Below are 72089 nucleotides of genomic sequence, written 5' to 3'. Positions count from 1 at the left end.
GAATAAATAAATAAATAGGTAGAAGAAAAGTTTAGAAGAACTCCCCGTGTAGTTACTATCGTTCGCGCATTATGGTAATAAGTTCTCCCTATTGTTGCTTTGGTTTACCTAGACAAAAGAAGAGAATTTTATTAATATCTGAAAATAATAAATAATAAGATAAAATAAATAAAATAAAAATAAAAAATTGGGTTGCCTCCCAACAAGCGCTTGTTTAACGTCGCTAGCTTGACGCCTCAACTAGTATTGGGGCTGTTCCAGCTGAATTCTTTCATTCTTATGAGCTTGGAAATTCTCATTTTTTAACACGTCCACCATATTTGGGTTTAATCGTCCTTGCGCCTCTTTCTTTGGTTTCGTATTTTCCACCAAGGGGTTGATCCCTTTTAAGTCAGCAATGGTCTCATCATTCTCCAAAAATGTGCATTTGAGATGCTCGGGAAGTGGTTTTAATTTTAGATCTGGTGACTGCACAACAGGAGGTAGAAGTTTAGTATTCATGGGAGCCAATAATTTATTAACAGATTCAAAATCATCAAACATCATTTTAGGTTTATCTCCATAAGATGACTCAAAAGTTTGTTCTACTGATGAGTCAATTATGTCGACACGGTTTACATCCAAGACTTCACTTGGGTGACTAATAATGCCATAAACATTAAACTTCACGATCTCTCCATCAAACTCTATTGTGAGGGTTCTGCTTCGTACATCAATCTTAGTATTCGCAGTATTAAGGAAAGGTCGTCCCAACAAGATGTCTAAAGACCCAGGAGTGTTATCCTCCTCCATTTTTATCACATAAAAATTTGCAGTTTGACTAATACGTCCTCGAGGACCCCTTCGGGATGCACAATGGACCTGTCTGCCAACTGAATGGTAACACCTGTCTTTGTTAAAAAACCCGCGTTAAGTGATTCATAAATAAAATAAGGCATTACATTTATGGACGCCCCTAAATCGCACATAGCCTTTTTAATTCCTAAATGACCAATTTTGCATGGAATAGTGAATATACCCCTATCTTTGCATTTAACCAGCATTTTTCGCTGTAGCACTGTGGAAACATTTTCATCAACACTTACCTTTTTATTGCTTGTTAACTTTCGTTTTTTGGTGCAGATCTCTTTAAGGAATTTGGCATACCTTGAAATTTGTCTGATGGCATCCAACAGTGGCATGTTGATCTCGACATTTCTGAATGTTTTGAGTATCTCCTTGTCTTCCTTATTTTTTCGACACTGATTTAATCATCCTGGGAATGGAGGTTGGATTTTCGGCAGTGGGAGTTTCGCTCAGATCTGTTCGTCATTTTCTGGAGTTTTCTAGGCGATTTCTTGACCAAGATTCTTGCTAGGAATTGGTTCCAGCACCTTTCCACTTCGCAACGTAATTGCATTTGTATTCTGTCTCGGGTTTAGTTCTGTTTGCGACGGCAGCTTCCCTTGAGAACTTAATTTCTCAATTAACGTGGTCAAATCTCTTATAGATGCCTTCGTTTTTTTTGGAAATTAAGAGTTTTCTATTGAAAATCAATGACATTAGCTGGTAATTTTTGACCAAAGTTTCCAGAGAATTACCTGAATCTTATGGCTATTGTGGGACCCCATTTTGGTATGGCTGGTTATATTGTGGATTAGCCCCATAACTAAAGTTAGGGTGGTCCCTCCATCCTGGGTTGTAGGTATTGGCGTAAGGGTCGTATCGCCTTTGTGGTGGCCTAGGAAAATATCCTATAGCATCTAAATGGGCCATAGTATCATCATTCAAACTGGGATATGCATCAGTTGTATGTTCAGGGGTAGCACATATTCCACATACTCGGGCTGTCTTTACTTTTTCTGCAACAAGAGAATTCAGAATATTAGTAATTCTATCAACCTTATCTTCTAAGGTCGAATTACTTAGCTGGTGAACCCTTCTAGGGGGTTCATGATTGGCTCGAAATTGCCGAGTATTTGCAGCCATTGTGGAGATCAAGTCTCTTGCTTGTTGTGGAGTCATGTTGACCAACAATCCTCTAGTAGCGGCATCTACCATATTCATCTTCATGGGTTTTAGGCCTTTATAAAAGTATTGGAGTAAAGACTGTTCCGTTACACTGTGTTGTGGGCAACTTGCACATAACTTTTTAAATCACTCCCAGTAGTCATACAGAGACTCCGTGTCTTTTTGCCTTATGCCTATGATTTCTCTTCTTAACTCGGCTGCATGCGACGCTAGAAAAAACTTGTTGAGAAATAAACGAGACAAATCAGCCCAAGTCATTACAGATCCAGGAGGTAAATAAAATAACCATTCCGTAGCAGAATTTGCTAAGGAAAAAGGGACAGCGTAGTTTAACTTGATCCTCAGTTACCCTCTGAGGTTTCATACGCAAACAAACCATATGGAATTCTTTTAAATGCTTGTGGGGATTTTCGTTCTATAACCCCGAAAGGTTGGCAGTAGCTGGATCAAGCCTGACTTTAATTCAAAATCAGTATCCATAATAGGATATGCGATGCATAGTGGCAATTGCTATCGACGCTTCGGCCAGTTGCCGAATTGTCTAAGCCATAGGTTGAGGTGCTAAATTAGGGTTTACGTCAACCCTAGCGTTAAGCACTTCTTCTGGGGAATCGACTTCTACTTTTTCACCTTCAAAAGTTTGAGTAGGGTTTTCGTTAACCCTAGACTCTCCTTCGTCGTCGATTATGATTTATGGCGGTGGATTGCTTTGAGTTCCAACCACCGCTGACTGCTTTTTCCTTAGCTTTGTTTCCTTGAAATTAGCTCTCGCAGTCTTTTCAATCTCTGAATCAAACGCAAGAGTTCCTGGAGCAGATCTGGTCATAAGAAACAAAAAAAAACAAGATTAGTACGTTACCGATCCCCGGCAACGGTGCCAAAATTTGATGCGTCGTTTAGAGCACCAAAAATATCCTATTTCCTATAAAATAGTAAAAATAACAGTAAATAGGAAGTAGGGTCGAATCCTCAGGGATCGGATTGTATGAATGCTCGTTTCTTGTAATCTTGGATAATTTCTTGGCCAAGAAAACCTGCGTTCCTGAAAAATAAAAAAATAAAATTAAGAATTTGGGAAAATAAAAACAGAATTTAAAGTGAATTGGATTTGAGAAAATAAATTGCAGAAATTGAAATGAGGAAAAATAAATAGAGTTGGGAAAAGCGAAAGTTTCTTATGTGGCGAGATTCCAGCCTCTGGTTGTCTCGTTCCGCCTTGGGTTCAATCCTTGGCTTTTAAGTAACCCTTCTCAACTCAAGTAAGCCGGTTATAGTGGAAAAGGACGCCTACGACCACCAGCTCCAAAGATTAGACTTACGATTTTTAGGGAACCTAACTTTAGCTAGTAATCTATGCTAGATCAATGCTTTTCAATGGCGAATCCCACGCCATTTTGACTCTTTGGCTCGCCAACCTCTGACGCAGTAAGTTAATGAACCGACTATGCAATCCTTCCAAAACATACAAAGCGGCCGCCTTTGCATATGCTGAAAAGCTTACTTCTTAAGGGGCATGGACGGAAGCGTCAGCCCATAGTGCAGAGAAACGATGAATACTTAGCGAGGAGGCTAAGTGCGGGTTCTAGGCCTCAAGAACCCTTTTTGGGGAATATTGACAACTTTCAGCTAGATAGGTTTTAGTGGCTCATGATAATGGTGGAAAAGAAAATAAATATAAAAATGGAAAAGGGAATTTTATTGAAAGAAAATATGAAGAAACAAAAACCTAGACTATCAGGGGGAGAGCGTTTACAGAAAAGATGAACACCCCAAATAGAGTCACTTCACCCCTTATTTATAGTGCTAAGGAGATAGTCTAATTGAACTTAAATTCTAAAAAGATAAATCCAATTAATTAAAGATAAATAAAGATAATTAAAATAAAATCCTAAAATTTAAATAATCCTAATAATTATCCTAATATTAATTATCCTAATATAAATAAAATAGAGTCTTATAAAATAAAATCTCTTCTTTTTGCGTTTTTAGTCCTTGTGTCTTCCATGCTCGCACTTTTGGCACAATCTTTTTCCTGTGTCGCATATCAGCCCATTGTGTCTCTAAATTCGTACTTTTGTCCCTTAATTTTGCTTTTGCCTCCAAATCAATCCCTAAAAGATAAAAGGACATAAATAGCTCAAATTAGTAGGATCAAGCTCAGAATAAACACATGATTAATACATAAAAATACGTTATTTTAGAGCATTATCAGATGTCTGAAGATCTGTTGGCACCCAATCTCTTGGTTTTGGTCTGTTTCCCCTTAATGCAATTGACACAAACATCAAAGTCTGTGAAGTTAAGGGACTTTAAAATACCATCAGTCATAAGACGTTCAACTCTAACTTTTGAAATATGACCTAAGCGCCTATGCCATAATGATGCTGAATTTTCTTTATTTAATTTGCATTTAATACCATGTGATTCCACATGCAAGGTTTCATTATAGGATGTAACTGCTTCTAGCAAATAAAGGTTGTCATAAGTATTTAAATAACCAGTTCCAATAACATTTGAATTTAAAGAAAAATTAAATTGATTGTTTCCGAATGAACAATAATATCCAAATTTGTCTAATGAAGAAACAGAAACTAAAGTCCATCTAAATGACGGTACAATAAAAGTTTTTTTTAAATCCAAATAAAAACCAGTTCCTAATAACAATCTAAAATGCCCAATCACTTCCACTTTTACCGATTTTCCATTGCCCACAAAGATGTGTCTTTCACCATCACTTAGCTTTCGGTAACTCAGGCAATCCTGCATAGAAACACTTATGGAGTAGTAGCACTAGAATCTATTCACTAAGTCTTTCTAGGTACTGAAGCTAAATTAATATCAGAACAGACCAAATTAAGAATTATACCTTTCTTTGACGCCAAGCATGACATTTGGTACAATCTTTCTTTACGTGTCCAAACTTGTTACAAAAGAAACAACTCTGTAGCTTGTTGATGTTTCTTTTGAGTTGGACCCTTAGCAGATTCATTCTGATATTTTCTTTTCTCGCTCTTATCTTCAGGGGCATTGGCCAAATGAGCACGTCCAGGCTTACCACGCTTCAACCTTTCTTCCTCTTGCACACAATGAGAAATGAGCTCATTTAGGGTCTATTTCTTCTTTTGATAGTTATAACTAATTTTAAATTGATTAAACTGTGCAGGAAGCGATGCCAAAACCATAAGAATTGGAAAAAAGCTCGATCTTAAGTACCTTAAGTCTTGAAGCAATATGGAACATCTCCATAATGTACTCCCTTACGTTTCCTTGACCTTTATACATCATAGACATCAAAGAAGCCAGAAGTGATGTCATCTCAACCTTATCATTTTTAGCAAAACGTTTTTCAATTTCATCAAGGAAACCCTTAGCCTGAGTAATCTCTTCAGATTCTGTGCCCCTAAAGGCTTCTGGAATGCTGTGTTTCATGATCATTAGACTCATGCGATTTGAACGATCCCACCTCTCAAAATCCCTCTTAACATCAGGGGTGTTTTCCACAATGAGAGGTGCAAGTTGTTCTTCCCTTAGTGTAAGGTCTATGTCCAAATAGCCAAGCACTATAAGTAAGTGCCTTTTCCATTCCTTAAAATTAGTCCCATCAAGCATGGGTATAGAATTATAGTAGCAGATATTGTGACAGCCAAAGATGAATTAGCTGAATATAGAACAAAAACAAGTTTAAATTAATATTCATAAGTAAATAATAAATTCAAGATAACAGCTAATCCCATCTCAAGATACCAAACACAACATTAATATCAAGTCTTTGGACAATAATATTAACCGTAAGCGGTACTCTTGTTGTAGCAATCAAATATTGACAATAAATTATGTTAAACAATGAATTAATCTTTGGACTAACTTATTGCTCACATAAAATACCTTATAATTGTCACACATTTATCACCACAGATGTCATTGAAATTCTGCCAAATATTAACTTACCTTTGGGTCAATTAATAAATGCATGAATCACAAAAACATATAATTATCTTAATATTTCAAATAAACTAATCTACACAAAAAAAGTCATTTTGGCGGCATTTTGTTTCAACTAATTTATTTAAAATATTAGATATCCTTAATTAAGAGCCAAAATCTGAATTTATTTGTTTCAAAATATTTACCTTAATTTCATCTTTCAATCAAATTAAAAGATAATTATATATATTTATATAAATTTCCAAAACAACATGCATTTATTATATATGTATATAATCAATATATATATATGAATTAAGTTATGTCTATTTACTGTTAACTTTTTTTTTAAATTCAAAAAAGAAATACTTTAATATAAGCCTTCAAAGATCAATATATATCTGAAATATAAAACCCATAAAAATTTATGAATCAATCGTTTAAATAAGAAACTTTAATCAATTCCTAATGACTTAACATAACCTGGCTCTGTTACCACTTGTTAGATTTGTAAAATAAATCTGAAATAAAATTTAATAAACTAGGATCTATCATGTCAAATCATTAAGAACAAAACTAGATGAGGAAGCATACCTGAATCCATGAATTTCTTGAAGTTTTACCAGATCTTGGAGATTTGATCTTCCAAATTAGCACACAAGAAATTCAGAGAATATCTCCTCTCTCTTTCCTAATGATGGGATATTAGAAAAGATATCTTACGTATAATTTGGGGACCATAACCCTAATATTTATAACATTGGCATATTAGTTCTAATCAAATTCTAATTAGCTCATCATTAATCAGAATTTGATTAGAATTTAATTACTAGAGTATCTGCACATATTTGACCCATACTTTATTTAATAATTAAATCCAATAAAATTTTAACCAAATTAGATCACTTTTAATTTAGGCTAACCTATTATGATAGTAAATAATAACATGTAATTACCCTTATTATATATGTGATGTCAATATTTTCCAAAAGTTAAATATAATGTTTTATAGCGGCGTTTTCCCAAATAAACGATGCGAAATTTAGTTGAGTTATTTATAACGGTGTCTTTTGCGATGCTTATAGAGCCAAAAAAAAAAGTGCCATTAAAAATCTATTTTCCTCTAGTGAAAAGTTTAAGAGAAAGAGAAGAACAAATTTGTGCCATTTTTAGGTTAGGGGTGGTGCCAGATGGCAGTGACAAGTGGGATAGTGACGAAGAAAAGAAATAGGGAAGAAGCATTTTAGAGTTTTGAAGGAAAAATAAATAAATAAAATCTCGAGTAAAAAGAAAAAGAAAACAAAAATATAGAAGATTGGTTATAATTGTTGTATAACTAATTATAAAGGAATAAAAAATCCTAAGTAAAAAGAAAATTAATTAAAAAGATTTTCAAATAGATTTATTATAATTTTTAATAAAAGTTTATAATTTTTTATAGTTTTAAATAATTGTTTTTTATTTTTAAATATTTTTAAATTTAAATAAATTTTAAAGTGATAACATGGCACAAATCTTAAAATGTATGTCAACATAATTTAATATTGATACTAAAAATGAGTAAAATGTTACCTAAAATATAAGTTCAAGTACCAACTTAGATCCAAAAACATTAGGTATCAACTTAAGAAAAACAACTAAGTTTAAGGGTTAAAAAGTGATTTATACTTTTAATTTATATTAATTAATTTAATTGTTATAATATAAAAAATAATATTTTATTTTTAAAATAAGGTAAATAACTTAAAAATTATATATATTTAAAAAAATTATTGAATATTTTTTATTTTAAAAATATTTATAAAAAATAATTTGAAATTTTGTTAAATAATATTTAAAATTCATAAAATTAAAATAAGTGCCAAACTTAACCTTAGTATAAAAATAATAAACCAAAACGAATGAAATTATTAAAGACAATTGAAGAGTTTTAAACACCCAGAATAAAACTCAGGCCATGAGCATCAGTCCCTCCTTTCTAAATGGTTTGGCTTAGTGTTTTCTTTATGCAAATTGATGAAAGAGACATTGGTTTTTTTTTAATTACATTAACAAGGTAAAGTCTGAATAACCAATATGATTCAAATTTAGATCACTCTTGAGACTATGAATACCCTTAATCATCAAACCATCATACGGGGTTCTAAAAGAGACATTATTTTTATATTTGATAAGTTTACTTTACACATAAATATTGAATGTATTAAGCATAAATTACATATATTTAAGCTTTGAATTCAAAATTACGCACTTCTAAAATATCTTCCTTTTTCTTTGGACCAAATTGGAAATATATTATATGCAAATGTGGAACACCTTGTAAATAATGATTGTATGTGATGATTATTCAAATGTCAATTTTTCCACGAAAGGTTCTTAATTGGAAAACTTAGGCTCTGAAATTGTCCATAACATTTTTGTCTTCTTTCTTCGAAATTTCTAAGCATATAGTGGATTTGAAGAGATATAATGAGAGTCAGTGAACCCAATTTAATTAAATGAAGATATAAATTTACTAATATTAACTATTTAAATTAAAACTTTAGAATAGTTTAAAAATTATTTTATAATTTTTTAAAGTTAATTGACCAAAATATAAATTTACCAATAGTTTAATCACGAATTGCAAATCCTCCCACCTTAATAAATTATGGTTTTTCGTCCCAACCTAGTGTCCGCATATTGCAACAAAATTACATCAAGAAAGGGAAAGGAGGACCGACACCATGGCTGACTGACTTTGTCATTCACGTTGTCAGAAGGACCTAATGTTTGCTAGACCAAAGGAATTTGAAGAGCAGATTTTTTTCTAAAATTTCCCCTTAAATTTATGGTTCTGGTTCATATATGATTATTCTTACATTTCTGATGCAATATGGAAAACAAAATGGAGTTCAAAATTGTAGCTCATTCAACAATGTTGGGCGCAACCTCAATGTTGTTTTGTTTTGCTGGTTCTGGTTCCCAAATCTATATGCAACCTCAATATCGGGCCCATCAGATAAGTTAATTTTGGTAATGCTTTCAGCAGTGTTGCAGGTTATAGCAGGACAGTGGCAACGTTGTGAAGTATTGCTGCTATGGTTACTCCACCACCCGCTTTCTAGCAGCGATATGGCTTTGGACTCCAATGGCGATGGATCTGCTATTGACACAGTTGTATCAAAGGAAATTAGAAGGATGGTAGCCTGCAGTATCCCTAGAATAAGGGAAATGGTTAAGGATGAGGCCATAGTTTCAGGACTAACGAATTTATACAAGTTGATTGTAGGACTAAAGTTGATGTTTTTCTTTCTTTCTTGTTCTTATTTTTAAAGAAGCAGAAAATTCATGGAAGTAACCAGGGCACATTGATTAATGTTCTTCCATAGAAAGAAAACACAATAGTGGATCAAATTGGAAATTCCTGTGTTAGTTTTTCTTGCTAAAGATATATACTTGAGTACCTGCCTTGCTAATTTCTTGCTTGTTTCTTTTAATACATAGAAAATCTCAGGCAACCATCTCACTGTTCAATGTTGCAACAGATGGGGGATTTTTTTTATATATAATTTTAATCTGAAATTGCAATTTGTCGTTAAATCAAAACTTTCATTCAAGAATCATTGGAAAATCATTAGTCGTAGAAACGGAACACCCCGAACATGGTGTAGGGGGTACTAAGTACTAATTTAAAAATAATTAGCAAAATTATCCATAATTAGAGTAGTAATTAATTAACAAAATTCCTTTAGAGTATAAAATAATAAGATGTTGATGTCTTGACAATGACGATTCCATCTTTAATTTGGTATAACATTTTAAATATGTTGTTTTAGTTGTGGCCCAAAGCCTTTTCTATCATTTCGTGGATATATTTTTCTATTGAGAATATCTTTCCACAAAAGAATAATACTTGGAAATTTTTTGTTCAGTTGTGTTGGAATTTCTTCTTGTACTTGTGATACTAATTCTCCTTACACGTTGAATGGCTATAAATAAAAATGTGGAACCTCTTGTCATCGGACAGGGTCAAGAGTGACATTCTTGAAAATTTCTTCTCAAAGAACAATCACCTTTGCTATCAGATAATGCCTTTTATTTTGGGCAAGAGGCTAACACCCTTTGCTATCTCCTACCTTCTAGCTTTATCCACAATCAAGATTGTATATACTTAGCAATTAATATAAATATACCTATATACCTATTTGATTGATTAAAAAAAATTAATTTAAATTAACAAGTATCTTCATCTATTGTAAAATTTAAATTTAATTTGGTTCGAATTAGACCTAAAATTTAGATAAAAAAATTTTAATAAAGAAATTTAATTTTGCAGGTCAATATAAATACCTTTTATATATTAAGGGTGAAATATTTGTTACGTTTAATTTAAGTCTAGATGATATTATTTTATTATCTCACATTTTCATTTTTTTATTATAGAAAGAAACGACATCACTTTTATATATTAGAAGTGAAATTAAAAAGTGCCATATGGCCACTCTTGTAAAATTAATTGTTTTAATTTCGTTTTAGTAAGTGATTGAGTTAGCATGACTTCAAACATGAGTATCATACCCTTTCACATTTATAAATGTTCAAAAAGAATTATTTTTAAAATATATTAGTAAAATTTTAAGGAATTATTTTTATGCATCATCAAACAGAATTTTCTTTCAAAACATTAATAAATATATGGGATGATTATTCTTTTTCAAAGTAAATAGTAAAATGAACATCTAAAATGGGTCGGGTGGGCACATGATGAACCAAAGGGTGGCCAATACAATCTTTGCTAAGCAATGGATAAGTTATATAATAATTCAATTTAAGCAGGTGGCGGACATATTCCAATCATTTTTAAAACATCGCCCGAGTTGTAAGGCTACACAATAGATAAAACAAAGTCATACGTATTCGATTCACTTTTTCATAGTTTACGGTTCCGACTTGTAATTCAATATTCTCAATAAATTCATTTTTGCAATTATTCTGGAGTGATTTGAACATGTTAGAATTGAGTGACCCGAATCATTATTTAAATAAAGTACAATGGTAAAATAAAATAAAAGTAAAATACCTATAGAACTACACTTCTTTTATTTTATTGTAGAATAAGGTTTTTTAAACCTTATTAAACTCCATCTATTTGATATTAATTAGAATAAGGTATTTCAATCTTAGTACACTCTTATTAGAATATGGTTTTACAAGCCTATAAATAGACATAGTCTACTCCTCTTGTAATTATTCGAATTCGACATAGTGAATTTTCTTCTCCTCTGCTCATGGTTTTTTCTGAAAGGATTTCCACATAAAAATATGTATGTTCTTTATTTTTTTATTTCTCTTTTATTCGTGATATATTGTCATTACCGATGTTCTGTTTTTACAAATTAGTATCAAAGCTTCTGGGTTTTTCATCTTGATCACGGTAATGACGTTTTTGAAGTATGAAATTCCGCTGTTGGATCGCAACACCAGATTTTCGTTGTGGTAGATTAAGATGCAAGCAGTTCTTGCGCAGATGGATTTGGAGGATGCCCTGCTAGGGATAGATAAGATGCCTTCGACATTAACAAATGAAGAGAAGAAGCGTAAGGATCGAAAGGCGTTAACACAATTACATCTGCATTTGTCTAGCAAAATTTTGCAGGATGTGATGAAGGAGAAGACCACCGCTGCATTATAGAAGAGGTTGGAACAAATATGTATGTCGAAAACTCTAACCAGCAAGTTGCATATAAAGCAGCGTCTTTATGCTCATCGTTTGGAGGAAGGTGTTTCTGTGCACGAACACTTAACTGTGTTTAAAGAAATTCTCTCAATGTTGGAGGCCATGGAGGTTCAGTATGACAAGGAATATCTAGGGTTGATTCTATTTTGTTCATTGCCTCCATCTTATTCAACCTCTAGAGACACGATTTTATATAGCCACGAGTCTTTCACAGTTGATGAGGTTTATGGTTCTTTGACCTCGTATGATAAGATGAAGCATCTTATGGTTAAAATTAACTCTCAGAAAGGTTCTCATTGTTCATGGGAGACAAGAACGGAATGCTGATGATGATTGTGGAAGGACACAGGAACGGAATCCTCGTGGTAAATCTAAGGGTAGATCGAAGTCTTCAAAAAAAGGTAAAACTTGTAACTTCTGCAAGAAGAAAGGACATGCTAAATCTGAGTGCTATAAGATACAGAACAAGATCAAAAGAAAGGCTGCGAATGAAAAGGGAAAACAACCAAAAAATTCCGTTGAAGCTGATGTTGTAGAAGAATACAATGATGGTGAACTTCTAGTAGCTTCTGTCAACAATTCTAAAGTGAGCGAAGAGTGGATCCTTAATTCGGGCTGCACCTTCCATAGGAGTCCCAATCGGGATTGGTTTACAACTTACAAAACAATGTCTGAAGGTGTTGTTTTGATGGGAAATAATGCTTCGTGTAAAACTGCAAGTGTTGGAACGATTAAAGTTAAGATGTTTGACAGAGTTGTTAAAACACTTAGTGATGTGCGACATGTTCTAGAATTAAAGAGAAATTTAATTTCATTGAGTACTCTTGATTTAAAAGGGTACACATGCATACCTAAAAGTAGGGTTTTGAAAATTTCCAAGGGTTCCCTCGTTGTGATGAAAGGGCAAAGAAAGACTGTCAAGTTATATGTTTTGCAAGGTTTTACTGTTACTAGTGATGCAGTTGTCGCTTCCTCTTCCTTGTTAGATGATGATATTACTAAAATTTTTCATATGCGCCTAAGGCATATGAGTGAGAATGGCATGACAGAATTGAGCAAAAGAGGACTTCTTGATGGGCAAGGAATTTGCAAACTAAAGTTCTGTGAGCACTGCATTTTTGGGAAGCAAAAGAGAGTACAATTCACTAGAGTGATCCATAACTCGAAAAGAACGTTGGAGTATATTCATTCTGATCTGTAGGGACCATCCAGAGTGCCTTTGAGAGGTGGAGCTAATTATATGCTAACTTTTATTGATGATTTTTCCAGAAAAGTTTAGGTGTTCTTCCTGAAGCAGAAAAGAGATGCATTTTTCGCATTTAAGTCTTGGAAAACTATGACTAAAAAACATATAGGAAAACAAATAAAATACTTTCGTACAGAAAATGGCTTAGATTTCTATTCTGATGAGTTTTATAAACTATGCAAGTCAGAAGGGATCGCGAGCACTTGACAGTTCGTCATACTCAACAGTAAAACGGCATTGTAGAATGAATGAACAGAACGATCATGGAGAAAGTTCAATGTATGTTGTCAAATGCCAACTTACCAAAGTTGTTTTGGCCCGAAGCAGCTTCTACTGCATGTTTTTTTATCAATCGATCTTCATCCGTTTCCATTGAGAAAAAGACTCCACAAGAGGTATGGTCTGGCAATCCTGCTGACTATTCTGATTCAAAGATCTTTGGGTGTCTTGCATATGCTCATGTTGATAATGGAAAATTGGAACTGAGATCCATTAAATGTGTTTTTCTTAGTTATAAAGCTGGTGTAAAAGGTATAAGTTATGGTGTCCTAAAAATTGAAAAGTTGTGATTAGCATAGATGTTGTTTTTTATGAAACTGCTATGCTACCTAACTTATCTCTCAAAAACTCTTCTAATAAAGAAAATCAAAAGTAGGTGGAGCATCAGATTAATCCAAAATCTACAACAGAGTTGACTCCTCAAGCTAATACAAAAATTCAGAATAGAGTTGCTTCTTTACCATAATGCTCTATCACCAAAAATAGAACTAGAAGAGAAATTAAACCTCCAAAGAAGTATGCCGAGACTGATTTAGTTACTTATACTTAAATTTGACTGAAGATATAGATGTAAACCAATAGCCATCTAATTATTCTGAGGCGGTTAGCTGTGAAGACTCAGAAAAGTGGATGAAATGGGAGATGGAATCACTCCATAAAAATAGAACATGGGATATTTTGAAACTACCTAAAGGTTAAAAGGTTGTTCGTTGTAAATGGGTGTTTAAAAAGAAAGAATAGACTCCATGAGTTGAAGAACCCAAATATAAAGCAAGACTTGTTGCAAAAGGTTATAGTCAAATTCTGAGAGTGGACTTCACAGATGTGTTCTCCCCAATTGTGAAGCATAGTTCGATTTGAGCTTTGCTTGGTATTGTGGCCGTGCATGATTTGGAGCTTGAGTAGTTAGATGTAAAAATTGCATTTTTTCATGGAGAACTTGAGAAGGATGTTTACATGCAACAACCAAAGGGTTTTACAGTATCAGAAAAAAAGGACTATGTTTGCTTGTTGAAAAAGTCCCTTTTACGGTTTGAAATAGTCACCAAGACAGTGGTACAAGAGGTTTGATTCCTTTATGACTTCTCATGATTTCAAAAGAAGTAGTTTTGATTGTTGTGTTTACTTTAAGAAAAATAGTGATGGTTCTTTTGTGTATCTACTCCTTTATGTTGATGAGATAAGAAGGTCAAAGCCCAACTAAGTGAAGAATTTGAGATGAAAGATTTGGGACCAGGAAAGAAGATACTTGGTATGGAGATTCTCAGAGATAGAAAAGTAAATAAATTGTACCTAAGTCAAAAAGGGTACATTGAAAAAGTTCTTTGCAGGTTCTATATACAGAGTGCTAAGCCTGTTAGTACTCCTTTAGCAGCCCATTTCAGACTTTCATCAGCTTTGTCTCCACAATCAGATGATGAGATTGAGTACATGTTAAATGTTTCATACTCTAGTGCAGTGAGATCTCTCATGTATACTATGGTTTGTTCATGTCCATATTTATCATATGCAGTCAATGCAGTTAGTAGATACATGGCAAATCTAGGTAAAGAACATTGGAAAGCAATTCAATGGATTTTAAGATACTTATGAGGTACTACTCATGTTTGCTTACAATTTGGAAGAACTAGAGATGGAGTCATTGGGTATGTTGATGCTGATTTTACTAGAGACCTTGATAGAAGATCTCTCACAGGTTATGTCTTTACAATCGGAGGTTGTGCAATTAGTTGGAAAGCCACTTTGCAAACTACAGTCGCTTTGTCTACCATTGAAGTTGAGTACATGGCGATTACTGTGTCTCGTAAAGAAGCTATTTGTTGAAGGGACTCTTTAGTGAACTCAATAAAGACCTTCAAATCAATACAATATTTAGTGACAGTCAGAGTGCCATCTTCCTTACAAAAGATCAAATGTTTCATGAGAGAACAAAACACAATGATGTTTGGTATCATTTTGTTCATGAAATTATTGCTCGTGGTGATATTGTTGTGAGCAAAATTAGTACTCATGAAAATCCTGCAGATATGATGACTAAGTCACTTCCTATAACCAAGTTTGAGCATTGTTTAGACTTGGTTGGTGTTCATTGTTGAAGTTAAACCCTTAAGGGGTTTTATGGAAGAGGTGGAGAACTTGTTAATTGAGAGTTCGCAATGAAGAACTTGTTTATTGAAAATTCATGTCAAGGTGGAGATTGTTAGAATTGAGTGACCCGAATCGTTATTTAAATAAAGTACAATGGTAAAATAAAATAAAAGTAAAATCCATATAGAACTACACTTCTTTTATTTTATTCTAGAATAAGGTTTTTTAAACCTTATTAAACTCCATCTATTTGATATTGATTAGAATAAGGTATTTCAACCTTACTACACTCCTATTAGAATATGGTTTTACAAGCCTATAAATAGACATAGTCTATTCCTCTTGTAATTGTTCGAATTCGACTAGTGAATTTTCTTCTCCTCTGCCCGTAGTTTTTTCTTGAAAGAGTTTCCACGTAAAAATTTGTGTGCTTTATTTTTTTATTTCTCTTTTCTTTACTATATATTGTCATAATCGACGTTCTATTTTTACAGAACAATATTAATTGTTAACATGGTTTACGAAATTCTTGAGAAATTGACATATAATATGTATGTGAGATTCATAAGAAGTTATGTGAACGTATACTAATGTGGCATACCAAATTATTAAAAAATATTTTTGAATCCAAATTAATTATACAAATTTAAAGTAATTTCCTTTTCTTTGAACCGAATGCATATTGAAAAACCAGGAAATATACGTAAAAGTGGAACACCATATAGATAAAAGATCCTAAATTGTTAAACTTTAGCTTGACTGTGACAAAATTGCCCATTAAGTTCAGATTGCATTTTCTCGTCTCCTATGCAAATTTCTTATGCATAAATATGATTTGGATATTAAGGATTTCAAGGGTTATCATTTCTTTTTCTATATGTTGGAGTTTTGTTTATACAAGGACGAAATTGAAGATGAACAAAGATGACTTTAGAGAGCAGATATTTCTAAAATGTTTATCTGGTTGTAGCATAAACGTTCTAGTTTCCAAACTGATGGATTTCTACAGGAGTCAAGGTGTTTTTGCAATTGTTATAGGTGCCAATTGTTATCATTGCTTCAAAAACGGTGCCAAAATTTGATGTATCATTGAGAGCACCAAAAATATCCTATTCCCTGTAAAATAGTAAAAATAATAGTAAAGGGGAGGTAGGGTCGAATCCTCAAGGATCGGATTGTACGAATGCTCGTTCTTGAAATCCTGGACAATTTCTTGGCCAAGAAAACCTGCGTTCCTAAAAAATAAAAAAATAAAATTAAGAATCTGGAAAAATAAAAATAGAATTTAAAGTGAATTGAATTTGCGAAATTAAATGAATTGCAGCAATTGAAATGAGGAAAAATAAATAGAGTTGGGAAAAGAGAAAGTTTCTTATGTGGCAAAATTCCAGCCTCCGATTGTCTCATTTTGCATTGGATTCAATCCTTGGCTTTTAAGTAACCCTTCTCAACTCAAGTAAGCCAGTTATAGTAGAAGAGGACGCCTACGACCACCAGCTCCAAAGATTAGACTTACGATTTTTAGGGAACCTGACTCTAGCCAGTAATCTATGCTAGATCAACGCTTCTCAATGGCGAATCCCACGCTATTTTGTCTCTTTGGCTCGCCAACCTCTGACGCAATAAGTTAACGAACCGACTGTGCAATCCTTCCAAAACATACAAAGCGGCCGCCTTTGCATATGCTGAAAAGCTTACTTCTTAAGGGCCATGGACGGAAGCGTCAGCCCGTAGTGCGGAGAAACGATGAATACTTGGCGAGAAGGCTAAGTACGGATTCTAGGCCTCAAGAACCCTTTTTGGCGAATATTGACAACTTTCGGCAAGATAGATTTTAGTGGTTCATGATAATGGTGGAAAAGAAAATAAATATAAAAATGGAAAAAGGAATTTTATTGAAAGAAAATATGAAGAAACAAAAGCCTATACTTTCAGGGAGAGAATATTTACAGAAAAAGACGAACACCAAATAGAGTCACTTCACTCCCTATTTATAGTGCTTGAGAGATAATCTAATTTAACTTAAATTCTAAAAAGATAAATACATTTAATTAAAGATAATTAAAGATAATTAAAATAAAATCCTAAAATTAAATAATCCTAATAATTATCTTAATATTAATTATCCTAATATAAATAAAATGTAGTCTTATAAAATAAAATCTCTTCTTTTTACGTTTTTAGTCCTTGTGCCTTCCATGCTTGCACTTTTGACACAATCTTTTTCCTGTGTTGCATGTCAGCCCATTTTGTCTCCAAATTCGCACTTTTGTCCCTTAATTTTGCTTTTGCCTCTAAATCAGTCCCTAAAAGATAAAAAGATATAAATAGCTCAAATTAGTAGGATCAAGCTCAGAATAAACACATGATTAATACATAAAAATACGTTATTCTAGAGCATTATCATAGGTGCCAATTGTTGTCATTGCTTCAATGGATGTCATGGAACTTACTTTTTCATGGAAATTTCTATGGTGTTAGTATGAATAATATATAATAAAAGGAATGAATCTTATGGTCCATATTTCTTGATAATGATACTTCCTTGGTTTTAATTTAATTTCCACAAAACAAATGCATGCATGTTGGCTGCTATTTTACTTTCTCACCAAAAACAAGATGAGCCAATCACCTTCTTTTTTTTATTTCCAAACAATTGCAAACAAAATATATGAAATTATGATAATTTCAGAGGTTTAATTTAAGGCAAATACGATTCCCTCTTTATTTTGGTATAACAATTTAAAGATGTTGATTTAATTGTGGCCCAGAGCCTTTTCGATCATTTTGTGGATATACTTTTCCATTCCACAAGAGATTATGACTCGGAAATTTTTGGAATTTTATTTTCCAAAGAGTTTGCCTTTACTTCAAAATATTGTATTCAAATTCTATATATTGGTTTAATGGTTAAAGTATTCATCACCCCAAATGGATTCTAGGTTTAAGTCACATTACTGTTAAGACTCTACTCTCTTCTTGTAATTCACTAAAAAGAAAACCGTATTCAACTTCTATCTACAAAATTTCTCATCTGCTCAAAAAGGGACTTGAGACAAATTAATAATGTTTTCTCTCTTTGCAGATTTTAATAAAGTTATATCTATACTTGTATAATATATTTTATTGAGCTCAATACCAATTTTGTCAGGGAAATTACATAAAAACCAATTCTTAATAAAGTAATAAATATTAATATACAATTAAATGGTAAAAAAAACTCAGTAAAAAAATCAAAATTCTTGATTAATTAGTTTGAATATTATACGTTGTTTACATGATTTATGGAAGTCATGACAAGTTGGCATATGGTATGCCATGTGAAAGCATGTTGACGTGACATGCCAAATTATTTAAAATATTTTAAAAAAATGTAAAATTTACTCAAGTTTATAAAAAAATAAAAAATAAAATATTAATGATTATTAAAAAATTAAAAAAAATTATAAAATATAACTTGACTTGAGAGTTTTATTGAGTATTTAATTTAAATGTCTAAAAAAACCCACATATATCGGTAACATAAATAATTCTTAGACATGTATGTTGAATGGCTATAAATAAAAATGTGAAACCTCTAATCATAGGACCAGCTTCAAAAGTGACATTCCTCGGAATTTCTTCTCAAGTTGTTGTAAAGAACAATCACCTTTGCTATCACTCATTAATGATAGTGCTCACTCTTTGTTATCTCCTCCCTTCTAGTTTTATAGACAACTAGGATTGTATAAACTTAATAATTAATATAAATATATCTATATAAAAATAAAGTACAAAATTAATTAAAACTGATTATAATCACATATATCTTCATTCGATGTACAGTTTAAATTAAATTTTTTTATCACTTCTTTCATCCACTTGGTAATATTTATTTCTAGTACACTATTCGCTATTTCAAAAATTTTTCCTAACTTCATATTTAACTTATATTCACCAAATTATTAATATTTTCTACTCATTTTTCAGATTTAGTGATCTCGAATCACTGTTCTGACACCACTAAAATTTAGGCTATTACAAATGAATCATATTATCTTCAATAAAAATTACATTAATTCTAAAAATTTTCTTCATTAAATTGTAAAATAAAATAAAACAAATATTTAACCACCTCAATTGCAATCTACAGTTAACATAATCGAGTGCCACTCAGTATTCATCTTGTCTCAACAAATTTCATAACCAACGAGGATGTCCGCAACATGTATCTAAAATTTAAAGTTGATTTGAGTATGATTTTTTTTATTTTATTTTATTTCATATGCTGCCATTTAAAATTGACTTGTGGACGCTTGTTGCCATTTTTTATCTGCTGTAGAGTATTAATGACCTAGAAAATTCCCAAGTTGAGGCGGCAAATATTTTGGTAATTTATAAATCTATATATATTTTTTAATATTAAGTAGATATAAGCTTATCTAACAATATGTCAATTTGTTTTTGCTTATTGGAGAGGAAGAATCAACCAAAAAAAGTTAGGTTAGTTTCCACAACTAAGCATTTCATAAGTATGAAAACTCGAAGGTGGTCTGTCACTGGGTTAGACCTCTACACAAATATGAAAATTGGAGAGCAAACATTCTATGTAAGTTTTTAGTTTAGCAATATTTTAATTTTTGCTAGGTTATAACTACTTACCTCGCTATAATTTTACAATTTTCAGTCTGGATTGAGGTCAATTACAACACAGTCAGGTTGGACATTAACTGCAAGCTCTTCAGTGAAGTTGAAATCACCAAATAGGAAACGTCAAACTAGTGGAGATCCTATAAGCACACAAGAATCAGTTGCAAAGAAGCAAGCGAAGAGCTTGGTATTTTGTTAGTTTGATATTGGGTATTGATTTGGTTGGTGTGAGTACCAAGGGCGAAGCCAGAATAAATATTTAGGGGGGGCCGGATAAAATTTTAATTTTATAGTTTATATGTTTATAATTTGTAAAGGATTAAATCGAATTTTTATAATTTTAGGGGAGACAAAGTGTAATTTTAACTTTACTAATTTAAAATTTTTAAAAAATTTTAAGGCCAAAAGAGTAAATTTATATTTTAGGGGGCTGGGGCCTATGCTATTCCCCTGGCTTCGCCTCTATATATTAATCAATTCTTTTCCATTAAACTCTTTTATCATTACATAAAATATAACAAAACATAGTAATACATTTTTCAAGTTTATTACACAAAACATGTCATATCAAATCTAAATTTAAGCCACACATATATTTATTAATTTATAATTAAAATTAATTTTTTAAAAAATATTTTTAATCTAATAAATTCATTAACTAGACAAATATTATATATATATATTTTCTTATTATAATGGGTCTCACATATTTTTATTATACTTTACTTTCACTATTTTTATATTACTTTAATTTTTTTTGGACTTTCTTATCCCATTATAACTAGACAAGTACATTAACTATTTTTTTTCATACACTCATTTACCCCTTCTTTTCTTCTTCATTGACCCCTTTTTTTTTCTTCATTTACTGCCTTTACCTTTGTCTTTGCCTTTCTTCTCTACAAAACCATCATCTACAAAGTCTCCATCATCATCATCTTTCATATAAGCGAATACACGAAGGTCTAGGAAATTATACCACGACTCCAAAAAAGACAAGTATGTTAAAAGTTCCATAAATTATCACAATTAAATGCTAAAGTTTTCGTTTTTATTGGTTTACTAAAGTTGTCCTTGTATATGTTTTTTTTTCGTTTCTGATTCAGGCCAAAAGAAAATCCAGCAATGTCCCTTTTTTGACACGCATCGAGGTGTATCTGATACGTATCCGGCAGTGTCGGCAGTGTGTCCAAGTCGGATACTAATACGACACTAGTACGAGGGGGTTTTCCCGTGTCGGTGCTTCATTGCTCAAAACTCAAGCAATTTGATCGATTGGCTCATAATTGCGATTTTTGAGGAAGCTTCTGAATTAACTAAGATTTGATACAAGTTAGGAGAAAGAGAAGAACAAATTTGTGCCATTTCTAGGTTGGGGGTGGTGCCAGATGGGGGTGGCAAGCGGGATGGTGACGAAGAAAAGAGATAGGGAAGAAACATTTTAGAGTTTTGAAGGAAAAAAAAATCTCGAGTAAAAAGGAAAAAAAACAAAAAAATATAGAAGATTTGTTATAATTGTTGTATAACTAATTATAAAGGAATAAAAAATTCTAAGTAAAAAAGAAAAATAATTAAAAAGATTTTCAAATAGATTTATTATAATTTTTAATAAAAATTGATATTTTTTTATAGTTTTAAATAATTTTTTTTCAATTTTTTAAAATTTAAATAAATTTTAAAGTGATAACATGGCACAATGTATGTCAACATAATTTAACATTGATACTAAAAATGAGTAAAATGTAACCTAAAATATAAGTTCAAGTCCCAACTTAGATCCAAAAATATTAGGTATCAACTTAAGAAAAACAATTAAGTTTAAGGGTTAAAAAGTGATTTATACTTTTAATTTATATTAATTAATTTAATTTTTATGATATAAAAAATAATATTTTATTTTTAAAATAATGTAAATAACTTAAAAATTATATATATTTAAAAAAGTTATTGAATATTTTTAATTTTAAAAATATTTATAAAAAATAATTTGAAATTTTTTCAAAGAATATTTAAAATTCATAAAATTAAAATAAGTGCCAAACTTAACCTTAGTATAAAAATAATAAACCAAAACGAATGAAATTATTAAAGACAATTGAAGAGTTTTAAACACCCAGAATAAAACTCAGGCCATGAGCATCAGTCCCTCCTTTCTAAATGGTTTGGCTTAGTGTTTTCTTTATGCAAATTGATGAATGAGACATTGTTTTAATATTTGATAAGTTTACTTCACACATAAATATTGAATGTATTAAGCATAAATTTCATATATTAAGCTTTGAATTCAAAATTACGCACTTTTAAAGTATCTTCCTTTTTCTTTGGACCAAATTGGAAATGTATTATATGCAATTGTGGAACACCTTGTAAATAAAGATTGTATGTGATGATTATTCAAATGTCAATTTTCCCACCAAAGGTTCTTAATTGGAAAACTTTGGCTCAATTTCGATGAAATTGTCCATAACATTGTTTTCATCTTTCTTCGAAATTTCTAAGCATATAGTGGATTTGAAGAGATATAATGAGAGTCAATGAACCCAATTTAGTTAAATGAAGATATAAATTTACTAATATTAACGATTTAAATTAAAAGTTTAGAATAGCTCAATAATCATTTTATAAATTTTTTTAAGTTGAATGACAAAAATATAAATTTACTAATAGTTTAATCACGTTGAATTGCATATCCTCTCACCTTAGTAAATTATGGTTTTTCGTCCCAACGAAGTGTCCACATATTGCAACAAAATTACATCAAGAAAGGGAAAGGAGGACCAACACCATGGCCGACTGACTTTGTCATTCACTGTTGAAAAAATAATGATTCAAAATGTTATTTACTGCTATAATTAATACATGTTTTTATCTTTATCAGTTAGTGGGTATTAAGAAAATCTTATTCTGATTTGGTTGTGATCATGGGTTAGTGTTCGTAATTTTTAGCTTTTTTTAGTTACCACTAGCACTATTTAAACCATGTACTCTGTTATTTTTCATTGAGAAATAAACAGTGAATTTTTTATTCTGTCATTTACTCTTCTCTGAGCCTTCTTTCTTGGTTGTTTTACCAACATTACGTTGCAGAAGGACCTAATGTTTGCTAGACCAAAGGAATTTGAAGAGCAGATTTTTTTCTAAAATTTCCCCTTAAATTTATGGTTCCGGTTCATATATGGTTATTCTTACATTTCTGATGCAATATGGAAAACAAAATGGAGTACAAAATTGTAGCTCATTCAGCAAGTTTTGCTGGTTCTGGTTCCCAAATCTATATGCAACCTCAATGTTGGGCGCATCAGATAAGTCAATTTTGGTAATGCTTTCAGCAGTGTTGCAGGTTATAGCAGGACAGTGGCAACGTTGTGAAGTATTGCTGCTATGGTTACTCCACCACCCGCTTTCTAGCAGCGATATGGCTTTGGACTCCAATGGCGATGGATCTGCTATTGACACAGTTGTATCAAAGGAAATTAGAAGGATGGTAGCCTGCAGTATCCCTAGAATAAGGGAAATGGTTAAGAATAAGGCCATAGTTTCAGGACTAACGAATTTATACAAGTTGATTGTAGGGCTAAAGTTGATGTTTTTATTTCTTTCTTCTTCTTATTTTTAAAGAAGCAGAAAATTCATGGAACCAGGGGACATTGATTAATGTTCTTCCCATAGAAAGAAAACACAATAGTGGATCAAATTGGAGAATTCCTTTGTTAGTTTTTCTTGCTAAAGATATATACTTGAGTACCTGCCTTACTAATTTCTTTCTTGCTTCTTTGCTTACATAGAAAATCTCAGGCAACCATTTCACTGTTCAATGTTGCAACAGATGGGGGATTTTTTTTTTATATATAATTTTAATCTGAAATTGCAATTTGTCGTTGAATCAAAATTTTCATTCAAGAATCATTGGAAAATCATTAGTCGTAGAAACAGAACACCCCGAACATGGTGCAGGGGGTACTAAGTACTAATTTAAAAATAATTAGCAAAATTATCCATAATTAAAGTAGTAATTAATTAACAAAATTCCTTTAGAGTATAAAGTAATAAGATGTTGATGTCTTGACAATGACGATTCCATCTTTAATTTGGTATAACATTTTAAATATGTTGATTTAGTTGTGGCCCAAAGCCTTTTCTATCATTTCGTGGATATATTTTTCTATTGAGAATACCTTTCCATAAAAGAATATTACTTGGAAATTTTTTGTTCAGTTGTGATGGAATTTCTTCTTGTACTTGTGATACTAGTTCTCCTTACACGTTGAATGGCTATAAATAAAAATGTGGAACCTCTTGTCATCGGACAGGGTCAAGAGTGACATTCTTGAAAATTTCTTCTCAAAGAACAATCACCTTTGCTATCACTCATTAGGGATAATGCCTTTTATTTTGGGCAAGAGGCTAACACTCTTTGCTATCTCCTACCTTCTAGCTTTATCCACAATCAAGATTGTATACACTTGGCAATTAATATAAATATACCTATATACCTATTTGATTAATTAAAAAAAAATTAATTTAAATTAACAAGTATCTTCATCTATTGTACAATTTAAATTTAATTTTGTTCGAATTAGACCTAAAATTTAGATAAAAATATTTTAATAAAGAAATTTAATTTTGCTGGTCAATATAAATACCTTTTATATATTATGGGTGAAATATTTGTTACGTTTAATTTAAATCTAGATGATATTATTTTATTATCTCACATTTTCATTTTTTATTATAGAAAGAAAATACTTCACTTTTATATATTAGAAGTGAAATTAAAAAGTGCCATATGGCCACTCTTGTAAAATTAATTGTTTTAATTTGGTTTTAGTAAGTGATTGAGTTAACATGACTTCAAACATGAGTATCAAACCCTTTCACATTTATAATATTTACAAAAAGAATTATTTTTAAAATATATTAGTAAAATTTTAAGGAATTATTTTTATGCATCATCAAGAAATTGGATAGACAGAACTTTCTTTCAAAACATTAATAAATACATGGGATGACGATTCTTTTTCAAAGTAAATAGTAAAATGAACATCTAAAATGGGTCGGGTGGGCACATGATGAACCAAAGTGTAGGCAATGCAACCTTTGCTAAGCAATGGGTAAGTTATATAATAATTCAATTTAAGCAAGTGGTGGACATATTCCAATCATTTTTAAAACATTGCCCGAGTTGTAAGGCTAATCAATCGAGTTGCATCATAGATAAAACTGAATCATACGTATTCGATTCACTTTTTCATTGTTTAAGTTCCGACTTGTAATTCAATATTCTCAATAAATTCATTTTTAGAATTGTTCTGGAGTGATTTGAACAATATTAATTGTTAACATGGTTTACAAAATTAATGAGAAATTGGCATATAATGTGTTATGTGAGATTCATTAGAAATTATGTGAAAGTATACTAATGTGGCATACCAAATTATTAAAAAAATATTTTTAAATCCAAATTAATTATACAAATTTAAAGTAATTTCCTTTTCTTTGAACCGAATTCATATTGAAAAACTGGGAAATATACATAAAAGTGGAACACCATATGGATAAAAAGATCCTAAATTGTTAAACTTTAGCTTGACTGTGACGAAATTGCCCATTAAGTTCAGATTCCATTTTCTCGTCTCCTATGCAAATTTCTTATGCATAAATATGGTTTGGACATTAAGGATTTCAAGGGTTATCATTTCTTTTTCTATATGTTGGAGTTTTGTTTATATAAGGACGAAATTGAAGATGAACAAAGATGACTTTGGAGAGCAGATATTTCTAAAGTGTTTATCTCGTTGTAGCATAAACGGTCTAGTTTCCAAACTGATGGATTTCTAGAAGAGTCAAGGTGTTTTTGCAATTGTTATTGTAAGACTCAATTTGTGCCCGGGCTTACACCAAAACCAAAACAAAAAAAAAATAAAACTAAAAAATATATAAATAATAGTCCAATGTCCATTTATTACATAGTCCAGCAACCAAAATAATGGGTTCAAATTATTAAACTTAATCCAACTAGCCTAAATAACCCAAAATACCCCAAGTCCAAAACACCTAGGGAATTTTCAACAGAAACCTTAGAAGCTTCAGCCACCGCAGCCTTTAGTTGATTCTTCCACTCGTGCCATGTTCCGCAAATAACTCCTCCACGCCATGCACACCTGCAACAAACGAAAACCACAACAGCAAATGACAGCAAATAATAACAGATTACAGCAAGGATTTTTTTGTATTTTTATTTACTCATTTTTTGGCTATAAAACCGAATGTAAACGATGTAAATGGGGGATCTTCTTCTTTTTTTTTCAGAAATACACATGCATACCAAAATAAAAAAAGTTACTGAAATTAAAAAGTGATTGAAAGTTCTTGAGATTCTTGATTTTCTTTTCGATTTATTTATTTTTTAGTTTATTTTTCACATTCAAAAACCGAAAGAAAGAAATAAAAGAAGAAAAACTTACCGTGTGAAGAGGCCATTGCTTTCTTCTCTTTGTTTTGTTGAAATCAAATCAAAGGAGATTTCAAGGTTGAAAGGAACCTCCCAAATTGAGAGCATTATGTGAAGTTGAAACGGCAAATAAAAGAGGGAATAGGTCTTTGTTTTTTTTTTATTGGATTTTAGTTTTTTAGAATTGATTGTGCAGAATTGAAAACGGTGCCATTAGGCTGGATCCACACTTTGGTGCTTCAAATGGTTAATTTGCGTGCTAAGTCCTTTGCATTCGCATGGGGCTTCAACTGCTTCCTTTTTGCTTTGCTTTGTTTTTTTTTCTTTTTCAATTTGGCTCGCTGATTTGAGCGCATTTTCATTTTAATCCATGATACAGTGATGTGATTCAGGCCTGGGAGGATTTACAATATTAGTCCCTATATATTTATGCATGTTATGCATTGATCTATTTTATGGTCATTTTATTTACAAATTGCCCTTCTTATCTTGATGCAGTTTCAATTGAGTCTTATATTTGTATAATCGGTTAATTTAGAATACATTCAATATTTGTATGCTTTAATCCATGTTAATAATTTTGTTTGTACATTTGTACAATTATTTTAGATTGTTTACATCATGTATCTTATTTCTTTAAATATTTCGCATATATTTGTATATTAATCATTCTTTTTTTAGTTTTTTATAATAACTATTGTTTTGCATGTTGTAAAATTCTTTTTATATTACATTGTTTTAATATCTTATTAATAAGTGTTGTTAATATATTTATATACCTAAATTACTTAAAGTATTTCTTAACTTATGTTTAATTTACATGTCTTTATGTGTTTTGAAAATTCATCTTGGTATTTATAAAATTGTTATTTTTGAAATATGTCTCCTTATTATGTTATCCTAATATGTTATTTAGTATTTCTTTTAAGTATTTTTGAGCAAAATGATATGCATATAATTTTCTAATTTCACATGTGTTTATTTTATACATAAGTTTTTAAATGTAAAAAATCTATCATGTGTAATACCTTGCCATGTATTATTATTTCTTCATATTTTGTGTGTTATTTAAGTTATTATTAAACATATATTTAGAACTTATATTTAATTTGCATCCATTATTAAAACCAAGATAGTCTTATACATATATATATTTTTGTATAATTGTGTTTTTAAAATTTTTTTTTAAAATTATTATGTATATAAATTATGATAAAATTAAGTTAATCTTATAATTCATATTTTATTCAATATTATTTTGGACATACAATTGTCATTAAAATTTCTTCATTTGTACATTACCCATGCTAAATTATTTTTACCATAGTACATGTTATTACTTTCATATAAATCTATGTAAATATTTTTTCTTTCAATGTATATATTATCCTTTAAAGTCATTTATATGTATAATATATTCTTTCTAAAGACCATTTGTTTTATCATACGATTTATATATTGTATAAATTATTTTATTATCCTTATGTATGTACTATCTATATGTTCCATCACTTTAACTCAGTTTGTTACATGTAAAATTATATATTATTTGTTTCCAAATGCCCTTTATAAATATAATCTTAATAATATATATATTACTAAATTTACGTGTAAATATAATTTTACGTTTTGTATATAACCTTGTTTTTTAGAAACTTTTGTTACCCATATACCTTATATATTTACTTTGTTTCTTTCTTACATTTTTTTACAAACAATTATACTTAATTTTACTTGTATATACATGTTTCATAAATTTATTATATTATTTTATATCATGCATTGTCATTCCTACATATTTAATACATTATTTAAAGTTATCATGTGAATTATCAATTTTTGAATGAATTTGTATTTTAAATACTTCATGCATAATTTGATTTGAACTTTGTATTTTTTATCATAATTATTTTCAATAAACATGTTTAAGCAAATTTCTAAATTTCCGTTATTCTGAAATAAGGCGATATCTAATATTTGGGGAATTCGGAAAATCATGCTCAATCGTACTGGGTATGACTTTTACGGAGAACCAAATATTTGGATAACCTTTTTATAATTTTAATGTATGTTTTTTAAAGAAGTCGAAAATCAATCGCGTTTTAAAGGTATAAGGATCGCATCTAATCGTACTGGGTATGAAACTGCATATCTTTGAAACGAAGGATTTTTTACCACTAATTTAAACTATTCGAACATTTAAAAAAAAAGAATCGTATTTTGAGAAAATCTTTTCTTTTAAAACTTTTGATATAAGGATAGCATCAAATCAATTTAGTACCAATTTTTGGGCGTAATGAGGGTGCTAACCCTTCCTCATACGTAACTGACTCCCGAACCCACTTTTTTTATTTTACACGAATAAAGTGTTTTAGTAGGTGGTCCAATCACACCTAAATCGAGAGATTGGTGGCGACTCCACATTTTTGTTTTCACAAGTCGATCCCCATTGCTTTCAAAATAAAAAAAAGGGTTTCCACAGTTATAGGGGCCAATTGTTGTCATTGCTTCAGTGGATGTCATGGAACTTACTTTTTCATGAAAATTTCTATGTTGTTAGTATGAATAATATATAATAAAAGGAATGAATCTTCTTATGGTCCATATTTCTTGATAATGATACCTCCTTGGTTTTAATTTAGTTTCCACAAAACAAATGCATGCATGTTGGCTGCTATTTTACTTTCTCACCAAAAACAAGATGAGCCAATCACCTTCTTGTTTTTATTTCCAAACAATTGCAAACAAAATTTATGAAATTATGATAATTTCAGAGGTTGAATTTAAGACAAAGACCATTCCCTCTTTAATTTGGTATAACAATTTAAAGATGTTGATTTAATTGTGGCCCAAAGCCTTTTCGATCATTTTGTGGATATACTTTTCCATTCCACAAAAGATTATGACTCGGAAATTTTTGGAAATTTATTTTCCAAAGAGTTGGCCTTTATTTCAAAATATCGTATTAAAATTTGATATATTAGTTTAATGGTTAAGGTATTCATCCCCAAATGCAGTTTAAGTTTAAGTCGCGTTGCTATTAAAACTCTACCCTTTTCTTGTAATTCACTAGAAAGAAAATCGTATTCACCTTCTATCTACAAAATTTCTCATATGCTCAAAAACGGACTTGAAACAAATTGATAATGTTTTCTCTCTTTGCAGATTTTAATGAAGTTATATCTAAGCTTATATAATATATTTTATTGAGCTCAATACCAATTTTGTCAGGACAGTTACATAAAAATCAATTCTTAATAAAGTAATAAATATTAATATACAATTAAATGTTAAAAAACACTCAATAAAAAATCAAAATTCTTGATTAATTTGAATATTATACGTTGTTTATATGATTTACGGAAGTCATGAGAAGTTAGCATATGGTATGCTATGTGAAAGCACATACTAAATTATTAAAAATATTTTTAAAAAATATAAAAGTTACCCAAGTTTTTAAAAAAATATAAAAAATAAAATATTAATAATTATTAAAAAATTTGAAAAACATTATAAAATATAACTTGACTTGAGAGTTTTATTTAGTATTTCACTTAAATGTCTAAAAATACTCATGTATATCGAAAACATAAATAATTGTTAGACTTACGATACTAACTATGTTGAATGGCTGTAAATAAAAATGTGAAACCTCTAATCATAGGACCAGCATCAAAAGTGACATTCCTCGGAATTTCTTCTCAAGTTGTTGTAAAGAACAATCACCTTTACTATCACTCATTAAGGATACTGCTCACTCTTTGTTATCTCCTCCCTTCTAGCTTTATCGACAACTAGGATTGTATAAACTTAATAATTAATATAAATATATCTATACAAAAATAAAGTACAAAATTAATTAAAATTTATTATAATCACATATATCTTCATTTGATGTATAGTTTAAATTAAGTTTTTTTATCACTTCTTTCATCCACTTATCAATATAATTAAATTAATATTAACTAATAAAATTTTAAAAATAATTTTATTTAATCTATAATTTCAAGCTTTCTATTTTACAATATGATTTGAAATGTTTAAAAGTTTTGAAGGAAGGAACATAAATTATCCTTATTTCTTAATGCCATTGTAAAAATATTTGAAGGAATATAAAACAAATTAGGGGTCAAGGCTCGACTCTCCCTTTTAGTTGTCTCTTAACTCTTTATTTGTAACCTACTCTTTGAATGGAGACCTCTTACGTGTAGCTGGAAAATTGTATCCAACAGTCTTTACAAATTAATGAATTATTCTCAAATCAAATGCACTTATACTGGAACTTCAAGGAAAGTGCGAGCAAATACTTTTCATTTGCTTCTCCCTCAAACATCGTTTGTTTCTTTAAATCTTCATTCATTTCCCTCAAACAAAATAACAACGCAAATGGGTTTTCACTTAGCGCTTTACTTCATCCTCTTACTCCTCTTCCTCTTCCTGTTGTGCTCAATTTTACAAGCAGCAGAATCTCAAGAACCTGCCTGTGGTAAAGAAGTATGTGGAAATATTACAATTCCATCCCCTTTTGGATTAATCAATAGCACCTGCTATACTCATCCTTCGTTTCGCGTAACTTGCAAGCAAACCCCCAGTGGGGACAAGCCTTTCATAAACGTAAATGGCATCGATCTGGAGGTACTTGGAAAAGCCTTATATTCAAACGCCATTCTCATCAACAATCCAGTTACTTACATTAATTGTGATCGTATAAACGAGGTTAGTGGGAGGGTCAATCTCTTAGGCACTCCCTTTTTCTTCTCAAGTACGAGGAATTATTTCGGGTCAGTAGGTTGCGGAAATTTTGCAATTTACGTTAGATGTTCGTAAATTTTGCAATTTACTCCTTTTTTGCTAAACCCGCAGGATGCGGAAGACCAGGACTGGGATCTATTAACTTCCGCACCTACAAGGTAGAGCCCTGTGGGAATGTTACTGTTCACTATCCCTTTACAATGAAGGACCAAGTTGATCTTAAAGAGTGGTTTAAAGTAGTTTGCAACAAAAGCGACCATGGGCAAAAAGTGCCTTTTTTAAATATAAATGGCATGAATTTGCAAATACTAGAAATTGATTTTTTGTATGGTACAGTCAAAGTCAACCATCCAATAACTTACTTCAACTGTCAGAAAAACCATCACAACGGGACGAGTCTCAACTTAACAGGCACTCGCTTTTACTACTCAAATTCAGACAACACCTTCTGGTCTTTAGGTTGCGGTAATTTGGTTACTGTTTTCAGCAGCAAACTAGATAATCTTATTGGAGGATGTTTGCAACCAAGTTGTAGGATTAATAACGAGGCTTCCTCTATTGATGGTTGTCTTGTTAATATTCCTTGGGGTCTCAGTCCATTCTACGTAAACATGAGTAGTAGGTTTGATTCTAGTGATTATTGGAGGAAAAAATCATGCGGATTTGCTTCCATGGTTTCTTATGACTATGATCTGACCTTTAATATAAGTAATATAACACATGTTCCAACACAACTGCAATGGGGCACACCAATATCTGGAGAGTGCAAGTTGAATGATAGTTTGGACGCTTCTTGTACACTCGAGGGTAAATATTGTTGGTCAAGGATGAGCTCTAATTATTTATGTGTGTTGGACAAGGATATTAGAGTTTTTTCAACGTCATGCAAAGGTATGAATTAACCTTATTTTAGGAAACTTTTTTATTATATCTTTACTTATAGGTATACCATAATTGAAAAAATTATTAACATATTTTTATATATATATTAAGTTATATTATTTTAAGGGTATTTTCATTTTTTTATATTTTTATATAAAATTCATAATAAATTTAACATGGTAAAATTTGAACTTTTCACACAATAAATTTTAGACTTTAACTTTACCATTTCAACCAATGATTCATTTGATTCTTATATGAGCATTAAATAAATATGCTTATTACATATTTTTTTTCCATTCACATAATGGGTGTATCGTAAATTAGTATTATTTTTTAAAGGGCTATTTGAGTTGGTGCCACCCCTCAACTCAATCTTTACATAGTTGAGAAATTATGAAAATCCATTACTTTTATAAAAGAACAAATATTATTATGAGAGTATTTTTGTCATTTTATATTTCATGTAAAATTTTAAAAAATAAGTATAATAAAATTTGAACAAAGGCACCATGATAGCTAATACTTAACTTTACTATTTCAATCAACTCTTTTTTTTATATCAATATTTTTTATAAATAAATTATTATATAATTTTTTTCACTTACGTCGTTAGTGTATCATAATCTAGTTATTATTGGTTGAGGTATATCATGACTAAATTATACTAATCAGTTGAAGATTCAACATACAAAATCATCTTTTATAAAGTATGTAAAATTTGTATATATATATAAGTGTGTAAAAAAATATGGAGAGTAATCCACTTACATCAATATAAAATGAAAGTTGTTTTACACTCTTTTGTATCTCTCTATACGATTAATATTTTAACAATCTAATTGTTTAATTTTTAATTTATATCAAATTTGACATGAATGATTTATATGAATAAAATATTAAATTCAACAATTGAATTGTCAAAATATTAATAATATAAAGAGATGCAAAAGAGAGTAAAACAATTTTAGCTTTTTACACTAATGTATTTAGTTTTACAGTGAATTTCTCAAAAAAAAAAAGAAGAAGAAGAAAATTTATACTTTTGAAGATAATTTTGCATATTTTTCTTGGTACAAAACTCTTAAACATCCATAGAGCTCTAAACGTATATAGCTACTAGGTTTGAAGTGGCGAATAAATCCTACAAATTCAATGATTGAATTTCTTTAAAAATAAAAAAGATAACAAAATTTAAAGATAACCTACTTCTCAGTCTCTTTCTAATCTTTAAATTTTAATTTTAAAGATAACCTGTTTCTATTCAAGTTTGAATAATACGATTATAACTTTTTTTTATTCAATTCATAAATGACAGATGAGAATTGTGGGGATTATCAGTATTGCCACATACTTTGTTTGAATATGCCTAGCAACTATTGCTCGCCAGAGTCTTGCCCTCCTCATTATAAATATAATAGTACAGGATTTCGTTGTGAGCGCAATATACAAAATCAAACAACTCGTAGCTTGACAAGCATTATTGTAGGTACGTGCTAATTTATACTTTTTTGTTTTTAAAGTGAAATCATTATGATTATTGGATTATGTAAATTCAAGCAATGATTTATTTACTTTTTGAATGAGTGATGCAATAACAATTATTTATCATTAAATTTGTAAAAGTTCAATATCAGAACAATGGATGGTGCAATAAGGTTCTCTCATTTTTTTCAAATATGAATAAAACTTTATTGAAACATTCTCATGGTTTTTTAGAATGTATTTGAATTTTCAAATTTAACTTTTAACAATGTTTCTTATATCTATATAGGTTGCAGCACTAGTATTGGGACACTATTTCTACTACTCGCAACATGGAGTATGTACAAAGTCCTCAAAAGAAAAAAAAAAATCATGCTGAAGCAGAAATACTTCAAAAGGAATGGAGGTTTGTTACTGCAACAACATTCGTCTGAAGGTAATGTTAAAAAAATTAAGTTGTTTACTTCGAAAGAGATGGAAAAGGCGACCGATCATTATAATGAGAACCGAATCCTTGGTCAAGGAGGTCAAGGGACTGTTTATAAAGGGATGCTAATAGATGGAAGCATTGTGGCTATTAAGAAGTCCAAAATGGTGGAAGGAAAGAAATTTGACGAAAAGAAGGTTGAACAATTCATTAACGAGGTGATAATTTTATCTCAAATTAATCACAGGAATGTGGTTAAGCTTTTAGGGTGTTGCTTAGAAGCTGAAGTTCCTCTATTGGTGTATGAGTTCATCCCAAATGGTACATTATACGATCTCATTCGTAAACAAAATGAAGAATTACCATTGACATGGGAAATGCGTTTACGAATTGCAATCGAAATTGCCAATGCGTTGTTCTATTTGCATTCAGCTGCTTCTGCTCCTATTTATCATCGAGACATCAAATCTAGTAACATACTTTTGGATGATAAATATAGGGCAAAAGTATCTGATTTTGGAACTTCAAGATCAGTTGCACTTGAGCAAACACATCTAACCACCCGGGTGGAAGGAACTTTTGGATACATGGATCCTGAATATTTTCGAACAAATCAATTTACAGAGAAGAGTGATGTTTATAGCTTTGGAGTTGTTCTCATTGAGCTTTTAACAGGACAAAAACCCATCTCTGCAAACCAATCAGAGCCAGTGAGAAGCTTGGTATCTTATTTTTTGCATTCAATGCAGGAGAATTCCTTATTTAAAATTCTCAATCCAATGGTAGTAAAGGATGGTCCAGAACAGGAGATTATGGTTGTGGCTCTGCTAGCAAAAAGATGCTTGAATCTTAATGGAAAGAAAAGACCCACCATGAAACAAGTAGCAATGGAGCTGGAGATGATTAAAGCTTCAGGTGGAACTGTTATCGAAGACTGTGGTGATGAAGAATCTGAAATAGATGACATGATCCATTCATGGGATACCAATCCTAGTAGTTCAATGTCTAGGACAATTCCAACCGATAGTGTAACTTTTCCATTAAATTCATCTTTCTAGTTTCCAACACTCCTGAAACAATTTCTGTTGATTGATAGCCTTTAGCTTTTGTATTTGTCACACTGGTGGAGTCTTGTGGTTGTTCAAGAATTCAAACTTGTTTCACTCCATGTTATTTTATCTCTTGAATGTATTTCTTACACAAGTTCTGGATATATTCTTTTATCATAATTTTTAAAAAAAAAAAATTATTATTTTTATTTTTAAACAATTTTATTATATATTTTAATTATATCTGTTTTTTTTACATAATACCTAGAACTGTCCATTGTCTCTCCCCAAATCATAAATAGGAAGATAATACACTTCAATGCACTCGAACCCATGTCCTTCTACATTAGTAACAATACCCATACTAATTGAGTTAAGACTCAATCGACAATATTTAAAAAATTATTACATGTTGAAAATTTTGTTGTTATAAATTTTATCCTAAAAATCAATTTAAAAAATCCAGCCACGGATTAAACTCAGTCAATTTCAAAATCTTGTTGCTCACACTTATTTTTGTTTAGATTAATCCTGAATCTTTACCAGAACTTTGCTATCCTAATTTTCTAAGACATTTTATTTTTTGCTTTGGTATTTGAATTTTTTCAATATTTCTCATGTTTTATGACATAAAGAAATTTGTCATTGCTATTAGCGGTGAATAACTTAATTTTGATAAAAAAATATTATTTAAAAAACGAATGACGATAGCCATAAACTAGCAAGCGTTGTTAATCGAGAAATTAAAACCATAATTGAATTATGGTGTTTAGATGATTTTTGAAACGTAAGTTAAAATATCACAATTTTTTGGATAAATTTAAGTTTTATTTCTTTTTAAATTTATAATTAATTTTTTTATTACATAAAACTAAACATTTTTTAGAGTAGCTGAAATGACTTAAAAAAAATTTTGTTTAAAAAAAAAGACATTTTATAAGAGTTATTTATTTTTATTAACTTAGAAAATTTAAACCATTTTAAAAAATATTTATAGAAAAGAGTTTGAAAGTATACCTCATAATGTCCAAAATCATAAAAACAACTCATTTTATTAAAATAAGTAGGAAACCTCAAAAATTAAACTTGGTATAAAAACCACTAAACCGAGTCAAATTATTGTAAATAATCAAACCTTCATAATGGTTTGGCCATTTTTGGCGTAGTCATTTTTAGAAACTGTTTCTTTTCTAACCATTTCATGTTTATGAGAATTGATGAAAGAAACATTGTATTTATCGGACTTAATTAATTCATTTAAATTTGATCCTCTATTAGTCTTTGGTATAACTTGTTTCATCAAGCTCATTACATTTAATGTTTGGTAGAGCAGATGACTTTGGAGAGCAGATATTTCTAAACTGTTTATCTAGTAGTAGCATATACGTTATAGTTTCCAAACTGATGGATTTGTATAGCAGTCAAGGTGTTGTTGCAATTGTTGTCATATGAAAATTTCTCTGTTGTTAGTATCAATAGTATATAATAAAAGGAGAATCTTCTTATGGTCCATATTTCTTGAAAATGATACCTCCTTGGTTTTAATTTTCAACGAAACAAATGCATGTTGGCTGCTATTTTTCTTAGCCTTTAAATTGGATTACGTTTTAGTGTTCTCAATTTTTTAGAAAGGAAATTTTCTTATATAATTTGAATCCGAAATTGCAATTTCTCCTTAAATCAAAATTTTCATTGGAAAATCATTAGTCGTAGAAACGGAACATGGTGCAGGGGTACTAAGTGCAAATTTAAAATTAATTTGCAATATTGTCGATAATTAAAGTAGTAATTAATTAACAAAATTTTCTTTAGAGTATAAAGTAATAAGATGTTGATGTCATGACGTTGACGACTCCATCTTTAATTTCGTATAACAATTTAAATATGTTGATTTAATTGTGGCCCAAAGCCTTTTCTATCATTTTCTGGATATAATTTTCCACTCAGAATACTTTTCCACAAAAGAATACGACTTGGAAATTTATTTTCCAAAGAGTTGAGCCTTTACTCCAAATTATATCGTCTTCGGCTTTTATCTACGAAATTTTTCATCTGCTCCTGTTCATGTTAAATCAAGATCCAAAAAGGAATACTTGAGACAAATTACTAGTGTTTTCTCTATTCGCAGATTTTATTTTATTGAGCTCAATACCAGTTTTGTCACGAAAATTACATAAAAATCAGTTTTTTTATGTAATATATTTAACTCAAATTAATTTCTAAAAATACTCACATGTATTGATAGCATAAATAAATTTTAGACTTGTGATACTAATTCTCCTTATATGTTGAATGGCTATAAATAAAAATGTGGAATCTCTTGTCATCAGAAAGGGTCAAGAGTGACATTCTTGGAAATTTCTTCTCAAGTTGTAAAGAACAATCACCTTTACTATCACTCACTAAGGATAATGCCCATTATTTTGGGCAAGGGGCTAACACTCTTTTGCTATCTCCTAGCTTCTAGCTTTATCGACAGCCAGGATTGTATATACTTAACAACTAATATAAATATACCTATAAACCAATTTGATTGATTAAAAACCAAAGAACAAAAATAATAAAAGTTGACTGATATTTTCATCTATTGTATAGTTTGAGTTAAATTTTGTTTGAGCTAAAAGTAATATTTAAGTAAAATTCTTTCAATATAGGGGCGAACCTAGGGGGTTAATAAGGGCCCCGACCCTTCCTAAAATGGAAAATTTTTTATTTTGGCCCTTTAATATTTTAATTTAGTAAAAGTTTTGTCTCCCTAAAAATGAAAAATTCGGCCCCACTAAAAATATTTTCTGCCTTTGCTTCTGTTTCAACAATGATGACTTTAATATTACGGCTCAATATACATACTTAACAAAAAGTCTTCTATCACTTCTTTCATTTTATTGGTAGAACTGAATTAATATTATCTAATGAGTGTTTAAAAATAATTTTACTTAATCTATAATATCAAGCTTTTTATTTTAAAATATAGTTAAAAATATTTTAAAGTTTTGAAGGGAGGAACATAAATTATCCTTATTTCTCAATACTATTTGTTGAGTAATTTTCTGTTGTGTCCCACTGAAGGGGACAATCGAGTATTTATACATACTATTATTGGTCATGATTTGACTCTATTGCTCATGGACTTGACCCCGCTATTCATAGGACTGACACTCTAAACAGGTCTCAAGCATGCTGGACACGTGTAGCGTTCTGGCTCACTTGTTAGACCTCGCGGTCACCTATATGTAAACTCCTTGGATATCTGCGAACTAAGATTGAGAACTCCCCTTGGCTCGTGTGAGCTAATACTGTGAGCTCCCTGACAGTTCTCTGGGTTTCAGGTTGGTAATCATTGGTGTACAACAATCTAGTCCCCACTAGTGGGCCTAAGGAAGGTTATAAAGTGGCACTCCTTAGGGCCATCACTTCGCGTTTATTACAGCTTGCAGAATACACAGCGTCTATTGGAATATGGTGTCAACTTCGCCACGTATACGGGTGAATCACGCTTGTATGTATCTGACCGTTGATGTCCCTCGGTTATTTGAACCATCAAAATGTAAGGGGAAGAGGCTTCTTTAGAAGGGGATTTTTTGAAACCTTAAAATGCACAAACTTAGCATTTTTGTTACTAGAATTAGTCAAAGCTTTTCTTCAAGGTAAATATCAGTAACTCCTTGTCTTAGGTTGTAACGCCCTGATTTTTGGGCTTGGAAGTATTGGGCCTTGAGTCTGGGTTTGGGTAGAAGACGGCCCGAAAAATTTGGATGTCATTATTATTATTTTTTTTATTATTATTTCGTATGTCTAGTGTAGTAATTAAATAAATTACGAAGGGTTTATGGTATGGGAAAAAGGCCCAAGAGTAAATCAATTCTAGGCAATTCCTGAATTTTTTAATTTTGGGTGAGAGAGGGTTCTGGCGGTATGGGCTTTTAAAATTGAGGTGGTAAAAGAGGACACAAAAAGAAATGTGGTAAAGTGGCATGTGGCGCCACCTAGGTGTTTGGGGAGTGACGTGTGGATGTTTAGGGGGAGCCAGAGTTCAAGTCACAAGGTAAGCGTGTTGTTACTTTTATTATTATTTTTTTTGTGTGCATGTGCCAGGCATGTGATAGAGCTTAAGTGGAATTCGGCTAGGGCTTTAGGAAGGTTGGGACGTGGGTCTGAATGGCCATTAGGGAAAGATTTATTTTCTTTTTGTTTTTCCGAGTTAGAGTTAGCCACTTAGAGCCTTCCCTTTCATTCTATTCTCTTCTTAGTGCCTCAAAAAGTCGAAAATGCAAAGTTAGATCTCTCGAGTGCCGAATTTTTCCTTCTCTTCTCCTCTGTTCTTCTATTTTCTTTTCTCCTTTCTTTTCTCCTTTCTTTTCTTCTCTAGCCGAAACATTCCTATCATTCTACTCATCTCCTCTTTCATTCCCATTCTTTTCTAAACCTCTATAGCCGATTGCCATAAAAGTCGAAATCCCGAAAGTTATTTCTTATGCCGATTTCTTCTAGCCAAAATCATCATATTTTCTTCATCTCTTTTGGCTGATTTTCATATCCTCTAAACCTCAACCCCTGTCGGCAATACCACTGCAAAACCACCATACCAAATCATCTTCCTCTTCACAGTTCCAAAAGCCAAAAACACCATAGTTTTTAGGGACATAGAGCCGAATCTTTAGATCTCTAAGATTCGATTTCTGCTAGTGTTTAAGGGCTAGATCTGCATCAGATCTGAGTATAAACTGAAGTGGAATTGTTTTGGTTGAAAGAACCTGTGGTAAGTACTCAGATCTATTCTTTATTTCAGGTTTTAGAAAAGCCAAAATCCTTAAAGGTATAGGGAGGCTGTCGATTGGAGCTTAAGGCTCTAAGGGTTGTAACAATTGATTTGTTTTGGTGTTAGTGTGATCTAGAGGCTGCTGATTGAAGGCTTAGACAAGTGGAATGACTAGATCTAGATCTAGTCACTAGTTTTGGCAAAGGTAGGATCTTAAGGGCCATATGTATTGATGGCCGATTATGGTAAGTAAGTTTATGATGGTTGCCATTGTATTTTGGATCTGATATGTCTAGTGACCAATTGTAGGATATCATGGGAGATTTTGGTAGCAGTTGTCGCAAATCAGGTGTGTAAATGACACCCACTAGTAGACTAGATCGGCAAAAGCCGAAAAGCTGAAATGCCAAAAAGTCGGTATTTTGAGAACTTACGAGCATACGAGTACTCGTGGGATTGTTTGTATTGATAATTTTGGTAAATTGAACAGTAAGATTGCAAAGTGCACAATTTCGTGCACCTCGGTGAATTTGGGCTTCGATGGGCCGAAATTAGGTAATAGGCAACGGGCCCATTTCGGTAAAAATGTCTGGTAAGTATTCTGAAGACACGTTAATAACTGTAATGAGCATGAAACCCTAAAAAGAATGATAAAATTACTGAAATCCCTCTGTAAGGTAGAATTACCGTAATACCCCTAAAGGGGTAAGTTTACGATTATGCCCCTCGAGGGTAAATAACTGTTCTTACGCTATAATCTGACTGTCTTTCTGAAGCATGCCTTGTTAGTTATATATATTCTGCATACATGTCATACTGCATGGGGTTGGGTTTTGTTATGGAGGAAGAACCCGTTCTGGTGGCTGTGCCACATATTCTGATATAAGCAGCTTTGCTGTGGATTATAGTTAGTGCCGCAACCGGTGCTAACACTGTAAGGGTAGGGATGGCGTGGGTGATTTATTCCCCACAGGAAGTGTAGGGATGGACGGAGGCAAGTGCAGGGTTAGATGGGGTTATCATGCATTAATCATATGAGACTATTTTGTTATGGGCCAACTGTATTGAAATGGGCCCAACTGTGTTAATATGGGAAAGGCCCAATATATCTTGACTTATAATAGGGCTACGGCCCAGATTGATACTAACATGGGCTAGGCCCATTATACTCTGATATTGTAAGGGGCTATGGCCCAGATTAATATTGATATGGGCTAAGGCCCAATTAACTCTGATTTCTGAATAGGGCTTAGGCCCAGTAAAGCTTGAACTGATTTGGGATCTGGTTGGGATACATTACACACTGAGTTTTCCAAACTCACCCCATTTTTCCTATCTTTGCAGGTGAGCCTTAGATCGATGGACTTGGAGCTAGAGCGATTCGGAGTGGCCACATGTTTTGCAAGCTCAATTTTCTTCTTATGACTTGATTAGTTTCATTTACTTTAATTACTTTGGGTTTTAAGTTGTAATAAGGCCGCTTTAACTATTTCTAATTGCTTTAGTATGATTATTAGCTTAGGCATGATATGGATTTAAAGGTTTTGAAATTGAATAGCTCTAGGGCGCGTTTTTAAAAGAAATTATCTGATTTCAAAATATCGTGAAACAAGACAAAGCTTCTGCAACGAAAATGTTTTCAAAATTAATAACCTTTTCAAATGGTTTTAAACGAATTGTTTTTCTATGAACAATCATTCAGTTAAAGTGTCGCAATAGTTGTGTGCATGTCTGCGATTGGATCCGTGGAGAGCTGGGTATTTAAGCATTCTAATTGACTTACCTGCTCTTTTTTGGCATCCTATCTGGTGCACAGCTTCCATTCACTTTAATCTATAATAAAGATATTCTTTAAACACTAAGAAAGACTTTAGATAAAACATGACTTTTCTAGTAACGCTTCAATGTTTTAAATTTCCTTCATCTTTTTTTCTTCTTTCTGCGTCAGAGATATGTCAAGAATAAAAGGAGCTCATAGCCAACTAATTCCACGTTGCCACCGTGAAAGCGCATTTCCAAGGTCCTTATTGAGGCTAATCTTTCCATCTGTACTACAAAAGATGAAGAGATGCGTTGAGCTTTCTGTGCATGGGAGATTCAATTAATCTCTAACTTTACTTATGAATTCTCGGTTCTTGGGGGGTCGCATAGGCTTAATGACACCAGTGATGGCAGTTTCTTGGTCACCCCCACGCGTTGGAAGCCGGGTTTCATCTGCCCATAAATCTATTTTTTTTCCATCTACTCCAAAAGTACTAGATTGCTCCAAGTCAACTTTGTGGGTTCTCTTAATGGATTGCGGTGGCATATTTTATTGATTGTCGTCTCCTCAATAAATGACCTTCACTCACAGTTCTCCAGAGCTTGTACCTGTTAAAGGCCTAAAATCGAGGAAACTCGTTAGGTTTTTATTACTTTTCTCTCTGTAAGAAAGGTGAAACCATAATCGTGAACCGATATGTTAACCTTCGGTTAAACTGGGGAAAGTATATCAGGGTGAGATGCAAGCTCATAGGTGGGTTTGGCTTTCCTACTGAGTGGTCTACACCAAGTTGATACATGTGCTCATTCAAGAGATCTGTCAAGATAGATAGTGGTGATACTCAGTTGAAAAGGCTCCGTGTTGGCAGTTCCCTAGTTATTGAAGACCTTCTAGTGTTGAGGAATGTGTTCTTATACTTCTTGGAGGGTCACAACCCCAATGGATACAGATAGGGAGATAGTAGGGAAGTTTTTCCATGTTCACCATACCCATTGTTGAGTAATTCTCTGTTGTGTCCCATTGTAGGGGACAATCGGGTATTTATAGATACTATTATTGTTCATGATTTAACTCAACTGTTCATGGACTTGATCCCACTATTCATAGTACTAATGATCTGAATAGGGGTCAGGCATGCTGGATACGTATAGCATTCTGGATCGCCTACCAGACCTCACGAACACCTACATGTAAACTCTTTGGATATCTGTGAACTGAGATTGAGTACTCCCCTTGGCTCGTGCATGCTGATACTGTGACCTTCCATTGCAATTCTTTCACTGTACATCTCAGACAACTTCCATCTGGTGGGGCCTGATCAGATCACAGGTAAGCGACTCAAATCTTATCTAGATTTAGGGTTAGAGATCATTAGTGTATAACACTATTATAAAAATAGTTTAAAGAATTTGAAAAAATATATACATATAACAAATTAGGGGTCAAAGCTCAACTAGCCATTTTATTTGTCTCTAACTCTTTACACATATCCTACTCTAGTTTAGATTATTTTTTTATTTTTAAATAGAGACCGAAAATTAGTTTCTAATGACATTTATTTTTTTAAAAGAAATTGTCTAACTGATAAGTGATAAAAGTAGCATGTTTTAATCTTGTTCTTAATGCCTTTTTGGATGACTATTTATGCAAATTGGTGAATTTTATACTTCTAGTCCTTTAAATTTATGTTTCTATACTTAGCAGAGCATTTGGGAGAAAAAGGAGCGAAAATCAAACAATTAGAGTATATTTCAGGAGCCACGCGGGCTGGGCCTTCCCATCCGAGCTGCCACACGGCCATATGTCAGACCGTGTCTATTTCACGATTCACATTCCAAATACACAGAAAAACCTATTGTTTTTTTAGCTTTTTCCAGCATTTTAAGACCTATAAATACCAAATAGAAGAGAATAGGGGGTCATCAAAGATTATTATAGAAAACAACTTGAAGAACACCATTGAAGTTGACTCTAAAGCAGATTTTCATCAAGATTGAAGGCCTCCTTTTAATTTCTTTGAAGTTTTTTTACGAGTCTATTTATTTCTTGTGGTTATACTATATTAGAGATGTTTTTATTTACAATTATGAAATAATTTTCTAGATATCTAGGAGAGATGAACCTTATGATAAATTCTGTTATTTGATTTTTGTTTTTACGTAATAAATACTTAAAATCTTGTTCTAAGTTATGTGTGCTTATTTCTTATTTAAATATTATTAAAGTATTAATTCATGTTTAATGTGCTTAAATTAGAGGAGGAAAAGTCCTTGTTTAATAGTAGATCTAGCATAATTGACTGGAGTTGCATACAATCCGAGATATAGGATGACATAAATATACCAGATTAGATTCAAATCTAATATTGGAATCTATAGATTGAGTTAATGTGATAATAGGGGTTTTAATTAGAAAGAAATTTCTATTAATCAACCAAAAGTCAGTTTCTCTTAGTTATGAAAGAGATAATAACATAATTTAGGGATTTTTACGGATCAAGATATTAAGTGAAGAAATTGTTTAATTCATATTGATAATGACAGATGAAGTCTAGGTGGATCTTTTCCTAGGTATTATTCCACTTCTTGGTTATTATTCAATTATTTTCTTGATTTATTTTTGCTAAGTTCTTTAGTTAATTAATTTTGTTAATTTTAGTTTAAATCAATCACTCCAATCTGTCAATTAAATAATAGGAAAATGGTAATTACTAGTACTTTTAGTCCTCGTGATTTGAATGATTTCCAATGTGATGTAATAGCTTATATGTCAGTTGCATTTTGTGTGTAATTTAAGCTATGTTTTTAGTCAAGTAATTTGTGGGAACTGTTATACATTAGGTAACTACCTTGTAACTTATATGTTTAACTTAATGAAATTTGATATCAGATAAGATTTTTTCAGTTTTCTTCTTGTTCAAATTTTTTGCATCTGTTTCTTTATTTCTTTTCTCCTTTGTTTTACTGTCAAAACACCGGTAAATGGTATTAGAGCCTGTCATTTTTGAGGGCCTTTGTTGTTGGCAGCTGTTTTGCGAGAAACCTTAAAGAAAAAAAACTGAAGTTGTTGTTTTTATTGTTACTGCAATATAAGTTTTACACTACCTCCACCACTTGTCTTTACTGGTGAACATACCACATTTGGGTAGTAAAGATGAAGACTTACCTCTAAGCACATGACCTGTGGAATGTGGTGGAGAATGACACCAGACCAGCTCCACTGAGGGCCAATCCTACTATTGCACAAATTAGAAAACATAGTGAAGAGTGTGCTAAGAAGCACAGAGCAATGTCATGCTTACAAAATGGAGTGTCTTATATTTTTTTCACTCGGATAATGGCTTATGACACTCCAAAATAGGCTTGGGAGAAGCTGAAGGAAGAGTTTTTGGGGTTAGACAAAACCAGGCAGCAGCAGCTGATCAACCTCAAGAGGGATTTTGAGAACTTGAAGATGAGAGAGTTTGAAACTATCAAGCAGTACTGTGATAGAATAATGGCAACAGTCAACAATATCAGGCTCTTTGGAGATGATTTCAGTGAGAGCAGAGTTGTTGTTAAGGTCATTACAACTCTTCTTGAAAAATTTGAGTAAAAAATCTCCTCATTTGAAGACTCGAGAGACTTATCAACCATTTCATTGTCTAAGTTGATAAATGTTCTGTATGCACTAGAGCAAAGAAGGGCCAACAGGATGGAGGAGTATCCTGAAGTAGCTTTCCAAGCAAAAGCCAAAGAAAGCTCAAGTTCGAGCTACAAAGGAAAGAAACAATGTCTTGACAAGAGGGAGAAATCAAATAGGGATGCTGGGAAGAAAAAGTTCCCACCATGCATTCACTACAAAAGATCCACACATTTGGAGAGGTACTGCTGGTACAGGCTTGATATTCAATGTAGGAGCTACAAACAATTTGGACACATTGAAAAAGTTTTCAAGAACAAAGGAAGGGCACAAACTTAACAGCAGAATCAAGTACAGGCTGCTAAAGATATTCAAGCTCAAGAGGAGCATGTTTTCACTACATCCTGTTTTACAACTTCAAGTAAAGTCCAAAGAGACTGGTTAGTAGATAGTTGTTGCACTCATCACATGGCATCATGATGTGCATGATAAGTTTTATATTTATTGTTTGATTGTACTTGAAAACTACTATTATCACGATAAAAACAAGCGCACCTATCGAACAGTAGTATAGCTTATAGCAAGATCGAAATGTCGAACCCACAAGAACTAAAAGTACTAGTATTAACCTTCTTTTTGTTATATAGCCTAAAAATAAAGGGATTTGCTTTATCTAAACTAATTAACTAAACTAAGAATACACAAAAAGTAAATTGGGGAAATACTTTTGGAAAAACTGATTGATTTAGACAATACCCAAGGACGAATCCACCTAGACTTCACTTGTTATTTGACTCTGAACTAGACGATTGATTCACTTGACTCGATCCGTAGAATCCCTAATTTATATTATTATCTCTCTCGAGACGAACAACATCTAACCCTAGGTTGATTAATTGAAATCTCTTTCTAATTAAAACCCCTAGTGTTGCATTAACTCGATCTATGGATTCCCTTATTAGGTTTGACCCTAATCTGACATATTTATGTCGCCCTATATCTAGGGGTGCAATCAACTCCGCTTAATTATGCTGGATCTACTCTTAGACAGGGACTTTTGCTCCTCTGAATAAGCACATCAATACTTGAATCAATATCCTGGAATATTAAAGTAAGAATTAAGAACACATAATTAAGAACAAATCAAGTATTTATCATATAATTCAAAAAATAATAACAAGATCCGTCTTAGGTTTCATCCCCCTTAGGTATTTAGGGGATTTAGTTCATATGTGTAAAAGAAAACATCTCAGAAGAATAATGATAACAAAACATAAAGAAACCCAAAAACCCCTGAAGGAAATTGAAGGGAGATCTTCAGTCTTGAAGGAGAATCCAGCTTCTAAGATGGATCAATCGGCTTTCTTCGAGTAGTTCATTACCTCTCACTCCATGTGTCTTCTCTAGGTGCCTCCGGGGTGTTTATATAGGCTTTAGTATGCCTCTAAACCCTCAAAAGTGGCCTTTTCCGAATAGAACTAGATTTAGGCTCAACAAGGACACGCCCGTGTGAGGTGGCTTAGGCCGTGTTAGGGTCTGCTAAATAGACACGACTGTGTGGTGTGGCTTAGGCCATGTTACAGTTTGTTAAATAGACATGGGCATGTGGTCTACCCGTGTGAGGAAATCCAGGCCGTGTTGATTTCCCACGTTGACCCATTTTCTCTGTTTTTGGCCCGTTTCTTGCTTTTTTTACTCTCCTATACTCACCTAAGTATAAAAAATGAAATTAAAGGATTAGGAGCATCGAATTCCACAAATCTAATGATAATTCATCCAAAAATATGCTAAGCATGGGATAAAAATATGTATAAATTACGACTTATCAAATACCCCACACTTAAGCGTTTGCTTGTCCTCAAGCAAAATCCTCAATTCACAATTAAGAATTCATTTTTCTCAACTTATAATTCCTATCAATAATATCTCATAATAATCCATAAGTAATCATACATTGATAATTCAACTAGAAGAACATCAAAGTTTCAAACATTCCAAGTTGAGCATTTTATCACGAAAACATAGGTATTTCCCCTCATCTAAGTAATCACCTTTGATTCAAAATATTATAGAATTCAACATCCTCACTAAAGATTCACTCAAATCACTCAAGGTATTTAAGGACAATAAATTTAGCACTCATCAGTTAATATGAAAAGTTATTACCATAAGCTTACATGAAAATCAAATCTCCACCACTATATATTTAGATGTTGCATCAATCAAAACGTCTTTAGAGGGTTGTAATATGGCTTTGGTTAGGGGTTGTGGTCACAAGCTAAAAGAGAAGGTTAGAATCGAGATTTAATTGAAAAATTACCTAACTAAAAAAATAATAAAACTAACAAATTACATTCCTAATTAGATGATCCTAGAATTGAGCTTTTCTTCATGGATAACATCGTTTTGATCCAAGAATTACATAATTTCGTGGTTTTTTTTAGAACAAATCAAGTAACATAGAACTTTGCTAACTATCAAAAATAAAACATAGCTAAGCAATTTATTTAAATCAAATCTCGACAATAATAGGGATCAAACTAATTGAGGGGATTTCAATAATAATGGGTTATGGGTTAATATTGGGGGTAAGTCAATGAATGACTTGTTAGGCTCAAAGGGGTTTACTAAGGGTTAATTATGAAGGTAGATTCTATGAAGTGAGTGGGTTAAACTTAAGTACCTTTATCATCTTGACATATCAAATCAAATGGTGTGGTCGTCACATGCATAATCGAAGCAAGTTCTAGAATAACAAATCAGTATTGACACACTCATAGCAACAATAAAAGTGAGCATGAAAGAAATAATATATGCTCTAAAGGCTCAAGATCTCACAGAAATTTTAGCTTTTTTATGATAATCCTGTAAATTTCAACTTCAAGATAATGCCTTAACTTAAGGAAATAACCTAATTTTTTTTAATTCTCAAAAATTAGCTTATCATGTTTGATTCTCTAATTCCTTAGAGCTTGATCAATCAATGCATAAATGCCTATGTTTTAATTCAAGACATATCAATAAAAATCATAAATTAATCAAAATTCATTCTAATATTGATATGAGTGATTCACGTGAGAATAAGACAAAATTCAGGGATTTTTCTGATAATGATATGAATAAACTCCCACACTTAAGATGTACATTGTCCTCAATGTACAAAGATAGATTTACTGAAAAATATAGATATAAGATCATAAGATAGGGAGAGAAGTGAAACTTCCTAAATGTTAAATGGAATCCTTGAATTGGAGTTATGAAAAGTAATCGGCTAAGGCAATGGTGAGATTTGGAGGAGGATACTCCAATGGTGATAGAGGTTGTTAGTCCATAAGTGCTGTGCCAAAAGAATATTATAACTAGTGGTAGCTAAGGTCATGGTCGAGCAGGGCATGGTAGCCGTGGAGGACTTTTTCCAGTGAAGTTGCAAGTTCCTAAGTAATAGTGAGCTTTGAAGCTCGTCATAACTGCGATAGAATCAATAATTCTTTAGGAAATATAAAGTAGCATGATTACTTGTAAAAAATTGGCAAAAAATATAAATTGCTTAATATAAATTGTAAACCCTAAAGATGAAGTAAAAATAGTATTAAAGAGAAGTAAAATAAAAAAGTAATTTAAAAATATAAATAAAGATAAAAGTAAAAGATAAAAATAAAAAAATCTTCAAAAATCTTCATTGCCAGATGGTTTGCAAGGTGGGGGTGGCGATGAGATGTGAAGGTGCTGACAAATCTGATGTAATGTTGCATCAATGTGATCAAGGCGCTAAAAACAATGCTGCTCGAATCGAGTGAGGCACTCAGAGATGTCAGAGAGTGAAGCAGCCGCATGAACTGGATGATGAATAGGTGGTGGCTGTGGTGGTGGATTCTCATGAGGTTGAAGGACATCATCAGCAATGTCCTCTGGGTCCTTCAGCTCGGCTGACTGGATGAGGCGGTACTGAGGAGGATCAAATCCACGTTGTCACTCGATCATCCTCACATGGAGCATACTCGAGATGCTCTATGGTGACATTTGGCTGATGAAGGTGAGGAAGGATGATTGCGCCGCCATGTTGAGGAGACCGAAGTACCGTGCCAGGTGAGTCATATAAGGGCCGATAGAAATGACACCCTTCCTATACCGCTCTATCTGATGGCAAATGGTGAGGGCGATAAAATAGGTGAGGTCGAATACGTGCCCATGCACCATGCTCCATAAAAAATAGGCGTCCTTAGTGTTGACAACACCGGTACTCTCTCGTTGTCCTGTCAGTGTGTGGGCTAGGATGGTGTGTAAGTATCTCAGGGATGGGGCAAGAGTCGATGCCTTGGAGCAATTAGGGTCATAAGTGGCCGAAGCAGGGACTAAGGCCTTCCAGCAATTTGAATGAGAATAATAGATATAGCGATGGAGACTGTCGAAGTCGCCGTCGTCCATGAACTCCTCCGTATATAACCTTAATGCGACACCGAACTCAGGCACGTTCAACTGAAAAACTAAACCTCCGAGATGGAACTGGACCATTCTAGGAGCATCGAACTCTGTCATAACGGCTTGAAGGTGGAAGGTCGAATAGAGTTCTAGTGTGAGCTCGAGGTATGTCGGCTCAATGATCTCGAAGAAAAGCCCCCATGGGTCAGTAGTCAGGATAGCCCAGACTACATCAGCGAGTTGGATCTATCTAGAGCGGTCCAATCGATGCAAAGGCCCACACCTAGGGGTCGGGCCCATAGTATCTGAAATAGTTCCTCCTGGGGCCCCGGTGGAAATTGAAGGAATGGGTGTCGGATCTCGATGGCAGGACCCAATGAGGATGCTACTCCTTTTCGCTTCTTTGAGGAGGGGTCAGTTGTCTTTTTCCCACGTGGATTTGACATGGTATGTCTATAAGAAGAACGGAGAAGATAACATATGCTAACAAATTAAAAAAATAAAAAAAGGAATTAATCATGAATATAGTTAAACTAACAAATTCAACCAAACTAATGACACTAACAAGATTCAACCAAAAGCAATCTAACTTGACGATAGAAATTTTATGGCAAATGGCATAGTAATAGCATGACTAAATTCAACACAAAATAGATGAAATAGATCCTAAGAATGAGGATGATATGATAAGCAAGTAATAGCAAAATGTAAGTAATAGGGTAAAATCATGATAGTAAGCATCAAAAGAAAGTAAAAGAGAAGAGAAAACCATTAGTGTAGGATCGGTGGTCGGAGGAGCAATGGCGTGATGGTGCTGGTGCGACGGTGAGGCGTGGGATGAGTGGAAAAAGAGAGAAAAAAAAGGAATGTGTATGGGAAGGAGGAAAAGAGAGAAGATTTTGATGTGTATGGAAGAAAAAAGAGGAGAAATGATGGATTTTGGATGATGGTCGGGACTTAGGCGGCGACGGCCATGGTGGAAGTGGCGGCTAGGGTTAGGGTGTTGGGGAAGGGGATGAGGAATAGTGGGGGTTTAAATAGATTTTGGGGCACACGGCCATGTGGCACGCTCGTGTGGCCTTATTTCAGCCCGTGTGTTTTGTGATTTTCAAATTTGGGCTCATCTAGAATTCGGCCCATGCCCGTGTTCTTTGGGAGTGTTGGTGCACATGGCCGTGTCGCACAGTCATGTCCTACTTCATTCGCTTCTCCCACGCCCGTGTTATGTTGACAGCTTCAACCACGGGTGCTGGGCACGGTCGTGTCATATGCCTGTGTTAATTTCTTAGTTTCTACCACAGCTTATAGACACGGGCATGTCTCACGCCCATGTTGATTTGGCAGGATTGCCCACGGCTATGTTCTACAGTCGTGGAAACGTATCGAATCTCGTGTTTGGGGAAAAAATTTACTCTATTGTCACATGGTAGTATCGCACGGCCGTGTCACCACCCGTGGTATGAGCACGAGCTAAGGCACACTCGTGTGCCTGGTCGTGTGGATTTGGAAAACCTATGTTCAAGGACTCAATTAATGATTCAGATGTTAAAAACTAAAATTTTAAAGAAATCAACACTGTTAGTGCTCGATTTGCCTCCTGAGAAGCACTTATTTATAGTCTAAGCTTGACTTACCTCAATTTCGTATGATTACAGTGGATTGAGGAGTTGAAACTCCTCACCTCTGCTATCAATTTTATCAAAATAAAGTCTGAGTTGAGTATTATTTACCTTGAAATTTTTTAATACAGCATGTGTTACCTCGACTGTACCGCGTGGGAAGATGTACATTACCGTGAAGGGAATCGTTCTGTCCGTATTGTGCTCTAAAGTAGCAATTCGGGGGTCATTTTCATCTAACAATACTTTGTCCCCAACTTTAATTTGCTTTGTTTCATCCCTATGCTTATCGTGGTGTCGCTTCAATTTTTCGTGTGCTTTTGGTTTCTCCTTGACAGGTGTTCGCCATTCATCTAGTTCATCGATCTGAAGTCTTCGTTCTTCGTGAGTCGGGCTATTTTCGTGGCATGGGTTAGGCTCCATCATGTTTTTCCTAAGGGGCTCCTGCAAAGAAGTTTGAGTTGTAACATTATTAACCGAACTTAAAAAATCATCTTGATTGCTAGATATTTTAGCAGAATCACGAGCTTGGAGGGTGATCGTGTCATCGTCTACACGAAGTGTCAATTCTCCTGTGCCAATGTCAATAATAGTTCTAGCAGTTGCTAAAAAGGGTCGTCCTAAAATCAAAGGCACGTTACTATCCTCTTCCATGTCTAAAACAACAAAATCAATTGGGAATATAAATTTATCAATTTTAACAAGTACATCTTCAATAATACCCCTAGGAAATCTTATTGTTTTATCTGCCAATTGAATGCTCATCCTAGTTTGTTTGGGTTTCCCAAGACCTAGTTGTTTAAACATTGTATAGGGCATGACATTAATACTAGCCCCTAAATCATCCAAAGCATTGTTAACTTTTAAACTACCAATTAAACAAGGAATCGTAAAACTCCCTAGATCTTTCCACTCGTTGGGTAGCTTATTCTGTAGAACGGCTAAGCAAACTGTGCTCAACTCTACATGCGACGCCTCATCCAACTTTCGCTTATTTGCTAAAATCTCCTTTAAAAATTTAACTGCGTTTGACATCTGTGAAAGAGCTTCAATAAACGGTAAGTTAATGTGTAATTTCTTTAATAATTTAAGGAATTTACCAAATTGTTCATCCGTGTGGTCTTTCCTTGTCGCACTGAGGTATGGCACTCGAGGTTTATATTCTCTACTTACCAGTTTTGGCCCACTGTGGTCCACCTCACCTTTACTTTTACTTAACACAATTCCTATTGCCTCGATTCTGGTTCATGTTCAACTAACCCTTCCTCATCTTGAACGGTAATCGCATTGAGTTGTTCCCTTGGTTAGATTCAGTGTTACTCGGTAAGCTACCTTGGGGTCGTTCAGAAATCAATTTAGTAAGCTGGCCTATCTGAGTTTCGAGCCCTTGGATCGACACTTGTTGATTCTTAAGTGCTGTTTTGGTATTCTGAAAACGAGTTTCTGACACCGAGATGAATTTCGTTAGCATCTCCTCAAGGTTCGGCTTCTTTTCCTGCTGGTAGGGTAGTTGTTGAAAACCTGGGAGATGTTGTGGCCTTTGATTTCCTTGGCCACCCCACGAGAAATTGGGATGGTTCCTCCAACCTACATTATAAGTGTTACTGTATAGGTTATTTTGAGGTCTAGAATTATTGTTACCCATATATTGAACTTGTTCCTCCTCCAGGCTACGGTTGAAGGATTGATATTCTGTGTGTACTCCTCCTCCATTTGAATCGCACCTCATCACTGGATGTACCTGAATAGAACTATACAAACCGTCAATCTTTTTATTTAAAAGTTCTACCTGGTTAGACAGCATAGTAACCGCGTCGAGGTTGAAAATACTGGCTGCTTTTGTCGGCTTTGTTCTTATGACTTGCCACTGATAGTTATTCAGTTATATCTCTTCAATAAATTCATAAGCCTCTTCAGGTGTTTTATTGTTTAAAGTTCCACCTGCAGCTGGGTCGATAAGTTGCCTTGTTGAGGGCTTCACACCGTTGTAAAAAGCCTGAACCTGCAGCCATAGAGGTAACCCATGGTGAGGGCACCTTCTCAATAGGTCATTGTACCTCTCCCATGCATCATACAGGGTTTCTAGATCCATCTGCACAAAAGAAGAGATATCATTCCTTAGTTTAGTCGTTTTAGCCGGTGGAAAATATTTAAGTAAAATTTTTTCGATCATTTGTTCCCAAGTAGTGATTGACCCTCGTGGTAACGATTTCAACCACTGTTTAGCTTTGTTTCTCAATAAGAATGGGAACAACCGAAGGTGTATGGCATCGTCAGAAACGCCATTGATCTTCAAAGTGTTGTAAAATTTCAGAAAATTCGCAAAATGAGTGTTTCGATCCTCGTCCTGCAAACCATCAAACTGAACAAACTGTTGTATCATTTGAATTGTGTTAGTTTCAGTTCAAAATTATTTACAGCAATAGCAGGTCTAACTATACTCGATTCGGCTCCTGTTAAAGTAGGTTTAGCATAACCATACATAGTACGAGGAGCAGGATTCTGATTTACTGGATCTGCGGCAACCACAGGAGGTAGCTGATTATTCTGATTTTCAGCCATCCCCTCGGTTGTAGTTTTACTATTGTCCTCTTGCCATTCCTATATGTATCGTAGGTTTCGCCTTATTTCTTTTTGGTTTCTGCGAGATATGCTTTTGATCTCACTATCAAAAAGTAATGGTCCTGACGGGTTTCTTCCAGTCATAAACTATAAAAATCTGCCAAAATAAAATAAAATAAAATTTAGTAACAAAAATAAAATTTAAATTGCAATAAAATAAATGGTTAAAGTAATAAAAATTAAGCGTTCCTAATATCTTAGTTCCCTGGCAACGGCGCCAAAAACTTGATGTGCGTGATAAGTTTTATATTTATTGTTTGATTGTACCTGAAAACTACTATTATCATGATAAAGGCAAGCAAACCTATCGAACAGTAGTATAGCTTATAGCAAGACTGGAATGTCGAACCCACAGGAACTAAAAGTACTAGTATTAACCTTCTTTTTATTATCTAGCCTAAAAATAAAGGGATTTGCTTTATCTAAACTAATTAACTAAACTAAGAATACACAGGAAATAAATTGGGGAAATACTTTTGGGAAAACTAATTGATTTGGACAATACCCAAGGATGAATCCACCTAGACTTCACTTGTTATTTGACTCTGAACTAGACGATTTATTCACTTGACTCGATCCGTAGAAATCCTTAATTTATATCATTATCTCTTTCGAGACTAACAACGTCTAACCTAGGTTGATTAATTGAAATCTCTTTCTAATTAAAACCCCTAGTGTTGCATTAACTCGATCTATGGATTCCTTTTTTAAGTTTGACCCTAATCCGGCAGATTTATGTCGCCCTATGTCTAGGGGTGCAATCAACTCCGCTTAATTATGCTGGATCTACTCTTAGACAGGGACTTTTGCTCCTCTGAATAAGCACATCAATACTTGAATCAATATCCTGGAATATTAAAGCAAGAATTAAGAACACATAATTAAGAACAAATCAAGTATTTATCATATAATTCAAAAAATAATAACAAGATCCGTCTTAGGTTTCATCCCCCTTAGGTATTTAGGGGATTTAGTTTATATATGTAAAAGAAAACATCTCAGAAGAATAATGATAACAAAATATAAAGAAACCCAATAACCCCTGAAGGAAATTGAAGGGAGATCTACAGTCTTGAAGGAGAATCCGGCTTCTGAGATGGATCAATCGACTTTTTTCGAGTAGTTCCTTACCTCTCACTCTATGTGTCTTCTCTTGGTGCCTCTGGGGTGTTTATATAGGCTTTAGTATGCCTCCAAACCTTCAAAAGCGACCTTTTCCGAATAGAACTAGATATGAGCTCGACAGGGACATGCCCGTGTGAGGTGGCTTAGGCCATGTTAGAGTCTGCTAAATAGACATGGCCGTGTGGTATGGCTTAGACCGTGTTACAGTCTATTAAATAGACACGGGCGTGTGGTCTACCCGTGTGAGGAAATCCAGGCCGTGTTGATTTCCCACGTTGACCCATTTTCTCCGTTCTTGGCCCGTTTCTTGCTCTTTTTACTCTCTTATACTCACCTAAGTATAAAACATGAAATTAAAGGATTAGGAGCATCAAATTCCACAAATCTAATGATAATTCATCCAAAAATGTGCTAAGCGTGGGATAAAAATATGTATAAATGACGACTTATCATATCAGAAGAAGTATTATTCAAAGTTCTTGACTGAAGCTTTGTGTCCAAAGTCAGGATTGGAGAGGGAAATCTTATTGAGGCCAGAGGCAGAGGCAATGTTGTGATAAACACAAATTCAAGTAACAAAAAAATTTATGATGTTCTTTTTGTACCTAATATAGACTAAAAATTGCTTAGTGCTGGTCAATTAATATAAAAGGGTTATTCACTTGTTTTCATGAATAACTCATGTGTTATTGAAGACACATTTGGTCAAGAACTAGTCACAGTAGCCATGACTAAGAGATGCTTTATGCTGGATATGAATAAGCTGGAAAAGAAAGCCTATACTAGTCTTGTTGATAAAGCTAGTTTATGACATAAAAGGTGAGGCCAGGTCAATTATAGATCACTTGGTTTGCTGCACAAATTGAATCTGGTTGAGGACATGTTCAAGGTTGAGGTCAAAAACACAGTTTGTGAAGTTTGTCAACTTAGGAAGCAAGTGAGACTGCCATTTCCAAAAAACAAAGCATGGAGGACTCGAGACAAACTTCAATTGGTCCATACTGACATTTGTGGACCAATGAAGACATCTTCTTTAAATGACAGCAGATACTTTGTGTTGTTTATAGAGGATTATACAAGGTTTTACTGGGCCAATTTTCTGAAACAGAAGTCAGAAGTACCTGAAGTATTTAGCAAGTTCAAAGCTTTAGCTGAGAATCAATCAAGTTGCAAGATTAGGGCCTTGAGATCAGACAATGGCACTGAGTACCTGTTAGATAAGTTTCAGAAGTTGTGTGAGTAGTCTGGAATTTAACATCAACTAACAACGATTTATACTCCTCGGCAAAATGGAGTTAGTGAAAGAAATAATCGAATAGTACTTGATATGACAAGATGCCTACTATTTGAAAGCAAATTACCAAGTGAGTTTTGGGCTAAGGCTGTGAACACCTCAATGTACCGACTCAACAGACTGCCAACCAATGCTGTCAGAGAAAAAACTCCTTTTGAAGCTTGGTTTGGACTCAAGCCAACAGTTTCACATCTAAAAGTGTTTGGTTGTGTCTGCTATACACTTATTCCAGCTGAGAAGAGAACCAAACTTGAGAAAGAATATGTGCCAGGGATCTTTGTTGGTTACAGCAGCACAAAGAAAGGCTACAGGGTTTTTGATCCCTTCACCAAAAGGATCATGGTGAGCAGGGATGTGAAATTTAATGAGGAAAATGTATGGAAATGGACTAGTACAGATGCAAAATTGTGTGAAAAAAGCCAACAAGACAGTAATCTACAACCAGTTGATGAGAAGAAGAGCTAACTAGTGATGAATTTGATGATGTACCTGTGAGAGGCATAAAAACCATCTCTGACATCTATCAAAGATGTGATGTGGCAATACTGGAGCCTTCAAGTTTTAATGAGGTTGCAAAAGAAAATTGTTGGAAAATGGCCATGGAAGCTGAAATAGAGATGATACACAAGAATAATACTTGGGAAATGGTAGATAGACCAGACCAGACTAGACCAGAAGAGAGTTATTGGTGTGAAAAGGGCGTTTAGGGTCAAATACAATGCTGATGGTTCTCCAAACAAACATGAGGAAAGACTTCTGGTGAAGGGATACAACCAACAGTATGGTATTGAATTATAAGAAACCTTTTCCCCTATTGCAAGGTTAGATACAATAAGGCTTCTGTTTGCTTTAGTTGCACAAAAGAAGTGGAGAGTGCATCAGTTAGATGTTAAACCTACTTTCTTGAATGGCTTCCTCAAAGAAAAAATCTTCATAGAGCAACCAGATGGGTTCAAGGTTTCTGATGAAGAGGATAAAGTCTATAGGCTGAAAAAGGCCTTATATGGTCTAAAGCAGGCACCAAGGGCCTAGTACGACAGAGTTGATACATATTTTTCTAGTCTCGGGTTCGAGAAGAGTGTTAGTGAACCTATTTTTTATGTGAAGAAATCAGAGAACGAAACTCTGCTGATAGTGTCACTTTATGTAGATGATCTATTGGTAACTAAAAGTAAAGGGGAGCTAATTGATGAGTTTAAAATGCAGATGCAAGATGTTTTTGAAATGACTGACTTAGGGGAAATGACTTACTTTCTTGGCATGGAAGTGAATCAAACTGATCATGCCATCTTCATAAGTCAGCAGGCCTTTTCCTTAAAAATCTTAAACAAATTTTGCATGTCAATTTGTAAACAGTTAGCACACTAGTGGCTCAAGGTGAGAAACTAACCAACAATAGCATCCATGAAAGAGTTGATAAGAAAGAATATAGAAGTCTTGTCGGTTGTCTGCTTTACTTGACAGCTACTAGGTCTGATATCATGTATGTTGTTAGTCTTCTTTCTAGATTCATGCATTACTGTAATGTTGATCATTTTAGGGCAGCCAAAAGAGTTCTTAGATATGTGAAAGGGACTTTGGATTATGGAGTGAAATTTGAGAATGCAAAAGAACTCAGGTTGATATGGTATTCTGATAGTGATTGGGCAGGATCCATTGATGACATGAAGAATACATCTGGTTATTTCTTCACTCTAGGCTTAGGGTCATTTGTTGGAGTTCAAAGAAACAACAAACTGTTGCTCAATCCACAGTAGAAGCAGAGTACACGGTTGCTACCGTAGCTGTTAATCAAGCCATTTGGCTTAGGAAACTCTTATGTGATTTGAATGAAGATCAAGCTGAAGCTATTGAGATTAGAGTTGATAATCAGTCAACTGTTGCCATAGCCAAAAATCCAGTTTTTCATGGAAAAACCAAGCATTTTAAGATTAAATTTCATTTTGTTAGAGAGGCTAAACAATCAAAGGAAGTTAATTTGATTCACTGTAGTTCAGAAAACCAACTTGCTGTTATATCGATTAAGTCTATTAGGATTTCTGCTATAGTTAACCAGTTGATCCTTCTTGTATATATTGACATGTACTTCACTGAGAATGATAAGTTTTTTGATCTAAGCATTATTCATAAGTTTCGGATATTTCACATTTGTTTCTCATCGTTTATCTCTTCCTATATAGTAGTGTTAATATTGCTCCTATGTACTAACCTCTACTGGATGAAGGTCAAGGTGCTTAGACCACAACAATGCATGGTAAACACGGATTCTTAATGTGTTTAGCAATCTAAGTTATTGCCAATTTGTAAACAAAAATCAATAATGTTACAGTAATTGTATAATAACTTTCACCAACTCACATTTATGCATGGAATACAGTGAGCAACTCGGTTAAATTCTCTTTCCCAAAATATTTAAATGTATCAGGTAATAACTTTCTTTGCAAATGCCAAGATAGGCGTTGTGGCTATAACACTCCAAAATTTTCGGTGTCGGATTTCGCAAAATTCCAATTGAATACCGTGAGATTTACCATAAAGCGAATTTAATATCAGAAATTTATTTTCGGAGTTAGTAATTGTTTATGGATTTTTTGGAATTGTTGGGCTTTTAATTGGATTTTGAATTAATTTGTAATAAAAGAAAAAATTGAAATGCCTTAAAATTGAGGATTAATTTTGAGATGAGAAGAATGTATGAGGTTTAATGTGATTAATTACCAAACGAAAAAAGAAATACAATGGGCAATCAGGCACATTTGTTGTGTTTTATCATTATTATTATTAGTTTAACTGAAATGAGGTTAGTATATAAGGATTTTGTTAGAATTATTAGGACTATTATTGGATTTTTTATATTAGATAAATTGATAATGAGACTTCAATTAGAAGTCCTCAACCTTCAATTTCTATTTATTCTCTCCCATTGCCGCAAGTTTCAGTCTCTTTTCTGCCAATTTGTTCAAATATTTGTTGCGCCTTGCTAGTTGATGCCAAATAATTGTTTCAATTTTCCGAATGGTTGTTGTACCAATTATTTATCAATCAGCCTCTAATTAGCTGTTACTGGTTATTTTTGTTATTGATTTGCTATTTAATTTGCTTCAATTTTGTTGCCCAACCTTGCACTGTTTGCAATCTAAATGTGCTGCCTATTGTTTGGGTGCCCATTAGCTTCAATTTTTTGTTGTTTTAGCCTATTGTGTGCTTGTGGATCAGCTCTTAATTATAGCCGTCAATTTTCTTATGCCCGTTGTGCTAATCTCAAATCTTTGCAACACCAGTTCCATGATTTTTCTGCTGTTGTTTGCTTCAGCTACTGTCTTTAAGTGCCTCCAAATTGCCATCAAAATCACCATCGAAAAACCTTGTTTATTGTTGCGCCGCTTGCCTTAATTCTCCCCACCATTTGTCTCCAAAATACTGCTATATTCGCTCCAATCAAAAATTGCCGCTGATCGTTGGCTAAAATAGTTGCCGTCTGGCACCAAAATTTGGTGCTCTAAGATGATGCCGGTTGTCATTTATTACTTCTATATATGGTTGTTGTTAGTCGTCTCTGGTAAGTGACCATTAAAATTGGTTTAGTTGCTGCACTTGCTTAATATTATTGTGACTCCCTACTAGATTTAACGATATTGTTGGTTGTTTTTGTTATCATTTTTGGGCAGATTTGGTTTTATATGTGATTTATTCTAATTTTAGAAAAAAAAAGATTGTTTGGTTAGTGGTCCAGTTATGAAACTTTGTTTGATTAGTTAGTTTGATTAAAGTTTGATTTATTGAAAAATTGTTTAGATTAATCATATAGCTAAAATTTGTTTAGAATAAACTGACTATATTAACTTGGATTGTTTCTAAGTTAAGTTTAGTTACAATTCATGTGGCTTAGTTTCAAATTAGTCTAATTTTAAATTTAACAGTTTAGATTAATCGGTATAAGCTAATCAATTCTAATTGGGTTAATTAGAAATAATTATATTGAATTTATTGCAACTTAAGATGATTTGAGTTAAACTTAGATTAATTAACTGTTTGAGGATGAGGTAAATGTGCCAGAGTTTTTAGATTAATGTGCTTATATTAAAGCTAATATTAATTTATTTGAGTCTATACATGTATACATGGTGTACGATAATTAATGTTCGAGTAATGGATAAATTGAAATTATGTCTAAATTAGATGTGCAATTAGACTAATCTCTATAGAATTGATAATTTAAAATTGTTTTTAATAAATTTCTATATTTTTCTATTGAAGTCAAAAAATTAGACCACTCGTTGAAAGTGAAACTCGTTCTGAATTAATTGTTCCTAAGCAACGGAAGCTTAGAATTACAATTTGTGATCCTTTGCATTTTAAATTATCTAATGTTGTAGTTAAAATATTGACTTGGTGATTGTGATTCTATGATTCCTTGCATTCGAAATTCACTTCATGTAATAGTTTATTAAATTATTTTTAATGTATGCTATTTTGTTAAATTGTTATTTTTATTAATTGATTAATTTCTGAAAATTATTACTATTTTAATAAATGATTAAATGCCCAGTAAAGCTAGTTGGAAATTTGTTAGATATACTTGGCATGCCATAGAGCGTAAGGGTTCCCATCATTGCTTATTGTTCATTGTGTGGAATGCCTTGAGTGCCCGAGATTGGTGTGTTGGTTGGCCATTGATAAAGTCATGTTTATCATGCGATGAAATATTGTCATTGTTGGCGATTGCATCATTTTCATCGATCATTTGGTGTTCGGTTGGAAACTCATGTGTCCAAATGTCTTTCCTCGTGTTTCTGGGGCGAAATGATTAAATGAAGTTGAGCATTGAATTGAAACGCTGTCGTTATTTTTTTTAATGCATTGGCAATGTCTAATTATTATTTTAAATGATATATTGTGATTGATTTCTGATTGTATTGTGTGTTAGAAAATTACTATAGAATGATTTTGTTTTAACTATATGTATTGGTAGTTTAAAATGTATTGGATCACCACTGAGTTGTAAAGCACAATGCTCAAGTTCTTTTATTTTGTGTGCATGTAATGGATAGTTTTTAAGTTTGTGATAGATAGCATCGCCAAAAAATTTCCACAATCCTTATTCGTAAAAACCCTTGAAATAGTATAGTTTGACATGTACATAGGATTTGTTAAATTGGTCAACTTGTTTACTTTGGTTTTATTTTAGAACTTATTGATTGATTGAGCATCATTAAATTTTAAAATTTATGTTATAATTTTTAATGATTAAATGATCGAACGGGTCACTTTGGTGACCATGGTGACGCTCCAAATCCAATCGAGCTTTCAGGCCAAGTTTTAGGGTGTTACACTGGTTGAGCAAAGGGAGTCGGAACTTGAAAATCAAGAAACCAAATGTAGAGCGAAGGAATATCGAAAACCGTAGATTAAGGTAGCAATAGTGAGGATCATGAAAGCTAGGTGTGTGCTTGATCATAATAACATCATTTTTGACGTCACAAAACAACTACAGTCACGATTTCTTTTCCAGGTGAAATATCTTAGTTCGAATTTGCAAAAATATATATCAAATACCGTTCTTCTCCAAAATTTATTTTTATTATTACTTTTGTTATATATTATATGTGTTGTTTGGAAGAAGGAAAAAATGAATGGAAGAAACCAAGAATGAGGCATGAAGATTTAGATCAAATTATAATTCATTCCATCATATATAACACAAAAGATAGTTTAGGGTTTTGAAACCTCATTTTTCAACACAACTTGAAATCGGGTTGTTACAGGTTTAAATACCATGAACTTAAATCCCTTGCTATAAATTTATCAATGGTTTCATCGACCTTCATTTTCTTTTTGAAATCTATTTACAACCTTGGTGGAAGATCAACTAAGGTCCAAGTTTGATTTCTCATTCTTGAATTTATCTCATCATTTATAGCCTCTTTCCAAAAATCGGAGTCTTGAGATTTATTGTATCTTCAAATGCAATAAAGGGTTAAATATAAAATTGGTACTCGAACTTTTCCACTTCTCTCAGATTGATACTTACGGTTTTTTTTTTGTCCTAGATTGGTACCTGAACTTTTTAAAGCCATTAAGTTTGAGACAGGTGGTAGACTAGGATTGTGACACGTGGCATAATGACACCATGATGATGTAATTTCCTTTTTCCTTTTCTCGTTTTTCCCTTTTCTTTTATTATTTCATTTTCTCATTTTTCCCTTTTCTTTTATTCTTTCCCATTTTTGTTTTCATTTTGTTTTTTCTTTTCTTTTCTTCTAATTCTCCACCTCTCTTTCCCAACCCTAGTCATTGCCATCATGTACCACAGTCGCACTTTGGCGTTGTCACCGACGTTTGTTCTCTGGTCAACTTTTTCCTCCTGCTATTTCATTTCCTCTGAATTATTTTTACAAAAAACTCCTTGAAATCCTATTGAGATTCTCTTCTGTTGGTCATCTTACTTCCACTTTGATGCCGTTACCAATTGGAGAAGCACGAAACAATCCACCATTCATTTCTCTCTCCCACTTCTTCTTTTCTTTTCTACTTTATATTTTGTTTTCAAAGGCTCTGGTTTCCGCTTCACTGTCACTACTCACCAACGTCGAACTGAGCCATTATCATTGAATCATCTTGGAACTTGACCATGGCCTCTTCTCATCACGTTTTCAATCTCAAGAACCCAAAAACCCTAAATGAGTCATGGTTTTGTTTTGCTTCTCATCATTTTCTTTTTGTTTTATTTTGTGTTATTATGGATTATTGGGTTTTGTTTGTTATGTTAATGTCTATGGGTTTTGTTTGTAATGTTAATTTTCTAGATTTTTTTGAATGGGTTGATAGGTGTTCTAAGTCTAGATTTTCTTTTCTAATAGGAGTTCCTAAAAACTAGAGCGAGAATGTGTTTAGGCATATTGGAGCCTTTTAGAAAGGCAACAGCCTTGACTCCACTAACTTGGCCATCTTCGTCCAAATACGCTTTCTTAAACATCAAACAGATCGGTATGGTTTTGTGTTTCCATTCTTCAATTTCCAATCAATCCGAATATTTAGGTAACGACCACCAAGTTAGGATTTTAATTTCAATTTGTATTCAAATCCACAGAAACATGGAACAAAAATGAAATTAGAATCAAACGGGAAATGGATCAATAACCATAGACCATCTAGTTCCTTACTTAAAACATTAAACATCAAACTTCAAAGGGTGATGCTAGAAACATTAAACATTAAACATTAAATTTTGTTTCAAAAGAACCCAGAAATGTTGAATGAACCCAGAAAGAAAAAGGACAAAGTGACAAGAGGAAGAAGGAATAAGAAAGGAATATCAGGAAAAACAAGGAAATAAGAAAAAACTAGACATAGTTTTTAAAAATATTTTTATTGATATTTAATATATATTTTTAGATTATGACATCATCATGACATCATTTACCACGTGTCACAACTCTATTCTGTCACCTGTCCCAAACTTAAGAACGTTAAAAAAAATTACCAAACTAGTTGATGGAGAAGAAGTTCAAGTACCAATCTGGGACAAAAAAATCACAAGTACCAATATGGGAGAAATGGACAAGTTTAGGTACCACTTTTATATAACCTATAATAAAATTAGATTTCGTATTATAACAATGACATATCTTATTTCCTATACTTTCACCTTTACCTTTTACAAGGAAAATAATGAAACTTGATCTAAAAGTTTAGGTCTTTTTAATCCTTTTACTTCCTCTTAATTCTTGACAAGATTCATCATTATTATCAACTTGTTCCAATGGTTTCTTGAAATAGAGCTAAATTTATTTTCATCAAAAATAACAATTCTTGACTCAATAATAGTATTAATTGAAATTTCATTATGCCTTGTTGTTATGTACATATCCTATAAATATGCATTGAATTTCTCTTTACTTAACTTTTTACGTTTAGGTGTTACTTTGACAATAGATGTACAACCCAAACATTCAAATAATTAAGGTTTGGTTTCCTTATCTTTTATAACACCCTATACCAGGCCTAATCACCAAGCCCAAATACGGGATGTCACACCAGCATCTCATCTCGAGTACATCAAGTAGAAAGCTTAATCTAAGCAACCCATTCTTTTTTTATCTGTTCATATAGAATTTAATTCATTCAACTAGATAATTATCATTGTTACAAGCAAATCATACATTAATCAGTTTTACAAATAGTTAGAAACATGTCGCCATCTAGTAAAATTCATAAATGTGATTGTAGGTATCAATACTAACATTAAGGTATCGATATTTTCTCTCAGTGGTATCAATACCACTTGGAAAAACGATACCAAACTTGCATACTATTTTTCAACCAAAATCCCAACTATCGAAAATTATCGGTACCTGCTATGAAATATCGATACTTTAGTCTCAAGTATCGATATTCAAGATAAGGTATCAATACCAAAGCCGTATTCTGTTTTTCTGTACATTTTAAATTACAGAGGTACCGATTTTAAGTCCCAAATATCGATACATCTGCTATTGAAACCAAAAATGCAACATATAAGAGTAATAACCAAAAATGCAACATATAAGAGTAAATAATTCATTCCACAAAAATTCCTAAGCATCATGTATCAAGTACTTTATTTATTACTCATTCAATGGCTAATTTATCAGTCTAAATCGTCAAAACGTGACCAAGAAAGAATCATCATGCCAACATCAATGTCTATAATTCTAAGCATAATAATAACAACATGAAATCCTTATAAACCAACTAAAAATGTTTAGAATTCAACAAATCTATAATGATTATACCATGTTGCCTATTTCCCCAATACGTATATAAATAATGAGAACCTACGAGAATTACAAAGTCTTTCTTGGATCACTCCCTTGGAAACCACACTGCCCACACCATAATGTCACTAATTTGCATATGTTGGAAAAAGTAGGTGAGCTTCAACAAGCTCAGTGAATGTGTAGAATAACTACAACGCAAAGATGTTATTATACACCCACAATCAACCATTTATAGCAAGTACGATATTTTTAAATCTGATAACATATAGAGCTAATACATGCTTCATTTAATGGATCATATGCATAACAAATACATAGTCATTCTAGCATATATCACATACATATATTTAAGATAATTTGGCATTTAAGATAATTTGGCACTTCTACATTTACTCAATTTAGCATAGTACATACTCCATACAATTACATAAGATATGATAGATTAACACTTGAGTTATGAAATATATAGTGAGCTTTAGCAATAAGACATAAGCTGGAGTTATGCATATCATCTAAATGCACCATATATATATTTTCTATCCTATGCCCTACAAGCATAATCTTATTAGAAGCAATGTCAATAACTTTATAGTCTTTAGACTCAAATATGAAATTAAAACATTTATCACATAATTGACTAATACTTAGAAGATTATGCTTAAGACCGTTGACATACAAGACATTTTCAATAATGATAGAAGTGTTTTTACTAATAGAGCCTATTCCTTCAATTTTTGTTATAGAGTTGTCACCAAATGTAACTTCTCTTCCACTTTTTGGTTTCAAATCGATAAAGTGACTCTTTTCACTAGTCATGTGTCTTGAGCATCCACTATCGAGGTACCATAAGTTTTTCTTTGAATAACCCACCTCAAAGCAATGCTCCTTTTCCTACAGACATAGAATTAAGATTTGATTTTTGGTGCCCAAATTCTTTTGGGTCCATAAGTATTAGTTCTTATAATTTTAGCATAAGTATTAGTTCTTATAATTTTAGTCTTTTTGGGTGTCCATTTTGAAATCAAGCTTCTATCTTGAGAAGTTACGAGTCTTTTAAGGACTCATACACTTTTAATGATTTATCTCTTGTAAAAATTTTGAGGACTTCTATGTTTATAGAAATTAAACCTATTTTTAACAAAGTTTTGTTTTGAACTTTCTCCTCTTTCTAAAACTTTGTTAGAGTGAGCTTTTTCACTCTTAAGCAACTCAAGTTGCTTTTGATGATCCTCGTGAGCTTTTGAAAGTAAATTATACAAGTCAAATTAATCATAGGAATGTAGTTAAGCTTTTAGGGTGTTGTTTAGAAGCTGAAGTTCCTCTATTGATATATGAGTTCATCCCAAATGGTACATTATACGATCTGATTCATAACCAAAATGAAGAATTACCATTGACATGGGAAATGCGTTTACGAATTGCGATCGAAATTACCAATGCCTTGTTCTATTTGCATTCAGCTGCTTCTACTCCTATTTATCATCGAGACATCAAATCTAGTAACATATTTTTGGATGATAAATATAGGGCAAAAGTATCAGATTTTGGAACTTCAAGATCAGTTGCACTTGAACAAACACATCTAACCACTCGGGTGCAAGGAACTTTTGGATACATGGATCCGGAATATTTTCGATCAAGTCAATTCACAGAGAAGAGTGATGTTTATAGCTTTGGAGTTGTTCTTATTGAGCTTTTAACAGGAAAAAACCCATCTCCGTAGAACAATCAGAGTCAGTGAGAAGCTTGGTATCTTATTTTTTGCAGTCAATGCAGGAGAATTCCTTATTTAACATTCTTGATCCAATGGTAGTGAAGGATGGTCCAGAGAAGGAGATAATAGGTGTGGCTCTGCTAGCAAAAAGATGCTTGAATCTTAATGGAAAGAAAAGACCCACCATGAAACAAGTAGCAATGGAGCTGGAGTTGAATAAAGCTTTAGGTGGAAATATTATTGAAGACCATGGGGATGAAGAATCTGAAATAGATGACATAATCCATTCATGGGAGACCAATCCAAGTTGTTCAATGTCTAGGACAATTACAACCAACAGTGAAACTTTTCCATTAAATTCATCTTTCTAGATTTCAACACTCCTGAAACAATTTCTCTTGATAGATAGCCTTTAGCTTCTCTATTTGTCACATTGGTGGAGTCTTGTGGTTGCCCAAGAATTCATACTTATTTCACTCAATGTTATTTGACCTCTTGAAGGAATTTATTATACAAGTTCTGGATATGTTTATTTTTTTTCTTTTGAATTCATTAATAAAAAAAGGCCTCCAAACAGGGATACCATAAATCAAAAGAAAGGTAAAATCTCGTTTTGCTCTTCTTCATCCTTCTTTTGTTGAACTTCTTCTTCTTCGGATATCTGAATACCCTTATCGCCATTTTTCTCCGACGCCATTACTACTCTATCAACAACTCTCGAACCTTCAATTTCAACTGCTGTCACAACCCCTCTGATTGATCATATTCTATTTCAAATTTTCCCTGCAAATAAACAAACTAGCTTAGTCTCTTCTCTTGCCATAAAAATCTAGCGGAATTGGATGGGACAAGTCAGCATTAAACATCCAACTAAGTAAGGAAATAACATCAAACAGAGAAAAGCCAATAAAAACTATTTGAAACATAAAAACACAAATCCAATCAAGGCCGCATATTGAAATATAGGGGAATTGGATGGGACAAGTCAACACTAAACATCCATTACTTCCAGCATATATAGAGAGAGAGAGAGAAAAGAGAGAATTGTGTAACATTAACAAAATATAATTTATGAAATATATATATTTATAATATATCAATTAACTAAATTTTACCATTTTGTATCAATATCTCGATTAATTCTCAATTTAACCGAATAATTCGATATGATTTAAACAATATTACAATATAATTTTTTTACTATTGATTTTAAAAAAAAAATTGAACAATACAACAATATATATTTTACTTTTGAATACACATGGACATATAAACGCTTCAAGATATAAATAAAAATAATAATAAATTTACAATGGATTTAAAAAACAATTTATGCTATGGAAATGGCCACATGAAAGCCCGAGACCACTCTTCCAAATAGGACAAAATCAAATTCATGTATAAAGTGAATGACAATTTACAGCAAATATAATCGTAAGCAACAGAAAGAAAAATTCACATCAATTGATTAATAAATTCACACATACAACTTACAACAAAAACCTTAAAACCAAGCCTTAAAGTAGATTGAACTTGAAACCAGAGTTCCCAATGGAGTCGCTAAGCAGTCATAACATGATAAGAATGAAGTTAACAAACTAGATACGAAAGCCTAAAAAGTGAAGCATATTGACAGAATAACATCAAACAGAGAAAAGCCAAAGAAAACTATTTGAAACATACAAAAACACAAATCCAATCAAGGCTGCATATTGACAGATAATTGAGCATCCATTACTTCCAATTTATATATATAATTGTTTAACATTAACAAAAATAATTTAAGAAATATATATTTATAATAAATTAATATATTTTAATTATATCTAATAATTTAAATAAGAAATGTTATTTTATGTTAATTAATGTAATTAAAAATAAAATCTTTAAAAAAATTAATTTAATTATTAAATACACAAAATCACACACAATACTTGTAACATTAAAAGCTAGTAATATTAAATACTATAGTTGTAAACTACTTGGATTTAGCTTAAATAAGCTTGGTTATTTTTAAGTTGAAGAATCCAATTAAATTGGAGCAAATTAAATTTCAACATCTTAATACATAATTTCAAAAAGCTTATAATTCAAGTTAAATATTGTATTAATATTTTTAAAATCGGATCAATGATCGAACCAATCAAGCCGTTGATTTTCATTCTGTTCAATTTAAATCAAGTAAATTATTAAAAACTTTATAAAAATAAAAAAATTAATAATTATAGAATACGATTCAATCAGTTCAACTATTTTTAGCTCAGTTTGCAGATCGCCTATCTTTTACTTTTTTGGATCGGTATCTCGATCGATTACCAGTCTAATTGGATAGTCCGATATGATTTAAACAACATTGCATTATAATTATTTTTACTATTGATTTTATAAAAAAAAACTTAAACCATTGAACATTATATATATATATATTACTTTTAATGAATTCTAAATATGGACATACAAACACTTCAAGAAATAAATAAATGATAAATATACTATCAATTTTAAAAAAATAATTGATGCTATGGAAAGGAACACATGAAAGCCCAAGACCACTCTTCCTAATAGGACAAATGAGGGAAGAGGATCAAATTCATGTGTAAAGTGAATGACAATTTACAACAAATATAACCACGCTTATAACAAAAACCTTAAAAACCAAACCCTAAAATAGATCGACTCTTGAAACTAGAGTTCATGGTGGAGTCGCTATGTTGCCATAACATGCTAGGGAATAACCTAACAAGCTAGACACAAAAAACTAAAAAGTGAAGTTATCATTAATTAATTTGAGTTTGGTCGGTTAGTCACCTATCACCCAAAGTTTTAAGGCTAATTCTAAAATGAATCTAAGGGAAAATCTTAAAACTAAGGCACAATCTCATAATCAAATATGGGTTCTAAGGTACAATTACATGTAGAAAAGGTTAAAGCATCCCTACAATACCTGTCAAAACCATTTTTTTGGAAACGGGGATCGACTTGATTTGGATATGAAAATGAAAAAACGAGAGTCGTCACCAATCTTTTTTGTTTAGGTGTGATCGGATCACCTAAAAATTTGGCCATTTTCATGAAACATTTTGACTTACTAAAACAACGATTTTGGTCTACGAAATTCGAGAAAATGGGTTCGAGAGTCGGTTACGTACGAGGAAGGATTAGCACGCTCGTGACGCCCAAAATTGGTACCTAATTGATTAATTAATGTCTTAATGTCGAAATTTAAAAACTCAAAAAGAATTTAAAATACGATCCCTTTTTTATATTGATTTATGCGAAGAATTTGTTTGAGTGAATTGAAATGGACTCTAAAGACTTTCTTATCCCGAAGTAACAAAATGCCACATCCAGTACGTTAGGACACAACATTTCAGACCCTCGAAAATAAGTTGGTCTTTTGTTTTTCAAAACTCACGTGTTTTAATTTTAAAAGGTTATTCGATTATTTAGATCAAACGAGAAAAATCGAAACCCAGTACATTAGGGCTCGATCTCTCGAATTTCCAAATACCGAACATTGCCTTACTTTAAAAATTTCTTTGTTTCTAAAAATTTTATCAAACGTAAGTTTAAAACGACATGGGCTGTTTTGAAGCATAATACAAAGATAACCAATTAAGTTTAAACTTAGTTCATGAGAGATAATAATACAATAATATGAAACAACTATACAAGTCAAGAATATGTGATAAATAAATGATATAAAAACACTAATGTACTATAATAGCCATAATAACATTAACAAACAAATGACAATAATATTACATGAGTTAAATGTCCACGAAACACCCCATTTTAAGAGATCGACATTAATAATTGCAAAAGAGTGAAACAAAATAGTATATTCGAACAATTTGAAAAAAAAATGAATAAAACGTTTTAAAACAAATAACAAATGGAATGGTTACAAAGAAAGAATATAAAAAGAGTTTCCAAATGGGTAATGTATGAGAACTAAAAAATAATAGAAGGAACTTTAAAATATATAACAGTTTTAAAATGGATTACATATAAAACAGTTTGAGTTAAATACTATATATGAAAATTTTGAATAAATAATATATGAAATAATCTAAAATAATATATATATATATATATAATATCTTGAGATAAATAATATATGGAAGGTTTAAAGTAAATAATAACAAAAATGAAATTTAAGATTAACATATAAAATAGTATAACTAAATAGCATATAAAACTTTAAAATAGGTAACATATATAAAATAGTTAAAATAAAAGATATTTACGTATAAAGACCAAAATAAGTGATATAAATAATAATTTAAAAATAAATAATATATAAAATTTAAAATGGGCAATAGTTTAAAAAACATAATATGTGGAAACACTTAACATGAATAACAATAAAATAATTTAAAAATGAACAACAAAATGGTTTAATGGTATATAAGAATTTAATAAATGAAATATAAAACCATAACAAAATTATGGTAATAATGATAGATGTTGAAGCGGCAACAATAACAAAATAAATAAAATAATTAAATGAAAACAGAACAAAAATTTAAAGAGGAACGAAAAGACAATAAACAAATGGACACAAGGATTATAATAAAATATGAATGTATAATGTGCATATATACACATATATATATATATATGAACAAATAAACGCAGGAGCAAACAAATAAAATAAAAGAATAATGAACATATGAACAAGTAAACAAATAAGTAAATTAATTAATTAATCAGAACAAAAGGACTAAATCGGGATCTGGGTAACATCAAAGAAGAAATTCGGACACAAAACCAAAATAGCAGACCATTTTGAAATACGCTAAGACATTGAGGGGGCGATTGGGAAAATATTCTCACCCTTCTAAACGCATCGTTTCAAACGACCAATCTGAACTGAACACAAAAATATGCGGCTTAATTAAAAAAACAAAAGAAGCAAGTAGGGCCACATTGCGAGGCGCAGCGAGACCAGAAGGGCTATTCACGAATTATCCCATTCACCGCAAACACGCGGATCCTCAAGGGGGACGGATCGGGTCACGGGTCAGGGTTCAATACAGCGCCGTTTCAACGCTGATTTCTTTGGTGCAAAAACGACACCGTTTTGTTTCAGTATTTAAACCAGTCTCTGTTGTTTATTTTCATTTTTTTCTTCTGTTTCTAAAACACAACCCCATCTCCCTATTTATCTGAACCTTAAAGAAGCCAAACCCTAGCCGCCATGCAGCCACCGCAAACGGTGGTCGACGGAGGGTGGTCTACTCGTTCTTTAACACCTTTTAGATCCATGTTCGAGGATCCAACACCTACAACTGCAAAGAATCAAAAAGAAAGTGTCACCCCCTTTGTCGGATTCGGTTTTAACGGAGGAGAAACTCTGATGTATACCGACGATTCAAAGCTCAGGTGCGTCAGTCTCTCTTATCCCTTTCTTTTTTCTTGTAAACAGTCCTAAAAGAATAAAAGCGAAAA

General features: G+C 32.5%; 3 protein-coding genes, 1 long non-coding RNA gene and 1 other non-coding gene across 5 annotated transcripts in view; 4 read left to right on the top strand and 1 right to left on the bottom strand.

Moving 5' to 3' along the window:
- Positions 1-25806: 25806 nt before the first annotated feature.
- LOC107949099 (uncharacterized) lies at positions 25807-27266 on the bottom strand. The gene is made up of 2 exons (XR_001697631.2): positions 26360-27266; positions 25807-26056 (listed from the first exon to the last, which is right to left on the bottom strand). It is a non-coding gene; the product is annotated as an uncharacterized lncRNA (long non-coding RNA).
- Positions 27267-30531: 3265 nt separating this feature from the next.
- On the top strand, positions 30532-35095 carry LOC107949090 (wall-associated receptor kinase-like 22). Its single transcript, XM_016883808.2, has 3 exons — positions 30532-31989; positions 33299-33469; positions 33755-35095. The coding sequence occupies exons 1-3, from the start codon at positions 31164-31166 to the stop codon at positions 34948-34950; spliced, it is 2193 nt and encodes a 730-aa protein (XP_016739297.1). The 5' UTR covers positions 30532-31163; the 3' UTR covers positions 34951-35095.
- Positions 35096-53139: 18044 nt separating this feature from the next.
- Positions 53140-53246, top strand: LOC121207270 (small nucleolar RNA R71). The gene has a single exon (XR_005902362.1). It is a non-coding gene; the product is annotated as a small nucleolar RNA R71 (small nucleolar RNA).
- A 13080-nt stretch (positions 53247-66326) lies between these two features.
- LOC107963875 (wall-associated receptor kinase-like 22) lies at positions 66327-67006 on the top strand. The gene is made up of 2 exons (XM_041076094.1): positions 66327-66602; positions 66689-67006. Exons 1-2 carry the CDS (start codon positions 66327-66329, stop codon positions 67004-67006), a joined length of 594 nt encoding a protein of 197 aa, XP_040932028.1.
- Positions 67007-71752: 4746 nt separating this feature from the next.
- Positions 71753-72089, top strand: part of LOC107949079 (uncharacterized) — an 871-nt gene continuing 534 nt past the window's right edge. The window contains exon 1 of the mRNA XM_016883800.2: positions 71753-72023. Within this exon, the coding sequence (XP_016739289.1) occupies positions 71839-72023 (185 nt within the window). The 5' untranslated portion in view covers positions 71753-71838. The remainder of the gene's footprint in view (positions 72024-72089) is intronic.

Source organism: Gossypium hirsutum, chromosome A09 (assembly GCF_007990345.1).
Source record: "Gossypium hirsutum isolate 1008001.06 chromosome A09, Gossypium_hirsutum_v2.1, whole genome shotgun sequence".
NCBI classification, from domain to species: Eukaryota; Viridiplantae; Streptophyta; class Magnoliopsida; order Malvales; family Malvaceae; genus Gossypium; species Gossypium hirsutum.
The sequence above is the reverse complement of the archived record's forward strand: the minus strand, read 5'-3'. Positions and strand labels throughout refer to the sequence as shown.

What these genes read in the sequence shown, in the direction of transcription:
- LOC107949090 (XM_016883808.2), top strand. Translation starts at nt 31,164, where the DNA reads ATGTTCGTAAATTTTGCAATTTACTCCTTTTTTGCTAAACCCGCAGGA. An exon ending in TTTTTCAACGTCATGCAAAG is followed by an intron (nt 31,990 to 33,298) that starts GTATGAATTAAC and finishes CATAAATGACAG; the next exon opens with ATGAGAATTGTGGGGATTAT. An exon ending in CTTGACAAGCATTATTGTAG is followed by an intron (nt 33,470 to 33,754) that starts GTACGTGCTAAT and finishes ATATCTATATAG; the next exon opens with GTTGCAGCACTAGTATTGGG.
- LOC107963875 (XM_041076094.1), top strand. Translation starts at nt 66,327, where the DNA reads ATGCGTTTACGAATTGCGATCGAAATTACCAATGCCTTGTTCTATTTG. An exon ending in ATGTTTATAGCTTTGGAGTT is followed by an intron (nt 66,603 to 66,688) that starts GTTCTTATTGAG and finishes TATTTTTTGCAG; the next exon opens with TCAATGCAGGAGAATTCCTT.